A 72,089-nucleotide genomic window follows, 5' to 3' on the forward strand; every position below is an offset into this window, starting at 1 on the left:
TTAATCGTCCAAGCTGACAACATTTCAAGGGGATGGCGCAAGACATTAAGGATCACTACGCCGAGTGGAGAGAAGTTGGAAATAACCGATGGCGAGGGTCCTATGTTTGATGAGTTTGAATCGTCCGGGTCTGAGTCCGAGTCTGAGTCTAAGTCTGTAGATGAGTCCTTAGAGTCTGAGGCTGACCCTCTTTCTGCTATAGAGTTCAGCCCTGAGTCTCTTGTTGAGTCCTCTCTTCCTAGTCCTAATAATTCTGGTGAGGTTGCAGCCGACCTTGCCTCTCTTGATGTATTAGCCAATAAATTCAATGAAATGAATACCTTTGCTTACGACGCGTGCCATTCCCCTAGTCCTGATCAATATTGCTTTGCTAATGATAAAAATGACAAAGAAATAATAAAAGCAATGGAAGAACACGAAAATAAAACAACAGTTATAAAAGATACAGAAACAGTTAATATTTCCAATGATACGACTGTTAAAGAAGTAAAAATTGGATTAACATTAAGTCAAGATGAACGCAAAGAGCTAATTAACTTGCTTAGTGAATTTGTTGATGTATTTGCTTGGTCATATCAAGATATGCCAGGAATTGACAGGGATATAGCTCAACATACGATACCACTCATTCCAGGTATGAAGCCTGTCAAACAAAAGTTGCGCCGAATGAAACCAGATGTGGCTCTCAAAATCAAAGAAGAAATCAGGAAGCAATTGGCCGCAGGTTTCATCAGAGTATCCAAGTATCCGGAATGGATAGAAAATGTAGTTCCAGTTCCAAAGAAGGATGGAAGGGTCAGAATGTGTGTTGATTACAGGGATCTCAATAAATCAAGCCCAAAAGATGGGTTCCCTCTACCTTACATTGACATTCTGGTAGATAATACAGCAAACCATGCACTCCTGTCATTCATGGATGGTTATGCCGGATATAATCAGGTATTGATGGCCGAAGAAGACATGGAGAAAACCACATTCATCACACAGTGGGGTACATATTGTTATACGGTAATGCCATTCGGGTTGAAAAACGCGGGTGCCACCTACCAAAGAGCAGCTACAGCACTCTTACATGACATGATGCACAAAGAAGTGGAGGTCTATGTCGATGATATGATTGTCAAGTCTAAGGATCGCCCAGGCCATATCGTCGCACTTAGCAAGTTTTTTTAAAAGACTCCGTAAGTAAAACATGAGATTAAATCCAGCAAAATGTGCATTCGGAGTCACGTCAGGCAAATTACTTGGATATGTGATCAGTTCTCGAGGAATTGAAATAGATCCTTAAAAATTAAAAGCAATCATGGCCATGCCACCACCAAAAAACGATAAGGAGATTCGAGGCTTCATTGGAAGGTTGCAGTACATAAGCAGGTTCATATCAAAGCTCACAACGATATGTGAACCTATATTCAAGAAGCTCAAGAAGAATGTCCCAGTCACATGGGATGATGACTGCCAAAAGGCTTTCGACAAAATCAAAGAGTATTTGGCAAACCCACCCGTGCTAGCGCCAGCTATACCTGACTTTCCTCTTCGACTCTACCTTACGGTCACAAGAGAAACGATGGGGGCAATGCTAGCACAAGAGATCGAAAGCAAGGAGAATGCAATTTATTACCTGAGCAAGAAACTCCAAGGATATGGGACGCGATACACGCCTCTCGAGAAGTTGTGTCTCGCACTTGTATGGGCCGCACAGAAACTAAGACATTACATGCTCACTCATACGGTGCATGTCGTGTCTAAGATGGATCCTCTCAAATACCTGTTCGAGAAAGCAACACTCAACGGCAGATTATCAAGGTGGATAGTCAATCTGGCTCAATTTGACTTGAGATTTGTGCCACAAAAAGCTATCAAAGGTTCCGCAGTTTCTGACTTCTTAGCAGACTTCCCGTTAGAAGAAGCTGAAAAAGAAGAAGATGAGTACAATTTCCCTGACGAAGATTTACTCGTGACCAAAGACGATAGTTGGACGCTCTATTTCGATGGAGCTTCAAACCAAAAAGGATGTGGTGTAGGAGTCTTGCTCATATCGCCCAATGAAGAACACATCCCAATTTCCATGAAGCTCGACTTTGATGTCACCAACAATGCCGTAGAATATGAAGCATGCATTTTGGGATTAGAAACAGTTGTCGCCTTGGGAATCAAGAAACTCAGAATCTACGGTGACTCTTCACTAATCATTAACCAAATCTCAAAGAGATGGAAAGTGAGAAGTGAAAGTCTCGCTACGTATCAAGCTCATCTGGAAACTCTCACAGAGCAACTAGATGAAGTGGAATATATGTATTTGCCAAGAGAAGAAAACCAGTTCGCCGACGCACTAGCTAAGTTAGCATCAATGGTGTGAATTCTAGCTGACACGATCAGGATGCCACTGACCATAGAGAGGAGATATGAACCAGCTTATGTTCATGCACTCGATGATGAACAAAAATCACAGGAAGAAGATGAAGAACCATGGTATAAAGAATCCTTAATTATGTGACAAGAGCAGCATATCCTCCTAATACTGACAAAAGGGCACGCCGTGCTTTGAGGCTCCTGGCCTCACATTATGTGCTCATTAGGGGAGAACTCCACAAGAGAACCGCAACGGGAAGGAATCTCTTATGTATAGCCAAAAAATAAGCACATAAAACCATGGAAAACCTTCATGCTGGTGTATGTGGAACTCACATGAATGCAAAGATGTTAGTCAAAAGATTCAACGACAAGGTTACTGTTGGACTACTATGGAGCAAGATTGTCACGAGTACGTCAAGAAATGTATGAAGTGTCAAATCTACGCAAACTTACAACATGTTCCACCTTCTCTTCTCTACACATATACTTCTCCATGGCCTTTCTCCACTTGGGGCATTGACATCATTGGAAAAATCACACCACCAGGACAATGGGGGCATGAATTCATTCTCATAGCAATCGATTACTTCACCAAATGGGTCGAGGCAGCCTCATATGCCAAGCTGACGGCAAAACATGTAGCTCAATTCATTGAGAAAAATATTATATGCCGCTATGGGGTACCACATGAGATGATCAGTGACAATGGAACACATTTCCAAGCCGAATGCGCGGAATTGTTGCAGAAATATCATATCAAACATCATCGATCATCACCTTACAGACCACAAACGAACGGAGCAGTCGAATCGGCCAACAAAAATGTGAAGACCATCATCGAAAAGATGACGGAAAATTATAAGGATTGGCCAAGTAAGCTACATTTCGCCCTTTGGGGTTATCGAACCTCTGTTCGTACATCGACAGGGGCTACCCCTTTTTCTTTAGTCTATGGCGTCGAAGCTGTACAACCAATCGAGCTCGAGATACCTTCTCTCCGAATCGCATTGGAAAGCCAACTAGATGAAGTCGACTGGATTAGAGTAAGATATGACGAACTGGTCTTACTTGATGAAAAACGCTTGGCAGCTTTGCATCATGTCCAAACCTACCAACAGCGTATGGCACGACATTTTAATAAAAAAGTCAAGACCAGGAATATTAAAGAGGGTGACCTAGTGCTTAAGGCACTTCGTAAAAATGTGTTAGATCCAAGAGGAAAGTTCAGACCAAACTGGTCAGGCCCGTATATTGTTAAAGCCATCCTGTCTGGCGGAGCGGCACAATTAGTAGACATGGACGGTAACGGCTTCCATAATTTAACCAACTTGGATCAACTCAAGAAATTCTACGCCTAGTCGTATGGGTTCATGACCCAATTGAGCTACGTCTGGCCTCATTCCTTTTTTAGGATACGTAGGCAACCCCTCAAGGGGGCCCGACCACTTTAAAATAAAAAAAATTCTCCTCTATTGATCTAATATGCGCGTCGGTTCAGCATTGCGTCACGGAAAAATAATTTTAAAAAAAAAAAGTGTAAAAATGTGCCGCGGACACGGGAATTTCTTCCCGTCTGACGGGAGAAATTCCCGTGTCACGACAACCCCTGAACGGCAAAAAGGACAGGGTGACTTCCGTGACACGGGAATTTCTCCCGTCTGACGGAGAATTGTTCCATGCCACGTCACCCTTGTCTGTCAAAAAAAAAAAGTTTTGTCGTGACGCGGGAACTTTAACCGTGTCACGGGACCCTTTGACCGTGACACGGCAGATTTTCAGTTTCCCGTTTTATTTATTAGTGCATTCGTTGCGAATTTATTGTTCGAGTTTTTATTTTCGTTCTTCCATTGCGTCCGTACTCCTTGACTCGGATAATTAATAAAAGTCATTGTAATTTTTATTTTAAAGGCTGAAATAAATATGCTATTATTAAAATAAATGCGACTACAAATATTGGCATCAAATGCCTTATTTTAAATATAAAATTATAAATTATAAAATGCAAAGCACTATTTATCTAATCCCTCTTCTCTTTAGGAACATCCTTTCCTTACTCAATTAGGTCGGTCCTTCACCATTAGTGTGTCTTTTGTAGCCTGAACCGTCACACCCCTAGTCGAACACTCACCCCTTTCACCTTTCTTGAACTTTTTCGGTTGTTTCTCCCTATACACCATCTTTTCTTTACCCTTTCCTTTCACGTAGGTCTTTTTTCTTGGCATCTTAGGAGTCTTAAACTCAATTCCTTGTGTTCTTGGACCTAGACGATCTTTAAGAGGAGCTTTCTTATCTCCAAGACGACTCTTTCACATCAGACTTGCGTGATCCGAATCGTTCCCTCCTACTTCTAGGGTTAAACCATGCCTTGTATGCACTAGATAAGGGAGGAGGAGCTTGGTCACTTGCAGATACGGTCCAAAAAGGTCTTCCAATCCAATAAGCCTCGTACTTGTGAACGTTACTTCTCATGCAACGATACTTCACGAGGACTATCGTTATAGCGTGGAATTACTTGTTCAAGTCCATACTGCCGCATTAGTCGAGAAGGACAGTAAAAGGTCAATTTGGAAATACTAGGAACACGGACAATATGGAGTTTCATTCGTGCCAACCATCCTAGTAAGCCTCCACCAAGGCACCACCCAACGAATGGAAAATTCCCTCTTTGCAAAGAAATTTTTCCAATCTTCATACGACATATTCGCAGAGTAATTCTTCTTCCTACGGACTAAGTCGTTGGGGCCATATTTTTCAATATCGTCAGGGGCTTCAAATAATTCCAAACGCTCCATCAACCAAATCTGCCAAAAAAAAAAAAAAAATAAAAATTGCAGATTCCCGTGACACGGCAGTCTTAACCGTGTCAAGGCAGACCCCAACCGTGATGGCTTTACCGAGCGTATTTTTACCTGTAGTAGTACCAGAGAGCCCTTCCTGATGGCTTTCCGATCAACTTTTGCCTCGTCAAGACCACGAAATGTTTCTCCAAGGCACGTCGGCATAGGAGATCTTCCGGATTCTACATGCTCAAGTACAGACGCTAGACAAGCATGTCCTACCCTACCGTTTGCAAATAGTAGCTTGCTAAACATGCAAAAAATATATGCCCTTCTACGATACACATGATAAGACTCGGAGATAGGGCGATTAAAATATAAATTAGCAAGTTTTTCTAAGTCTACTTCATTACCACAAACAATTCTATTTAAATCTGGATCTGTTAGATTCAGATGGCGTTCAAAGTCTTGGTAATAATATTCACGTAAGGTAGGCATGGCAATAAGATTTCTAGCAGGAAATCCAAAGATTGCACCAAATTCCTCCGGCAGAGGACAGATTTCATCATAATCAAATTTGAAACAGTGTGTTTTTGGACTCCAATAATCTAATGCCGCTCTAAGAAAATCATGTTCAATAGCTACATGTCGCAGGGCTAGCAAACCCCTGACATGAAATAATTCTAACTCTCTTTTTTCAGCATTGGTCAAAGAATAAGACCAGTCGCGCAACGTATTATCAAAATTCTGAGACATGATTATTGAAATATGAAATTCTAAATTATTTTGTGTTTCGTAATTATGCATATCATGAATAATCTGGTCTTATTTTATAGCAAAAGCGCTCGAAACTGCCCAGAATTTATCTTTTCACACGCGTAAAACAAACCGCGGAATAATACGCGTCCCGTGACACGGGAAATTCCACCGTGTCACGGGAATCTTTGCGTGACATGGCAGGTTTTGCCGTGACACGGCACCTTGCACGTTATATTTTTTCATCTTTTCCGTATCTATCCGAATTTTTTGTATTTTCTTATCTTTAACGTTTATTTTTCAGTCTTTTCTGAGAGTTTTATTTCTAATAAAATTCTCACCTTTTTTTATTTTTATCTTTATTTTATTTTAAGATTTTATTTCTTTTGTTTTTTATTTTATTTTTCTTTTAGGGAAGATATTTTTTATATTTATTTATTCATCATTTTATTTTTATTTCTTTTCTTTTCTTTTCTTTTGGGGAAAGTAATTTTATTTTGAGTGTTTTTTATTTCTTTTCTTTTGGGGAAGGTCGGTACCCTCCATTACTCCACTTATGTTTTTTCGTCGTGTCATTAATAAGTACACAATCACACACAAAGAGTCTCAAACACACACAATAGTAGATATATAAACTGTAAATAATGTACAAAGAGTCGTAATACATAAATGTGTCAAGTGTCATCACAGTATGCACAAAAACCCTCGGTCAAAAATCTCTAGAATCAGAATCAGTCTCATCTTGACCCTGTGCATGTGGACCTCCCTGTGTGTATGGGAACGGCAAACCGAAGAGTCCCTCGACCATCCGAGTACGGGGAGTAGCGTCCCTACTAGTCCTCGTAGGCCCGGCAGTAGCTAAGCTCAAGGTAGGACCCGTCCAACAGGAAAATGGAGTAGACTGGCCCAAAGATACTGAAATCGTCGGCGAAGGCATCGTCCCATACATCGGAACCGAGAACAAGCCCGACAGCGGTGGAGGAATCCCGGATAATGGAGCCGAGAATGAACCAGGATCCAAAGGAGACCCAAACTCGGGAACTGGAGGCTGTGAAAATGACGGACACTGAGAAGACTGACCCTGCTGCCACTGAGCCTCCTGGAATGGCTGAGTAGTCTGAGGCTCTCGCTGAGATTGTCGGTGAACCTCAGGAGATCGTCTACCACGACCAAGCTCCTCCTCGTCCGAGCCTCTGGGCCTCGAGCGCGAGCGGGACCTCCGTCGCTACTGAAAAACACAAAATCAAAAGGTGTCAATGACGCAAAATAAAACAAATGGCAGAAATGAAGAAATAAGTGATACCTCAAGAACGTCGCTAGAGCTCCGACAACTCGCACCACGTCGAAGCTTGATGATGCAATACTTCAGCGCGTCCACCAGCTTCATAATTCCCATCACCTCCGGGCGGTTAGGCTGAGGATAAAACAAAGAAAAATCAGTAATAAGCAGCATTAAAAGAGTGGATAATGCGTCGAAGAAAACTCACCGGCTCAAAAACCTCGGGCACTGACTCCTGCGCCTGTCTATAACCCTCCGGCGCGTCAGCAATATGGTCCTCCGTGATACCGATCGGCCCAGGGTAGCGGACAGACTGAGGAATAATCTGAATCCTCCCCACAGGGTGGATGGTCGTCTAAAAATATGATCGAATAATCAAGTTATTCGACTATTTAAAACAGAGACTAGCAAAGAAGATTCTCGAAAGAAATCATACCTCGGGAAGACGGGGTGGAGGAGCCAGAGAGGGAAGCAAATCCCGCGCATAGTCGCTCTCCATGTGAACGAGCTCATGCCACGGAAGAGTGTAGCGCTCTCCCCTGTTGATCAACCCTCTGATCAAGCGGGAGTCCAGCATCGACTCTCGCGGGGATGAAGGCACCACGAAACGATCGTCGTTATGCTGACGGACGACTCGCTCCCCCAAATACAAGACGAAGCGCCCAGTACCAACCAAAATGGTACGGTACACTGAAAGACGTAGGGCCTCGGGTAGATCAGTCATCCCGGCCCAAGGACGATACTGGACATCGATGGGAACCTGGAAACCATAAAAAGTTAGGCATGAAACAACAGAAACAACATCAGAAGGAAAAAACGCAACAAAGCTAATCCTTACACCAACGGAAGAGGTGCCTCGGCGTAGTAGCCCACGAAGCGCTGGAACAGACTCCACCCGTGACTCTCCTCGGTCACGCCAGCTGGCTCCGACGGGGAAGTCATGGACCACTCCCCGACGCCGGCGAGGAGCCAAGCCTGGGAAGTACTCGTAGAACCATAACTGCAACAAAAATAACATTCAGCACACGAATCGAACAAGCCGAAATGAAACAAGAAGGGAAAAGATCATCACCTCTACGACTCTCCACAGGCCGTAAACGGTGATAGGGGACTCGTCATTCAGCTGACGGTAGCCATGACGTAGAGATAGAAGAAGATTCGCGTACCCAAGATTGGCCCAGCTGTAGGATCCTATCTCGGGAATCCTGGCCAAAGAGGGGAGGTAGCAGAGGAGCACGCATGAACTCCTGTCGGGAGAGAGGGTCATAGAGATCAGGATCAAGATGAAGATCCGCACCCGCTGCTCGGTCGTCGTATCCTCCATATCGAAGCCGCGAGCAAGAACTGAAGCCGACTCCGATCGTCCACTCCTAGGACCACCTCGAGACACCGGTCGGGTCCTGATGTGCTGAACGACCGGACCCAACAAATCAGCTACCTCAGCCAATGTCCAAGATAGATCAGACATCTAGCCTACTGCCCGGTCAGTAAAGCGCAGCTCGCTGATCATGCTGAAGTCCAGGGGGGTCACCGTCATCTCCCCCCAAGCAAAGTGAAACGTGTTGGTAGTATCCCATAAATACTCCAACAATGCGCGAACGACCGTCGCGCCGCAACCCCGGGGGCTGCGAAACCCTACAACCGCCGCGTAGAAATCGACCAAGCCAGACGACTCCCATAGGGTGCTCGTAGCAGGATCCCCCGTAATGACCTGGTAAAGTCGAGGGATCAAATCACCGGCCCCGGAACCATGCTGGCGAAGTGTGCCATCGACTATGCCGGAGAGTGCGCGGTGAGAGATGTGGTTTTCATGGCAGAAAACCAACTGGTCTGGGGTCCACGGAGGTGGAACCCACCTACCCCTACTCGTAGAAGTCCGAGGCTCGGACTCCAAGACGTCGTCGTCCACGCCCTCAGGGACAGTGGGAGTGTCCTCCCGAAAAGCCCGACGCCGGCCGCGGGTAGAAAGGTCGCAATCTCGTCGTCTAGGCATGCTATTATAAAAATCTAAATGTTTAGCATCATTTCCTAAACATTTTTTAAGGTGCATATTTATAATAAAAAAAATATCTAAATACTTAGCATCATTTCCTAAGCTATTTAGTTGTTTATTGAATTATATGCTAAATTTTATCTAAATGTTTAGCATCATTTCCTAAACATTTAATTCAAGTCGCATATTTACAATAACAATCTGAATACTTAGCATCATTTCCTAAGCTATTTAGTTGTTTATTGAATTATATGCTAAATTTTTACCTCAAGGCTAAAAATTGGCAAAATTATGGTATTTAGTTTCTCCATGACAAACTAATACTACAGTTCTCCTAGCCGCATGATACTATGTTCTCCATGACAATATAGTACATATGCAAAATATGAATCAACACATCATTTCACAAGATTCACCACCATTTTTTTCACCATTTCGAAACATGAACATTATTTCACAAAGTAACACCCAAAAATGGTGATTTGCTCAATTCTCCATGAAATCATGCAATTTTTGTCTCAAATTTCTCACAAACACACATGTACACATATACAAGTAAAACCATGGCAAGAATTTCAACATAAAGCTTCAAAATCAAAAAACCCCCAAATTGATTTTTTAGAGTTTGTCATGAAATTGTTAATGTGAAGTAAATTCAAAGCAAAAATCAAAGGGAGCTTACATGAATGTTTGTAAAGGGTCGAAAATGAGGAGAAGATCGAGAAATTACAACAAAATTGGTGAAATTCGAACTCCAAAACTCGAAAACGTGTTCCGGCCAACAGCGCAGCTGCCGCGACACGGGCAAGACTAACCGTGTCACGGCGACCTTCAAGCCTGACAGAGCTCCGACAAATCTGGGCGGAAACTCCGGGACAGAAACAGAAGCAGCAACGGAAACAGCAGCAGCGCAGTACAGTAGCCAAAAAACCGCAGCAAAATAAAAAAAAAAGGGAGAAAAAAAAATCAGACTAACCGTGTCACGGTCGCCGTTACCGTGTCACGGCGAGCTTCGACGGCCGGCGGTTAACCTCAGGCGTGGCACGGCAGTTTTTGGTAAGAAAGGAGCAAAAATGGTGAAGTGTGAAGGCAAGTGTGAAGAAGTGTAAAATGGTGAAATGGTGAAAACAAGCACGCAGATTTAAAGACAAAAAAGGAAAAAAAAGAGCAAAAGTGACCGTTGTTGACTGATTCAAACAGCGAAAAGAAAAAAAAAAGAAAAAGAAGAAAATAGGGGTCCCGTGACACGGGATACTTGTCCCGTCTGACGGGAATCCCTGACCGTGTCACGGGAACCTAATGACGTGACGCGGCAAAACTGAGCTTGGTCAGGGAATATTCTTAGCTTTTTGACTAGTTTGGCTGACTTTCCGAGCTTATTGGGCGATTATTTTTCGCTACAGTTACGCGGAAAATCCGAACTGATATTTAAGGGGGGCTAAAATTACCATTTTACCCCTGACAAGCGTCAAACCCTATTTTTCGGCATTTTAATCATTTAATATGGTCGGACAATCAGCTTAAGAATTGTGAATTATCTGCGGCCCACGTTCGGGGATAATCGAACCACTATACACTTATCAATTTTCAGCAATCGTCGGCTTTCCTCAGGCTTGGAAAGCGTTATCGGTGGATTTTTCTTCAAGTATAGAAAACCGCCAAGTCGACTTTCCTCAGGCTTGGAAAGCGTTATCGGTGGATTTTTCTTCAAGTATAGAAAACCGCCAAGTCGGCTTTCCTCAGGCTTGAAAGCGTTATCAGTGGATTTTTCTTCAAGTATAGAAAACCGCCAAGTCGGCTTTCCTCAGGCTTGGAAAGCGTTATCGGTGGATTTTTCTTCAAGTATAGAAAACCGCCAATTCGGCTTTCCTCAGGCATGGAAAGCATTATCAGTGGATTCTTCTTCAAGTATAGAAAACCACAAAATTCCTTTGTCGGCTTTCCTCAAGTATGGAAGGCATTAGCGGTGGATTTCTTCAAGCATAGAATGACACCAAATTCGTTCGTCGACTTTCCTCAGGCATGGAAAGTATTATCCGGTAGCTTTTTTCAGACTTAGAAAGGTACCAAACTCTTCAGTCGGCTTTCCTCAATCATGGGAAGCGTTTCAACCAATGTCACTCGGTAGATTCCTTCAAGCTTAGGAAGCTGCCAAACTCGTTTGTCACCGACACACTGGTGCCAGACACGTATTCTATCCCTTTACTCTTTTATCTGTGGAATTAACATTTTTCTGCAGGTCTCAGCGTATACAGAATGATTTAGGATCGCAGAACGTCTTTAATCATTCTCTGTCCCTATCGGCTACTTTGACTATCGTTTTTGAAACTAACGTTTCTACAAACTCAGTCAAAGTGGGGGCTTCTGTAGACACCTAAAAATGTCTCCCCAAAACCAATCCCGATGGTAAATAACCTTTCACCGCCACTGTTGGTCGGGTTTAGTATTTAATCCCGAGAGTGCTTAACAAATCGTATTTTATTAAATTCTTATTTTTGAAAGGTCCATGGATTAGTCTGGATGTTTGGTAAAAGCATAGTTTTAATTTTAGCCCAAGCTTATTAATTAATTTTAAGCCCAAACCTTTTTATTTTATTATTTATTTTTGGCCCAAACATTTTGTTTATTTTTATTTTCTTATTTTAGCCCGAATAATAAAAGTCAGAAAAAAAAAGCCCGAAATTATCAATCGGCACTTAAAAGCCGAAAGAAATTAGGGTTAAAAATGAATTTAGACGGAAAAATGGATTGGAACTGACCGTGTCACAGTACAGCCTGACCGTGTCACGGGAACCCTTCCCGTCTGACGGTGGGACTTCCCGTGACACGGGAGGTCTGCCGTGACACGGGAAGTTCCGTGTCCTTTCCGCGTAAACCCTTAACGCGTTTTCCGTTCCGTTTTCTGAAAATTTCCCGCGTCACTCCAAAGCTGACCGTGTCACGGGAATGTGTACCATCTGAAGGTACTGTCTAACCGTGTCATGGTACAGTCTAACCGTGTCACGAGATACTTTTTTAGGGTTTTTATCATTTTAGGGTTCCGTGTGCTCCCTCAGCACATTTCCCTATAAATACCCCCTCATTTCTGATGTACGGGGCAACCAGAATTTTATTATTCTTATTTTCTCTCTTCTATGCTATTAATCTAAACCCTAGCCTACCCTTTTCACTTCAAAATTCCTTCTTCAAGCACCCAAAGGAGTCCATATTTTACTCGAGATTCTGTCCTTAAGCCAAGGCGTGAAAGGTAGAATCGTTTGAGGGTTTGGCCCCAAAATCAACCTTATTTTATTTTATTTAATTTAGTTATTGTTTTATTATTTCCTTGAAGTTACTAACTCGTTTATTATTTTGTAGTTGCAAACAAACAGATTCAAAGTAAGGATCGTGCTCTTTTATTATTATTGTTATTTTTCTAACAATTTTACGTTTTTGGAATTGTGATTAATTGGTTTTAATATTAATGTTTATTCTATTATTTATTGATCACCATATTGCATGTTAAAGGGAATGTGTAATTGAAAATCACGACTAATAAGATAATTTGGACAACCGATTTAGGATCCTTTTAATCTTATTATTAATTGAAGTGATCACCAAATTTTAGAATTATGTGTGCATCAATTTTAAACCAATTTAGTTAAATAATAGTTTGGAGCGAATTGAATTATTGCTTGTATGCCTTTGAGATCACAAGAATGCTTTTCACTATAAGAATCGAGTAGAGGCCAATACGGGCGAATGTGACTCCATGACTCACTTCGTACCATCATCCCCGATCCTCCTTTCGTGGTTCCGAACCATATGGAGTTAGTAATCTCATGGATTATGAATGGGGTGTAATCTTCACGGGTCAATCGTTATTGCTTTCGTTGTCCCTTATTCGTGGTTGCCTTTTATGATCCGTGAACGGTTTACAAGTTCCTTAAAAACTTGTTGGCGGTTCCCTACTTTATTTGTCCCTAATCGTAATGTCAATTCCCACTTCCTATAAGTGCCAAACATATTCACCACATGCTTTTAACGTAGGCGCACTTCGAACGACGCCTACACATATATATAAACTTACATATTTTCATTAAAAAAAGCTGTAATATTACAATTTTGGTCCAAAAAAATAAAATACAATTTACACACAAAGGCTGAAATAAAATACAAGTTAAAATAATTTTTTTTTTTTTAAAAAAAGGCAGTTCTCATTCCTTATATAATGCTCTCCATTGTTGTCTGGTCTGAAACAGTACACACCACCACCTCATTATACTTGTCTCCAATCAACCGCTGCCTTGCTCGTAGCATTTCATAGGCTGCCCAAAATAAGATGGTAGCCAATGCCTTTCCAATCCACTCCCTACATCCGAGTGCATGCCTTGCACCTAAAAGCAGTACCATGTTAAAATAATTGAGAACTCGACAAGTTTCTGAGCAGCCAACTTAAAACAACTAACCTACTAATCTTAGCTGAACAAAGTACAACCTTAGAAGTTTGAATAAACACCTTAAGAAGTACTAAAGACAATCAGTAATACCTTAAAAAGTTTGAATATGCAAGAACTCAGGTTCACAAAAGCTCCAAGAAACATGATTTCTGTCAAGAATATTACAACAATAACAATGACAAAGGTTAGCAAACGAAAATATGGAAACAAGCTAAAAGATACAGCAGCATTGACACAATCTATGAAAATAATTCCCACCAAGTTAATATGATACTAGTACAAAAGAAGTGTATAGATCTGCCAGAAGCAGAAAGGAATACCGACATTTAGATAGCAGAAGCTGAGAACTGCACACCAAACTTCATGACAAACCACAATGAAGAATTGACAAGGATATCATGTCAAAAAATAGATAAAATAAAATTGAAAGGATTTATAAACAAACTCGCAATCCTCTCTTCAACACTAACATCTTAACTCCCAAGTCAAAGTTTTCCTAAAATATCAGCCTAGTTCCTTCCACAATACTTCACAAATCAAATCCCTCAACCTTACTGTGATACTGTCTGTCGAGTCACTACACTTTTTTTCTGACGTTTTTTTTTTGTTGTCTAGTCACTACACTTTAATTAGTACGAGTTTCATAAAAAAAAAAAAGGGCCTCTCCTCAAAGTGCTCCCTCTAAAGAGCTTCGTCTCCTGTAATGGATGATAATCAACAAACTGCTGTCCAACTAACATTGAAGAGTTAAAAACGATACTATAATATTTCAGCCTGATTTCAATTCATCACAACATCTTAATTAAACGACATAAATGTCAGCACAGTGTAAATCTTCCAAGACTCAATATTTACAAGGTATATGACAATGTTATAGACAAATCTATCTTACATTTTACAAATCCAAAGAAGCCGAGATATATATTCAGCTAGAAAGGTACTGCAGAGAGGATTAGTTATAGAAAACAAATTCTATAGTTGTCAGCCCAATATAATAATAAGAAAAAAAAGTAATCATCACTTTAATCTGAATTTAAATAATCCATTGAATCTTTAATCAATAATCACAAATCAAAATCACATTCCAGGAAAAACTAGCTACATTGGACAGCAACATAGTTCATTGGGTGTTCACTGGTCAGATAGCATACATTAAGGCAATGTTCTCCTCAATTTACTTAGACTTGCTTCAACCAAAATAAGTATCTTAACCTCAAATATAACAAATTCCATACGTTCAAAACATACCCTCACAAGTTCAAACAGAATAGGTTCCAAACTTCCAATGTCAAAAATAACTTGGAGGGAAGACAACCTAAAGTCTACAATCCCGCCAAACGTTCCGGCCAACGTTGTACTCAACCTCCAGCTGACTACAACACTTACCTTCATCATATAATTTATAATCAAATAAAATTCAACAATCTAAATCATGTTTAGCTCTATCAATTATCAATTAACACAAAAAAAAAAAAAAAAAAAAAAAAAAAAAAAAAACCCTTCAAGAAAATTGTACTGCAACCTTTTTCATGCATTTTTGCCTAATATATTTACAGCAAAAAGGGAAACCCATGAACTTACTCAATAAGACTCCCCCAATCTGACATTGCTCTCACTTTAGCATAAACAAACATCATCATAAAGGGAAACCCTTAACTAGTTAGCATTATCACCACCCTATTCCTTTTCTATTCTCTAACCAAAGACCATTTTTGATGGGAATGGTTTTAATTCAAAATCTTCCTTTAATTTTCTTTCCTTCCCTTTAACCAATTACCTTTCCACTTCTTAACAAAAATCTAAAGATTTTTAAAGTAAACGTGCTCTAATTGTTCCTAGAGCAGAGTCTAACTTTTTTCACTACTCAACAACCAATTAAACTCAACTAAAGCATATTAATCAGCAATCATAACATAATAGCAATCTCCGTATTCAATGACATAATATATCAATTGTACAAAATAATGAGCTACCACTTGAGTAGAATACAATCAATACTTTATTGTTGCAAATAGTCTGCTGGTACACATTTACGGCCAAACACTTACCATAACATCAGTCTAAGTCAACAGCCCAACAGAAAACAGATAAGTAAGTCCCAAAGAAACACTGACTACACAAAGTCCCTAAGTACAAATTGTTGGTTTACCATAACATCAATCTAAGTTAATCATGAAACAATCACAATTATAATAAAAAATAATAATCGAAATTTTTAGGTTTGACACCAAATTTCTCATAAAAACAACATGAAATTGCAAAAATGAAAGAAAAAACGATAGATTCGAAAGAGAAAGCAAGAAATACCAAAACTCCGAGCTCCCAAGAAGCATTTTTGACCATGAATACCACGAACAACCTGAACTTCGTCACATTGAGGACATTTCTGGCGAGAGGTTCTAGAAAGTGATGACAAATTCAACCGCAAAATTTACAGAAATTCAACAACAATACCCCAAAAAATCGACCAGCAAAACCCCAGAAATTTGACCCCAAAACCTCGAGAATTTCGACCCCAAAACCTACAAAGTCGACCACTAATCGAAAACCCTAGATAATCCGAGCCAAAACCCCCTAAATTCGAACAAATCCAAGCCACAACCCTCTGTTTTCGAGCAAAAAATCGACCCAAAACCCCCACAAAATTCGACCACTACTCGAAAATCCTAGAAATCCGAGCCAAAACCCCCTAAATTCGAACAAATCTGAGCCACAACCCTCTGTTTTCGAGCAAAAAAATTGACCCAAAACCCCCCACAAAATTGAACTACAAAAACCGCAGAAAATCGAGCAAAAATACCCTTAATTCAAGCAAATAACATTTGAAAATTCAAAAGATCTAAGCTAGGAGGCTGGATTTTCGTAAACATCGCCGCCGCGTATGGTGAAATGAAAGGGAGAAAAGGAGAGGAGAGAGGACAGAGGAGAAAGAGGAGAGAGAGAGAGCGATCAGAAAGAAAGGGAAAGAAAGAAGAGAGGAAAGAAGGAAAAATAAGAGGACCGTTTTTTTTAACAGTTTATTCCCACCGGTTTAAACCGGTGCCATTTCACTAATTTGGCACCGATTTAGTTTGAACCGGTGCCATTTCTATTATAAAAAATTCCGCCTAATTTTTTCCCTCCGATTTTTAAGAACCGGTGCCAATAACTCGGTGCGCATTTGAGTTTTTCTACTAGTGACTTATCGCATTTCTTCACCAACTCCTTGGCGTCTACCTCAAGAGTGGGCTAAAAATAATGTCGTCTGACTCTGATGGCTAGGGACTTGCCGCCTATGTGGGAGGCACAGAATCCCGTGTGCAAGTCTTCGAGAACTTCCTTCCCCTTTTCTAGGGTGACACACTTCAACAGAGGCTTCAGAAACCCCGCCTTGAAGAGTTCTTCGTTTCTCAACTCGAAGCTTGCAGCTCGCTTCTTCAGGACGGTTGCCTCCTATGGCGAATCAGAAAGTGTTCCTTCTGAAAGGTAGGCCCGGATGCCATCCATCCAGGTAGAGCTTCGGTCAAGAATTTCAATGGGGTCTTCATAGATGCTTCTTTTTCCAAGAACTTCCCAGAAGACTAACCGAGGCGTATCATGGCAGGCGAAAGATGCCAGCTTTGACAATGCATCCGCCTGGTTGTTGTCCGACCTGGGTACTTGATTCAAGTGAAACTCTTCAAGTGACCCAGCCTCCTCTTTAACCGCCTGAAGATACTTGATCATAGCCGGATGAGTTGCTTCAAATTTTCCCTCATACTGGCTAACGATCAACTGTGAATCAGAGTAGGCGTCAATTTTCATTGCCCACGTCGCCTTACACATACGGATACCGGCTAGCAGAGCTTCATATTCCGCCTCATTATTAGAGGCCTGAAACTTGAACCGTAGTGCAAACTCATATCTGTCCCCTTCAGGAGACTCGTAGATTACACCTGCACCACAGCCGTTCTTTGTAGAGCTCCCGTCTACATACACTTTTCAAACCTGGTTAAGATTATCCGGAGCCACCGGACGGGTCATTTCAACAATGAAGTCGGCAAACGCCTGACCTTTCACTGCCTTTCTTGGTTCGTAAGTGATTTCAAGACTTTGCATTTCAATAGCTCATTTCAACATTCTCTCGGATGACTCCAAGGTGGACATTGGCCGCTTGAGTGGCTGGTCGGTGTAAATCACCACCGGATGTGCCAGAAAGTAAGGCTTTAGCTTTTTGAATGTCATATACAAAGCAAGGCCAAATTTTTCAACCATGGGGTACCAGAGTTCAGCATGTTTGAGAACATGGCTAATGAAGTAAACCGGGAGCTGAACGCCGTCTCGCTCAGCAAGGAGAACGGCACTGAGAGCATGATCTGAGACAGCTAAATACATGTACAACGTCTCCCTAGGCAAAGGACAGACCGGCCTAGGTAGAGAATGCAAGTTTTCTTTTAACTTCTGGAATGTCGTCTCATCATCGTCTCCCCATTCAAACCTGGTATTCTTCCTGATTGCTTGGAAAAAGTAAAGGCATTTGTCGCCTGACCGGCTGAGAAACCTCCCCAAGGCGGCCAAGAAACTAGTGAGTCTCTGAACTTCCTTGACAGAACGGGGTGACTTCATGTCAACCACCGCCTGTATCTTTTCGGGGTTAGCCTCTATCCCCCTTTGATCAATCAGCAATCCGAGAAACTTCCTAGACTCAACACCAAAGACGCATTTCTTGAGGTTTAACATGACCTTATACCGCCTGAGGGTGTGATAAGTCTATTTTATATATATTTTATTCCCCTTCCCATGGTCATATTTGTGCTTATTTGAGCTCTTCGGAGCTATTTTTATTACTAATATACATTTTCTAGTGTTTTTGTAGAGTTGGTACTATTTTGTAGGAATTTGCAGATTTATGATAATTCATGAGCTTATTGAGCCACTACGAAGACATTAGAGTCGGATCGTATTTTATGACCGGATATTTAAAGCTCAAGATCGAGTTAAAGGAATTTAGTTCGTTGATTAAGGGTTCGGTTCGTAAGTACAATACTTTGTATTATTACGAGCCTAAGATATATGACGAAGAAGGAAATATCGGACCAAGTAACGAGGCCACGAACCACACTTAAATTATTGGCTGGGTGTGAAGGAAGCGGGCCCAATCGCGCCGCCCGATCGGGTGAGTATGCCGCAAGTTAGTTTAGGTCGGGTAGACAAACAATTAATTAAAGCTAAACGAAAAAGTAGAGAAACATCAAAACACAACGTACCAAAACCACTAGGTTCATTTTAAATAATAATATTCAGTACTATGTGATGCATGAACATTAACTATATGATTAAGCATAGGCTATTAAATAAAGTTGGCAGCCAAATTATATAAATGTTGGATGTTTGGTACCAAACAAATGAATTGATACTCCTTGTGCCGCACATTGATCATGATATTCTTATATTGTTATGCAATTATCATAAATTATGGAGATGATCACAAGCGTCATGCAAGTGGTGCTCAATTTTCCATAAATTAGTTTGATGAATTACTTAAGGCCGATTTATCAATTAATATTCAAGAGTTGTAGCTGGTGATTGTCACGGTAAAACTTGCATATGTCAATAATCTTTTTTTTGTTGTTGTTATTGAATACTAGATATAAGCCCGTGCGATGCACGATTCTAGTAAATATTTTTAATTAATTTAAGATTTTTTTATATGAAGATCATTCATCGGATATTTGAATAAAATTCCTAATATCATAAGATAATTTTTTTTTTTTAATTTTAACACTAAACTTATCTTTTGTAGGTTTATTTATTTTGCGTGGCACTTGAATTTAAAATCCCAAACCTTATTCTTCAATTTTGCTTAATAAAAAATAAATGACAATTAAAATAAGTTCTTTGCAAATGCGTTTTTTTATATACTCGTTCTGTTTCAAAATGATGGTGTCATCTAAAATCTTTTAACTATTAAAAAAATAAGGGGAAATCTTCTAAATTTCTATAATTTTTATAATATTTGCTAGGGAGAGATTAAAGATATTTATGATCAAAGATTTACATCCATATATGTAAAAAAAGATAATTATTAGTTTTTTAAAATAAATTAAATTTTAATTGTTCACAATTCGTTATTTTTATCTATGTGGCAAAATTCTTAAATCTTATTCGTCACTTTTTCTTAGGTGGCAAGTGAATTTTTTAATTCTAAAATAAATTATTAATCTAAAATTTCATTGGTCAAAATAATATCTTTTCTTATGTGGCGCGTCGAATGCTCTCGAAAAATGCCTACCTTATTTATATATATTAGATTTAGGGTCTGTTCATATTTACTGAACTGAGCTGAACTGAACTGAACGAACTGATTGGAGCTGAACTGAACAGAACTGAACTGATTGGAGCTGAACTGAACAGAACAGAACTGAACTGAAGAGCTGAATTGAACTGAACTGAACTGAAAATAAGTAAATATGAACAGGCCCTTACCATGTTATAAAAATATGACTATTTCGTTCTTTCTCTTGTATGTGTTTGAAATTCGGGCCTGTTCATATTTATTGAACTGAGCTGAACTGAACTGAACTGATTGGAGCTGAACTGAACTGAACTGAACTGATTGGAGCTGAGTTGAACTGAACTGAACTGAACTGAAAAATTAAAATGCATAAAACTGAACTGATTGGAGCTGAACTAAACTGAAAATAAGTAAATATGAACAGGCCCTTCATTGTCCACGTCTTCACTCTCTCTCTCTCTCTCTCTCTCTCTCTCTCTCTCTCTCTCTCTCTCTCTTTGACGAGAAGAAAAAGGATTTCATTAATGAAAAATAGTCAAACGGTACTTACAAACAATTACTAGGAAATATAAATTCCAACACAAGTACAAATCACCATAGAACTACTTACATCGTAGATTCGATCAACGATCGCCTTACTAAAAAAACTTTATCCGAAGCAATACAATATGTGAGTTAGCACTAATTTGATTTGAGATCCACGGATGAGTAGTTGTTTGGGTGAAAAAACTCATATGACATTCTAGATACTTTCGGAGACGATGAAACCCTAAATCTTCAAACTTTAGTACACGAACAAACAAAGAAAAAAAAAAACCCTAAGTGAATAAACACCATCATAAATATGAGATCCATTTATTGAAAGCAATTAAAAAGTTTTTTGGGGCTTACCATCAGTAAAAACACCGGTGGAAGCCCTACAAAAAATTTACAATTGAAATCAGTAGAAAATAGATGAAAGAGAAAGAGAGAAAAGAAAAAGAGTGAAGGAAAACCTTCAAAAAAGCAGAAAAAAAAAATCTAGCAATGGAGACTAGAAAAACCCTTCCAAAGGGAAACCCTAGGGGGAACCAAAAAACCCTCCTAAGGTAAAAACCAGAAAAATTATGTTATTCGATAGTGTACAACACAATATACGAAATATTCTGTAAGGTCAGTGCTCCATTTTTTTTTATTTTAAAATTATCCACAATAAACCTAATTAACTAATGCACACAATGATCAACCAAACATCATGTTTAATGAAGTGGATGAAATAACAGTTATTCGATACAATGACTATGAAGCCTAAATATAATCGATCTTTTTTCTTGATTATTCATTTGGATTATTATATTGAAGCAATTAATTTATAAGTGAAACTTTCAATAAGATAATTAATTTTAGTAAAAAGAGTAAAAATTCATAATTAAAATCATGGTAAAACTTTCATAGGCAATAGAATTATTAAGTCACTTTCCCAAATCATTCTCCACTGTTTGAAAGTTTCTATCTTTCACCCCCCTCTATAAGTAATGTTTAATAGTAGCTTTAAAGTGGTTCCTAGTTAAACTAATTCAATGTTTTTTTGGTGCATACTACTAATGCAAGGATAAAACTTTTAAAAGTGGAGCAAATACATAGACTTTTCATCGATACAATGTCTTGTTTATATCATATCCTCATCGACAGTTGAATCCTATTCGATAATGTATCTTTAGTTTGTAATTTGTACATTCGATCAAACAATTATTAATTCAATTCTAATACAAAGTAGAAAATAGTAACGAGTTTTAGAAGTCACGCTATTACTTACATATGTCAATAATTTTTAAAAGTTTACTTTTCCGTTATTTCACCATGTTTAGAAGTTACCGTCCCACGTCCCCACTCTCCTTTCCTCTATCTTCTTTCCACTTCCATTATTAAAAAAAACCCAAAACCTCCCAATTTCTTCCACTGTTCACGTCTCCGCTCTCTCTATTTTTTCTATTTCCACTATAAAAAAATCTATTCGGTAGTTTATAACTAAATATACGAAGCATTTTGTAAGGTTAGTGCTCCATATTTATGATTAAAAAATTAGCCACATAAAACTAATTAACTAATGCACGCAATGATCAACCAAACATCATGATTAATGAAGTGGATGAAATGACAGTGATTCGATACAATGACTTTTTTTATAGCACATCATCATTGATTATGAAGCCTTAATATAATCAGTCTTTTTCTCGATTATTCATTTGGTTGGATTATTATATTAAAGCAATTAATTTATAATTGAAACTTTCAATCAGATGATTAATTTTAGTAAAAAGAGTAAAATTGCGAAATTCAAGTCACGGTAAAACTTTCATATGTCAATAAAATTATTTACTTTCCCAAGTCATCTCTACTATTTGAAAGTTTTTATCTTTCATCCCCCTCTATAAATAATGTTTTATATAACTTTAAAGTGGTTCCTTGTTAAACTAATTCAATGATTTTTGGTGCACACTACTAATGCAAGGATAAAACTTTGAAAGTGGAGCAAATACATAGACTTTATATCGATACAATGACTCGTTTATATCATATCCTAATCGACAATTGTATCCTATTCGATAATGTATCTTTAGTTTGTAATTTGTACATTCGATCAAAAAATTACCGATTCAATTCTAATAGAAAATAGTAACGAGTTTTAAAAGTCACGCTATTACTTACATATGTTAATAAAATTTTAAAAAGTTTTAAAAAGTGTACTTGTTCATTCTTTCACCGTGTTTAGAAGTTACCGTCCCACGTCCTCACTCTCAATCAACACTGAAGAAGTGAAAATTGAAGAACCCTAACAATTCGATAAGTTCTGGATTCTTCATGGCCATTGTTCAATCGATTAAGATCCGAGAGGTATGGTCTGATAATCTTGAATCTGAGTTTTTGTTGATTCGATCTTTGATCGACGATTACTCCTTCGTTGCCATGGATACGGAGTTTCCCGGCGTACTTTTCCGGCAATTCGGAAGCGAATCGCGGCCGAAGTACACTTCTCCGGGGAAACACTACTCACTGTTGAAGCAGAACGTCGATGCTTTGAAGATCATTCAATTAGGGTTAACTTTGGTGGATTCCAAAGGAAATCTGCCCAATCTCGGAAACCCTAAGATCGGCTACATCTGGCAGTTCAATTTTAAGGATTTCGATGTAACGACGGATAATCAGTCGCCGGATTCCGTCGAGTTGTTGAGAAATCACGGCATCGATTTCGCTCTGAATTTGAAATCTGGAGTTGATTCAGTGAAATTCGCTGAGTTGATGATGTCGTCTGGTTTGGTGTGCAACGATAATTCAATCACTTGGCTGACATTTCACTGTGCTTACGATTTCGGTTATCTGGTTAAAGTGTTGACTCAGTCGCAATTGCCGAGTGAGCTCAGTGTGTTTGTTAAGCTGGTGCGGATTTTCTTTGGGGGGAGAGTGTTTTGATGTCAAGTACATGATCAGGTTCTGTGATGGGTTGTATGGTGGATTGGATCGTGTTGCGAAGGCATTGGAGGTGAAGCGAATGGTCGGGCAGTCGCATCAAGCCGGTTCCGATAGCTTGCTCACATGGGTTGTGTTCGAGAGGATTCGAGAAATTTTCTTCAAGAAGCCTGGCAGCATTGACAATTATGCTGGAATGTTGTATGGGTTAGAGACTTCTTAGTAAATTCTCTTCTTTGATCATGCTCTAATGTAAATTAATGCCTTTGGATATGTCGTCATTGATGATAGTTTCAAGAATATAGTATAGTCCAGTTTTAATTTAATCTGGCTTCATTTCTTCTTTGATTTTCGTTTTTTAAAAATTCTTTAGTTTATTTTTTCTTGCTTATGCTTTTATATTCTCTTTACCTTATTTATATTGCTCCTACGATTCCTGAGAGAAATATTGAGACTAGAGCTGAATGTGATATTTGTGGTTTTCGCAGACGGTGAGGAAGTCGAAACTGCTTTATGAACTTCTAATGGAAATTGGGGATTTTGGAGGTACAAAAACTGAGTGCTTTTAGATGCAGTATTAGTGATATTCAAGTTTTGGGACTGTATTTGTTTAGTAATTCAGCTTGTTAGGGAGCTTGGGTGTTTTATTGATTGAATAGGATTGGAAGTGTACAAATTTGTGTATTGAAAAAAGAAAATTGGGTAAATTATGGATATATAAATAGGTCTATCTTGGTTTCTGTTTCAAAGGCTATGGAATAATGGTGGAAATTTGGAACAAGGAGTTATCTTAGCTACTTATCTCTTGTCTGTTTTAACAGTCGAACATTGGAAAATTGTGTATATCACTTTACAATAATTTTCAGCTTTTTAGAGATTTAGACAACCAAACTAGTGAAGGTATTTTTGAAATTTGATGTTATTATTGTTACTTGTCTAGAGTTTTCCATCCAGTTATTCATGTCGAGAAAGAGGAAAGGGAGCTGGTGTATTTGTTTTTGTTTAATCTCTTATTTATGATTAGTTAATTTGGAGCAATGGTATTTGGTGTTCCAGATTGTTACCCCTTCCCTTGAGTTATATCTATATCTATGATAGGGTGAGATTTTGAAGAGTTGGATATAGCTGGAAGCCTGGAAGTTTGAGCTTAGCTTTAAGAAGTCTCCGCTGGGGTTGAGAGAAGTTTATCGAGAATGTCTCCAATGGGTATAGTTTGACATGTTAGCTGAAGGGACTTTTGTCTTTATCAACTTGCATATCTTTGCTTTGGAGTTTGGACTGTCTAATTCTTTAAGATTGTGGGATGCTTGAGATAGTATAGGTCTTGGAGCCTATGCATAGGGCAGGAGGTGGAGGTGAAGGTGAAGGTGAGTAGTTGTATCATTGGTACATTTCCTTGAGTAAATCATTTCTGTCTTATAATATAGAATGTTCTGATTAGAATTACATTTAGGCTCTATTCTCTTCACCTTTTGCTGAATTGAAATTAATTTTATCGAAACTTATTTTATCAAACTAAACTTATTTTTACTGAACTAAAATTATTAAAACTTATTGTTACTGAACTAAAATGATTAAAACTTATTGTTACTGATTATCTATTATATTTGTTCTTTAATGTTACTGATTATAAATTATTTTTAGTGAACTAAACTTAACTTATTTTTACTAAATTGAAATTATTTTGACGGAATATTATTATTTAAGATGAAGAGAAAAGAACATTAGTAGGATAAGCTATAAAAATTTGTTTGTTGACTTCACAGAGCCAAGATCCACAACAATGAAAAAGAGAACCTTGTTCAGATTTCTTTTTTGCCGTTTATGACCTAGTCAACTTCACCCTAGAGTTGGATGATTATGAATTATGGTTTTATATTTTTTAATTTGAACAGTTGCCATAAGTTTTGCCTATTGTGTATGAAGAACATTAAGGTGTTCCTTGGTGAGGCATATTTTCTGGGAAGGTTTATACAGATATGTTCTGAGTTCATAGGTACATATTCAGTATTGGTAACATTGTAATGCCTATGAAAAATCCAATCTTGGATGAATAAGCTCTATAAAACAATAAATGACCTTGAAAAATCCATGGGTCCACGTTGCCATGGATAAAACCATTGTTAGAGGTAAAAGATGATAAATATGTATAAATATGTGTTAATAATGAAATAAGAGATAATTAAGGCAAAATCATGAATCTGTAATTGACATAATTATGAAATTACAGATAATTAAATCATAATTTTCAACCTGCATTTGAGATAACTATCAAGTTATTATTAATGGAGAAATTGATAATGTTGATTAAGGCATTAATATGTGTGTTTTATTTTAATGATGATTATTCAATGGTTGAACATATACTACCTCCGGTTCAATTTACTCGTAACAAAGGGGTATTATTTGTGAGACATCAAATATTCCTTTGTTGCGAGTAAATTGAACCAGAGGTAGTAGAACGAATGACTTATCAATAAAAAAACTTGATGACTTAAGAAGGCGCAAGTCACTTCTTTCTTCTTTGTAAGGCCTATATTAGTAAATAAATATTTAAATAACAAAATTTAATTAGAAAATATTAGGTTTAATGCTCCATAGTCTATTACAATTGATTCTATTTAATTTTATTCCATAAATAAATATGATACGCATTATTTTATCATTATTACTCTAACTTTTGTTTGATTATTTTCCGTAAATAAATACTCCCTCCATTTTTTATTTTTTTAAATGGTTATTTAATGTAGCTATGCTATTTAATTCGTAAAAAAAAACTACGCTATCTGTCAGTGAGAATAAGATAAATTAAGAATTAATGTAAAAACCAACAAGAGTTGGCTCAGGTGGTAAACAACTTGATGTCGTTTAAGGGGGTTCTCGAGTTCGAACCTCACCGTATGTCGAATGTCTTGTCGGAAGACTCACCCAGTCACCCACCATCGCCAGGTGTGTGATTTGGGTCGGATCTGGATGTAGTTATTGATGGGAAACACTTGTTGGGAGACTCACCCACCATAAACTAGGTGGGCATCCTAAAAAAAAAAAAAGAAACAATGTAAAAAGGTGAATGTGTAAGAAAAAGGTAAATAAAGTAACACATAGTGTGGAGAAGTGTAGTTTTGTGGGGTAAACTGATAAACGGGGTAGGCCTATAAAAAGTAATGCATAGTCAGCAGAACAAAAAAGAACAAGTTTAAGTTTACTGTGTAGAACAAAGAAAATGGAGGAGTATTATTTTAGGGCTTTAGGCTATTATTAGCTTCTTTTTTTAATTTTTTTTATAGCTTTTATTTGTATTTTTTGTCATTAGGACATGTTGAAATATTAAATTAAAGTGGTCAATGTTTGTTAACTAAATAGGGTTAAAAAAGAATCCTTTTTATGTGGATTCCACTCCCTCCGATTCCAACCTTACCTAGACTGCAGTGCAACACTTGTTGGCTGAACTCTGTCCGGGATTAAAGTTGGTATGAAAAAACTTTGATTTTTAAAGATAGACATCTTACTGCCCCACCCAATCTGAGTCACTGTCCAAATATGTGCTACTTGTTGTCATCAATATTTAAGTTTTGCACTTGTCATTGACTCATATTAATGTTTTGCACTTCCTTCTCTCTACAAGAGTTCAAACTCTTCATATTGCATAGAATTTTACGTGATAAGCTGTGGTTGAGTCACTGACTATATTCTTAATAGAAAAGTAGATGTAGGCCATGTTAGCTGTGATGGGAGGTATTGGGATAATTGTGATCATTGTAGTGATTAGGTGCGAGAAGGAGATAATGGGCCCAAGAGAAAGGTAATAAATAATCAATAATTGGTAAAACCTTATTAAAAAAAAGAAAGTGTTCAACTATGTTGGGTTGGATGAAAATTGAAATTTTAAATTTCAAGGGAGTTTGTTTTTAATCAGGGAGGAAGAATTTCTCATGTATGCAACATTAATCTCCTACTAAATCTCCATCTGTCAATTCTTACCAAATGTCAAATAGGGATATGAAGAGTGTGATTTGTGGCTTTGTGCTTTAAAATGAGAGACTGAGAGTTCATTTAAGTGTCCTCTTATTGGATTTTGGGATATCATTTGTGACAGATGAATCCATCATTTTATCATCATCATCATCATGAATCCATACTGACCTAGGCTACTTGTTGGAGCTATTGTGTCTTGGATAAAAGTTGATGTGATCATATTGTTATGTGCTTGACCCATGTTTTATAGTGTTTCTTATGAAGTTGAATGGATAGAGAAAGGAAGTTGCCTCGTCATCAGAGCCTTAACCAAGTTTAAAATCTGCTCAGACGTGTATTTACTCATCACAACACTAGGCTTCCACTTGTCAGCAATATATGCCTTTTTTTTTCTTGCACACAAAATTATACTCTTGTAAATAGAGTCTAATCTTCATCTTTGAAAATGGTATTTACTTCTAATCTTCATCTTTGTAAATGGTATATACTTCACTCTGGAATCTGGATACTTTCCTAGAATATCATCTTTCTCTTTCCTTGCAAGATTTTACTTTGTTCTCAGAATTGGCTTGTTAGAAAATTATTAGATGGAAAAAGAATTAAGTCACTTGAATTCTATTTCTCCATGAAGAAGAGAATTAACGATGATGGAGTTGAAATTTTACTTCGTGCTTATTAACATGCTTAAAGACTGCCCTTTTGGGTAAGTGCTGATAAATGATGGTAATGGTAATGAATTTGTATATAAATTTGTAAGAGAAATCAATTTTTGTTCCGTGGTAATGATAGCTCACCCCATACTATCTATTTTTCTTCACAAATTTCCATTACCATCTATTACCATTTCGGGGGTGGTGTTGGTTGGTAATGGGCATTTATGAAGAAAATCACTGATTTAGGGATGAGATTGCATTGTTATGGACATTATGATATTGATTGACTTGCCAAATTACACTTAAATCCATTCCCATTGCCAGGAAGTATTCTCATTTCATCGTGACTCTGAGCTATTTCTGAATTTCTTTGCCTGAGTCCTGCCTTGGTTTGACTTGTACGATCAAGATAACTGATTGAGTCAGCAGTTAAAGTACAATTTTTGTGAAATTTGGATTATGCTAGCCCGAAAATGTTTGAAATTTGTTGTGTTGGATGCTGGGTCACTACACTAAGCAAGTAAGCAGCAATATCATTCAGATCAAATTATTATTCTTAATGTCATTGTGACTGCTTGTCTTTGTGTTGATGACACCGACCTCTAACTTCATAGATTATGCTTTGAAGTAGTTTTGATATTGCTTGTTTTCTTAAGAGACTTAATTTCCCTTTTGATGTTCTTTCTAACTTTAGATTCATATGAAGGTTTCGTGCTTTTATTAGTTTCAATGATGCCATGCACTCAATCTAAATTTCCTAAAAGTATGATAGCAATGTATTTTTGGCTTTATTTCTTCCAAATTTCTTGGCCTGAAATACATGAGATTTTGAGCTGCTTATGATAAGTGCAAACAGAGGAGTGTCAAAAGCATATCAAAGTAGCAGATATATTCCAGATTTTCAGGTGAGTGTTCTTTATCCTTCATCGTAGCATCAGCTTGCTTATCAACGTGGTTGTAATATTTGTTTCTTGGATTGGCATTTGTTTGCCTGTATGAGCAGTAGGTTTCTAGTGTTGAAGTAGTGACTCCGTTTGTTTGTTACTTTTTTTCCTTGCACTTTCTTATTTTCTTTTTGGCTTTGTTAACATGGCAATTGGGCGTACAGCAAATGTAGTATTCCCTCAATTTGTTATTTTGACCTGGTAGAGGTTATGCTGCCACAAAATATATGTAAGCAGTGTAATAGTTGCAGCTTGCAGGAATTGTAAATTTGACATTCAACCTTAACTAGATTTACTTTCATTTTTCCTGCATAATTAAAAGACCATCTGTTTGGTCTGATTCTGGTGACTAGCTGGATATGCTTAACTGTTTTCCTTTTTCATTATAAATTACTCCGAGATAGATCATCGTAGTCTTTTATGTAACATAAATCCTTATATCTGAGCTCCATCTGAATCTGTGTGTGAGTAAAGCCTGATTCCTCTAAAGAGACTTGATATGGTGATGTAAAAAGGAAAGACACTTTAGTTATATGATTGCTGTGAATATGGCAAACAGAAGTTTGTACTTTTGAGGCTAATAATGGGAGGTGGCGGTAATTATATTCTTTAAAATGCAGAAGGCCTCTAGGGGGGGGGGGGGATATTGGTTTTGTTAGCTTCAGTCACTCCTTCGTAGTTTCAGTTGCGCTGTGATGTATACCTCTATAATTTATTAAATGCTATTAGTTTCAATTACGTTGTGTACCTTGTAACTATCATTGTGAAATGTAATGCTTATGTAATTATCAGAATCTCTGGTTTCTACATCTTTTTTGCAGTTGTCTGAATATAACAAATTTCTTGTAGTCTGCATATGACTTTGAAATTTCTAATTTTATAGGGTAATAGTCAAAATGTTAATCTCATGTAGACATGTAGTCATGCGTTTATCATGCCATTGTTTGATCTTCTTTTGGTAGCTGATAGGAGTATTATGAGCTCGTATGCAGGTTCTCTGTTTAATTGAACTGGTCACTGCTTAATGCTGTACTGCTAATAGTTCTTAAACTTTTGCTGCTGTGAGATGATAAATACTTAAAGTTTTACATAAAAAGATATTTCATCTAGTATGCATAAATATGTTATTCATTATCGTTTCTCGTATGGAATACTACTGTTCATAGGAATTTTGTGCATTTAGGTAATAATGATGATCTGCCTTATGCGAGGAACTCAACATTTTAACTTACTATACTCACAATCTAATCTAGTAGTTTTTGTGTCAGAAGGTCCGATTAAATGCTTTTGTTCAGACAACTTAATTTTTGATTTTTTTTTTCCTTTTAGTTTTGTGTATTTTCATGAATCATGACTATTTAACCATTATTAATTAATTTCATGTTCGTCATAGTGTAAGTTCTACCTTTTTTTTTGGTCAACTGTATTGGTTTTACTATGGTCAAGTCAGACCATCTTTCCTAATTTTTTTTTTAAAATATAATATTTTAAGTAGAAATGTATGTTGAGGAGAATTATTAATGCATCTTCTTTTAGGGTCTTTTTAATGGTTGATGTACACACCTGTCAATATTAAGAATGTTTCTTTAATTACAGATTAGTTTTTAATGGCTTCGGTTTTGTTTGTTGGCTACCTGCAGTTAAAGTCTTTTGCTTGTTGAAGTGTTGTTTGCTCTGGGTAGGGTAAAATTTATATGCCTGTGAATAGTCTTACAGTGCTATCATGTTTGTTCATCTAGAAAAACTTTCCTTGTTAGTTTTCCTTACCATTTGTCATCTTGTTTATCTCTCAGTATCTGTTAGCCACAATTAAATGCTTGTTTTGGTAAACAACTCTGTGTAAGGTTATTTTTCCCTCTTGATTATGGTCAATGTGGATCTATTACTTCTATATATGTCTGGTAATTTATGATGTTTTGGTTGCTTCCCTAGGTTGCTATTTGAGCCAGAGGTGAAGAGCTGTAATTGCAGTTTTTGGTTTCCTGTTGATTACGTTTCCCTGCTTATCATCTTTTGATGGTTTCATTGATTGTTGATAAGCTGTAAAATTTGGTTTATATCCAGTGTGTACACTGTAATTTTTTGTTCAGAATTCTGGTGCCTGCTGTGCCTGTTAGTTGTCACTTTTGTTTTTTTGATTAGATTTGGCGGACTTGAATTAAAGTTTTGGTCCTTGTTTGATCTTGCTTTTGTGAGCTTTATGTGCCCAGGAGCTCTTGTGCTTCTGATCTCCATATCAGCATATTGTGTAAGTGAAGTTGTCTCTCATCCGTGATCAAGGTTAAGGCACTTTTTTTAAATAACTATTATTATATTATGTTATTTATTTTTACTGTAAATATCATCTTAATGGCCTTTTGGAGTTTTGAACTTGCAAATTATAATATCTTTCTTAATCATTGTAGGTCCTGGCACATGCTTGATGCTTACTGTAGCATATCTTTTGTTTTCATCTAATAATGCTGCAGGCCACCATAGCCTTCCGGCTCTCATGACCAGTCCCAAGCTGGAGTTCTAGTGGTCATGTGACTCAAAACTTGTAGGGTATGCCAAGAGAACCTGTTTGTCAACATCAAGGTTAGCCTGTTGGGCAGTTTTTGTTTCCCTTTAATTGGTGCCCACACGGCCACACCTAGGTTTTCTGTCACTGACAAAGAATCTTCTCTATATAATTGTAGGATACCACAAAAGCTGGATGTGTCTGGGCTCCACAAGTGCATCAATCTGCTTATATGAAGGTGATATTGTGACCAGATGTCAATCTTAACTCACTGATCCATGTCATGTGAGTTTCATTTCCATGGGTACACTAGTATTTGCTGATTGGTTTTTTTTTTTTTTTTTTTTATTATTTTTTTTTTTCCCTTTTTTTTAGTAAAATTGAACAATGATAACAGTAATTCAGAATGGTGAATAAGATTTGTAAAGGAATTAACATATTACATTTTGGCCGAGTCATATGGGATATGTCAACTAGGAAATAGAATTGTCAAGCTTTTAAGAGTCTTTGTAGTGGTACTGTGTACTGTCTATTAGTGGTATCTCTGCTAGCCCTTCCATTCTGTTTGCAAAAAAGACCCAAGATCATTACCGAAAAATCCCAACATTGCTATGACACTCGAAATAGCTCTCTTCTTTCGCTTTTTTTTTTTTTTTTTTTTTTTTTTTTTAAAACCAGTTCTGATCTAGGGGATGGGGGTTTGTCACATCTCTCTCTCTCCTTTTTATTTGACACATCACCCTTATGGATGATTTTTTTTTTTTTTTTTTTTTTGTGGCGGGGTGGGGGGGGGGGGGGGGGTGGGGTGGGGTTTGGGGGTGGGAGGGGGAGGACGGAGTGTTCTTTTGGAAACCCTTTGGAGATACCTTTAAAACTCGTGTCATTGGTTAAGAGCTTATTCTCTGTCCATTGGAGAATCCTTCCAAACTTTTTTTTTTTAAAAACAATATCAGATCTCATGACTTCCTTGGCCTCTTATATTCCCCTCGACTCTTAGGCTGTACAGGACTACAAGTAAAAATCTATTGAGGTGTTCCTTTGGAGCTAATTCAGTTAGTGCAGTGCAATGTATTGTGTATTGTGGACGATCTAGGACTAGTTTGACTGGGCTTTTAAGGTTGGCCCCCTAAATGCGTTGTTTATCTTCACTGTAACCCCCAATCAAGCTGGAAAAGAATTTTCACTGTTTGTTTTGAATTCATTTTAGTTTTTACGAAATTTGTCCTTAGCTTCATAAAAGGTCCCTCAGTGTGTTATTTCGGGGCAGGATATGGTCTAGTGGTCAACCACCATGAATGTTTGGACATGAGAGGCTTTTTGGCTAAATGCATCAGCTAATCAGCTGTGGAAGTACTACTGCATGTGGAAGGGGCCAAAATGTGGATTTTAAATGGAAATCATTGCCAAAAGTGAAGTATCGCCTGTGCGTTGATTGAAGCCGTGCAATCAGTTAAGACTTGCATCAAGAATTTATTCCTGAAATTGCCTACACTTTTTTTTAGCACACATGACCAATTATTTCGTATATACATTTAATTTTCTGTTTCTTATCAAAATTTGTTAATATGCTTTGCGAATGTGAAAAGAGTGCCATTACACCTCATATTTTCTAGGGGATAAGTGTACAAGGTTTTGGTGTACGTGCGAAATTACTAGACCATAACAGAAAAGCATTAATAGATGCAGCTTAGGAGGGGTCACCATCATTTGGGAGAAAAGAACAGGTGAGGAAATGAGAGCAACTCATAGAATGTTGAGCTGTGCTGAGGCGGTCATTCGATGTCCCTATTATAGGAAGGAATTTAAGAACTGTTGTCTAATCTCGGGCTGCATCAATGCATGTCAATATCGGATTATTAATGGAAATGCTCACTTTGCTCTAAATTGGGTGTTATTGTATGACAATGAAAGTGTAAGGTGGCCAAATTGAACCTGAAATTTCATGCACCTAAGCTTAGTAATGAATTGGAGTCTCCCTTAGTCGAAGGCAGGACAAAATGGAGTAGTAGTTATGTTGTTGCATCAGGGTTCCACCTCTTTTATTTGTGGTTGGAGGCGTAAATGTGCTAGATTTTCTTCTATAATTTTGTTTATAAGTTACCAATAATTATCACTACTTGTTAAAATGGTGATGGAATGCGTGCCCAACAACGATGTGATATGTTCCCAAATTGTATATATAGTGTTTTGGCAGTAAATTAACAATCTATCACATATGCTATCTTTACTTCACAGTTGGATTTTATTTATTTTTTAACGGACTTAAATTATTTTTATCGATTTGCTCTTAGTGTTTTTTTATTGATAAGAATGAACTTACTTCAAAATAATTTGTTTATAATAAATATTATTGTTTTCAAGGTGAAGGGAACCGAGCCAAAGCGTTTAGGGAATTCTCGAATTATTTAATTTTTCTGTTTTGAGATAAGGTGATAAGTGAACAAGTGATCCCAATCCTCAACCAATGGAGAATATCATTTGTGGCCAAAGTGGGGGTGCTGACTATGGAGATTTTATTGAACAAATGTGGGCTTGTTAGTTGTGACGTATCAGTGATAATGTAGCTATTTTTGGTAAGTCCTGATATATACGGAGTATAAGATTCTTGATATGGCAATTTTAATATTTATGCTTGCTTGATGTTTAGGTTTAGTTTAGTTTGGAATTTGTTTATGTGTGCTCAATGTCAGTGTTTTATCATCCTAATGGTTGATGCACTTTTACTCCCAAGTTTTATGTCATAATCAATTATAGTCAAAATAAAAACATTATTTACATATGAATTTTAAACCTCTATATATATACATCTATTGTTCAATGTCAATAATAATCGTGCTCAAATTAATGTTTTTTCTTTAACCCCTAGACATTAAGAAACAAAGTATATAGGTACGTATATTATGCATACTAAGTATGTTCTTTCAAGTTCGTATGCATTAGGGTTATGTATGTGTCGAATCCATCTGGTCGTAGAATAAAATTTCAAAGATGGAAAACAACTTACGCATCAGTGCAAGCCGAAAAAGATGGAGGAATGAGTTCACAGGAGATTGTGGGAAAAGTTTGTGATTTCAGATTTCAGTTGTCCATTTTGCATTCCAGTGCCAGGTCGTTGGGTCAGCCAATTCGCCGTCACAATGCTATTTTTCATCCATAGTTTAGGAAGAAAGGTTCTTCAGTGGATTGCCCTAAATCAGTTGCTGGTTGCCAGATGGTTCGTGTAGGTGTAAAGCGTGATCGCGGGCCTAGTGTGGACTTTAAGTACTCCAACTTGACTCGAATAAAGTTTGCTCGCAAGGGTCTCTTTGTTGCTTTTGTGTAGTGTAGTTGGTTATTTTCGTTTTTGTTTGTATTTCTTTAATAGTACTCTTTGTCAAAAAAAAAAAAAAGAGTATCGTATTTGGGGTCAAAGTATTTATTAAAACATAATCGTAAGTAGTGTTATGGTATAGATGTCGTACAAGGTTGGGTATATGGGTTTTGGAGTAGGAGAGATTTTTGAAAAAAAAGGGACCACCCAAGAAAAGAGTATGGACCATGGTCTCAAGTATCTGAATATGATGTGAAACAAAGGATGTGGATATGATTTGGACTATAGTATCCCAAACCAAACTTAATCCAGATATTCGTGTCCACAGTCTCACATGGGCTCATCTACTTTCTTTTTGTTTCATCATGCAAGCTTTATTTGGGGTGTACATTCCTCAATTATCTCAATACCTTGAATAAGAAATTTTGGTCAATGAAGAGGTCTTCATTTTTCACACCATAAATGTATCTTTGACCTATAGTTAGTTGCATTTTCTTTTGAAAAATACACACACACATATATATATATATATATATATATATATATATATATATATATATATATATATATATATATATATATATATATATAAATTTGACCTATGGTTAGTTGCATTTTACATAAGGTTGTTGTCGTCAGTTTTGTTTTACTCTACTCTACTTAGTATAAATAAGTTGCTTTGCTCTGCTAACACCTGCTTTACTTTGCTTAGAAGCTCAAAAGAACAATCTCTAGCTAGAAAATCACTTTGCCTCTAAGTATATAAAAAATTATCTTTTAGAAAATGAAGTGATTAACGATTTCTATCTAAGTATTGGTCATGTATTGAAGTCATCAAGTGTGAAAATCGCATAGTTATTAAGTATTGATCAAAATCGCATAGTTATTAAGTATTGATCAAAATTGCTATTAAAGGAAATTTGAGGTTCTTTTACTTTGAGGTTTGAGAAATTGAAAGATTCGATGATTTCTAATACCCAAGTATAATAAAATGACGATTTTGAAAATGTAGCTTTGTAATATATTTCTATAAGGGAATGAAAACCTCTAAGGCGGTGTTGGTATGAATATTCAAAATAAAGTGGAAAGAAAACAAATATGAGGGAGGAAAGGAATCATTAAACTCTACATTTTCATTTGTTTGATTTAATCATAGAAATGAATTACTTAAACCTAACTTCTTTTATTTTGGTTGTGGAGGGAAAGAGTAACTGTTACGTAAGGTTTAAGTAACATATAGGTGAAAACCATTACCCTTAAGTAATGATAATTGTTATCCGATCCAAACCTTCTGACCAAACACTTGATAACGATAACGATTTAATTCAACATGTTTCCAATCGAAAGACACTCTTACCAAACATGCTCTAATATCTAAATGACTTCTTCAACAATGTGTATGCATGAGTGTATGCATGGATTAATAGAGTTGTGTTTCTATATACTCACAAACGCCTCCACGATATCTTTTATCGAGAAGCTAATAAGGCTGCTTAAATGTCTTCCAACTTAAGTTAAATACCATTATAAAATTTGTCACCATCTTCTTAATATGTAATGATTTTGTCACTTAATTTGTCTTATTTATCTAATTTCGGTATATAGTTGGTTGAACTATATTACGTCACTTTGTGTGCTAAGACGTCTTGGCTTTAAACTAGATGTGTCACGATGTGTCCAAATTCTTCATTGCAATTGTTAATTAATTACTAGTTAATGTGGTGATTGTTGGATGCTAATGCATTTTGGTTATCAATAGAGGGGGACTTTCCACCGGGGTCATTCGGGATGGCCAATTGACCAGATTGGTAAATAAAAAAGACCTCTAGCGACAATTTGGTAAAAAAACTTACTCCGGCGACAGTTTGGTAAAAAAAGCTAACAATATGCGACAATTTGGTAAAAATAATAAACTCTGGCGACATTTAGACCAAAAAATCTATTTTTTTCAGACAAACTCTTTAAAAATCCTATTTTATTTTGTTTTTGTGTTCTTAAATTTATTTTTTCCATTTAAAATTTTGAATTTACATGTCATTCCTTTTTATTTCCAACCCCTTTTTAAAAAAATTTCGTTAATAAGGGGTATGAAACTTGAGTGAAAATTGATACTTAACGTTTTTTTTTCTTCAAATTGTTATTTCCGTAAAAAAGGGTTGGTAAAATAACAAGAAAAACGAACTATATTAAGCATTCGCGAGTAATTTATCGGAATTTTTTTGTATTTTTTGGGTTAATTGTCGCCTGAGATTATTTTATTTACCAAATTGTCGCTTAAGGTTAGTTTTTTTACCAAATTGTCGCCGGAGTAAGTTTTTTTACCAAATTGTCGCTAAGGGTCTTTTTTATTTACCAATCTGGTCAATTGTCTGCCCCCATAAATTATTGAAATTAATTTGTTGATAAACTAAAATAACCTATATTTACTTAGAAAATATTGGGATGTAGTGATTAATATTAAGAAGAGATTTTAAATTTTGACCCCTCTAATAATGTTTTTGGCCAAGATCCGCCAAAAGTTATTGACGAGATGATGTTTGGTGTGATGCTAAGTATTGTCTTTGTTGAGGGACATACATCTATAAGATACTAATTTAATTAGGTTAGGTTGCATTTATGCACGAAGTTTGCTATTTTTGAAAACTAGATATTTGTAAATATTTACTCCAATAATTTTCTTTCAAATATGATACTCTGTACTGAATCATACTGTAAAAATTATAGGTTTGATCAAATTATATCAGAGCAATAAGATCAGATAATTGTATCCTTGTACATTATACAAAGCCTAGTTAATTTACAAGTAATTTTACCCTAGGGAATGTCCGTGTAGTTTTTATTTTAAAGAAAAGGATTTATACAAAACTAAGGAGTAAGGATTACATAGAACATGTTAAGTAGAAATATTAGGCTTTACTCAAGAATTTAAAAACCCACTTATAATTTATATTTAATGCCATTTATGACCAAAGGTGTATAGATATCATAATCATTATCTAAAAGGTGACTTCTTACAGCAATAGGTTAATGTGAGACAAAAATGTCCAAAACTTATTTTTTGAAAGTTGATGTCCACTAATTTTATTTAGTCTTTGTTTCCATAAGTTGTGCCCATTTTTTTTTTTTTTTAAATTGATGAGGAAGGGAGATCAATCATTCATTAAGATTTAAACTCTTGTTTAATCTTTGAGACATTGGGAGTTAAGATTATTTCCTTAAATTAAAGGTGTTTTACAACCCACACTTTCAATCCATCATAACTGGAGCTGAATGTCAACAATTTATGGTTGACTATGCTCCTTATTGCTTAACATAAATTTTAGTTTAGATAAGCTAATATAAATATTAGGGTTTTTATTCAAAAAAAAAAGTTAAGGTTTTTTTTTTTTCCCCTTTCTTTTTGGATTTAAAATAAGTTGAGTAAATACTAAGGGTACTTTAATGTAAAGATAGATAACATCCAATAAATTACTACTCCATGGTAAATTTTAGCATTTAATATGACATTTTATTGGTAGAGTGTTCAAAGGAAATATTTAAATCTTTTTGCATTGTTCCTTTTATATATCTTTGTAGAGCAAATGAGAGTAGTTATGTACCATATCACTTTATGTAAACTTTCTTCGTTTATGAAAGATCAACTCACTAATCATTTAACCACATAGTTCCCATTCTATTAATCTCAATTCAATTTATTATTTCACCTCAAATTAATCTAAAATAAGAAGAGAGTCGAACTTTCAGAAACAAAGGAGTATTTAAAAAATTGGCTAGAGAACGGGCGGGTTGAGCCGTTGGAGTGAGCAAGTAAACAAAACCATAAATGACACACACTTGCTTTGCTTAGCAAAAAGTACAACAGAAATTGAATGTAGGCAACTGTCTCCAACATTAAAATTGCTATATTTTTACATTCAATTACCACACCTAAATCCCACATCTATCTATATTTTACATTCACTCTCTTTTCCCCCCTTTATTTTCTCTCTCTTCCTCCCTTCAAATATTTCTCTCACCATTATTAAATGAAACCCAAGCAATCTTACCACACTTCCATACCAAAATTCAATCTAACTCATTAATATTATTTCCTTTCCTTCACCATCCACTCCAACTGTTCGACGAAATTCCTCAAAGAAAAATAAATCTTCCATTAATAATGGGCAAGAAGAAAATGAAGCTTCCATTTCTCTTTCAATCTAAAAGCTTAGACCCAAAAACATTTTCTTCTTCACTTTCAAATTCATCATCTTCCCAACCTTGGCCTTTTCCTTCTTGTGGAAACATAAAGACTCTTTCTTTTCGAGCCAAAGATAATGATGATGATGCTTTTAGAACCTTCAACTCTGCTTTTCTTGAATCTGAAATGACCCCTCCTGAATCTTGTTTCACCATTTCTTCCTCTTCTAGAAGCTTCTCGACTATGTCGGAAGATTCCGGAGACCCCCTTGAGTCCGTCATTCGTGGGTTGAGGTCCGATAGGCTCTTCTTCGAGCCTGAGCGGAGTAGCTCATTGCTACTCCACTTACAAGACGAACGAAGTCAAGAACTTGAACCACAACAACTAGACCAACAACCCATTATAAATCCGGTCTCATCGGAAGATTCGGAATTAGTAGTAGATTACAAAGAGAGTGAGGTATTATCAATGGACTCAAATAGTCCATATGAAGATTTTAGAAGGTCAATGGAAGAAATGGTGGAAGCTCATGGTGTTAAAGATTGGCAAGGGTTAGAACAACTTTTGGGGTGTTACTTAAAGATTAATGGCAAAAATAATCATGGGTATATTGTTGGTGCTTTTATTGATTTATTGGTTAATCTTTCTTTTGCTTCTTTTGAATCATCTTCAACTTCAACACCAACAACAAGATCAACAACAACAACAACAACTACAACAACAACAACATCATCCTCTTATTCTAACTACTCTTCTCCTTCTTCACCTCTATCTTTGCCTTCTTCCTCGCTCACCACCCCTTGTCTTTCTTCAATACTCGATCATGGCGACGTTGATGAGCAAGATGAGGATGATGATCATGTATGATTGATGAGTAAATCTACATATTAGTTTAGTGAATTTTGAGGGTGGGTTAGTTAGTATTAATTGATCTTAATAGATCTTCCTTATGGTTTATTATTAATTAAGTAGTATTAATATTAGTATTAGTAATATTTTTAGGGTCAATGCTAACTTGATTATTATGCACATTGAAAAAGATTGAAGTTAAAAAATTTTCAATCTATTATTGAATGTTATTATTGTATGTACAATCTATCTATATATCTCGAGTTTGGTTAGACTAGGTTTATATTTTCCTCTGAAATTGGCCTCATGAAAGTCTGTGATGAGTACTTGTAAAGGAAACTGCACATGTCATATCACATGAATTGGAGAAATCAGAAAAATGAGGGGTTCAAATTAAAAATTTTGGTTAATACTTGTATAATGTTAGATTTGTTATTTGTTTTTTGTTAAGTTAGATTGTTCTGTTTTTTTGCTAATTTAGGAATTGCCCTTTGTCTTGGGTAATGGCCATTCAATTATACGTAGTATATAAAATTTACAAGTGCTATTTATTACCATTGTCATGAATTAGGTGATCTTAAATATTTTGTTTCATAAAAGAACATCTGAACTAGAAAATTTTGGCACTATATGTATAAACTAGTATGAAACCATGAAAGCGTAGCAATCTAAGAGGTTTCATGGAATCATGGAGGTTGTGTTATGTCATGATGTGGTCTAGTCAATTCATCTCATAAACAATGTCGTCCAATCAAATTAAATAGCAAAATATAAATATATTTGTATATATAATAAGATTTTATTGAGAATGATCATCAACCTATATTGTTGACCATCCTCGTGAAAGAAAGATGTGTGAGGGTTTTCTCTATATCTCTTTCATTATGGTTGTTAACCTGGCCCGTGGGTTAACCAACGTCTTCAACAATATTTCACAAAAAATGCGTACTTATTATCTGAATAATTGTCACGGTCTTATTGATTAAATTGATCTGTACAAGTGTACATGAAATGTTAAAATGTCATAACCGTATGAGTAAATGTTAACGATTTTTTGTTATCTTAGTTTAATTAAATCTGGAACTTTTTCGTGTTGTTTTCAGCATGAAAACCGATTAGAACATACGAAATTGGAGATACAATTTTTTTAGATTTATTTTCAATCTTGTTGGTGTTAAATAACTTGAAGTTTTGCTAACCTTGTTAAAATAGCAATTTGTAGGAACATTTTAAGGATTTGAGGGTTTGAGATTAGGAAAGGTAGCATGCTTGGTGAAATTTTTTCTGTGGAGGCGGATGCACCATGCTTGGTGCATCCAGTGTTCTTTAAAAAAAGGCGGAAAGAACATTTAGCTATTCAGTAAAGAACATATAGTTGTTTTGTAAAGAATATATAACTATTTTATAAAGAACATCCAGTTTTATATGTTTTTTTGTAAATCTAAAGAACATTTGTAATATTAGTAAAGAACATGATAAAATTAAAGAACATTATTCATATAGTAAATGTACATTTCGTATAAATGATCATGTATGTATATGAAAATGTACATTTTATAGTATTATAATGTACATTGTATTATATTCTAATGAACATATATGTTATAATGTTGGTTACATGTTTTATGTACATTGTATTATTTGCATCATATAAGTATATGAAAAAAGAACATTTTACTGTATTTTAATGTACATTATATTATTTGGATCTACAAATTTTTCTAAATTTGTCTATTTGCTTGCTTTCTTCTTCCAAAATATATTAATCGGTTGATCTTTTTCAAGAATTTCATTTTATTTCTCATTGCAACAACAAAATTATATCAATTAATTTTCAATAAAATCAAATATCACAATTTTCAATCAAATTTATAAAAAACAAACACTCAAACTCAAAATAAACAAGTATGAATGTCAAATAAACAAGTATAAATGTCGAATTTGGTCTTACCTTTCGTTTTTATTTGTCATCTTGAACAATTTTGGGCTCAAAATTTCGAATTTCTTGAAATTTTGTTTGAGGTTTGAGGAATTTAAATGGGTTTGAAGTTTTCTTTGGAGAGAGAAAGTGAACTTTTGGTAAAAAAAAATTGAAATGATTTGTAATTAATGTATGGTAAAAAAAATTATTTATAGTACTATTTATCTATTTCATTATACAAAATTTCTTTTAAAAAAATATATATACAAAATTGTTGCATAAAAAACTGATGTACATTACAAATAAACACTATGTTCTTTTATGTATATGTCCATGTACATTATAAATGACTACTATGTTCTTTTATATGACCATGTTCATTAATATATATCTGAATGTTCATTCCGCCTTTTTGTATTTTGGAGCGGATGCACCATGTGGATCGTGCATGCGCATCCACGAACCAACTATTACTTGCTTGGAGCCTCACGTATCAAACCCCGAAATATAAAAGGCACACACTTTCACTATAAAAATGCCTAGGAGTTTGCCGTTGACATAATCCGCAAACTAGGCGGAACGTAGCTTTATAGCAAAGTTGCCACTTTTTAGTTCAAAGAAAGTAAACGATGTATCACGTAAATTAAACACTCGATAATGTAAACTATAACATCATTCGCTTATCAAATGCGCAATAATATAAATGGAATTTGAATCTATCTCAATAAGAGTACGACATATAATTTAATCAACTTAGTTAGTTGACATACAGACGTTAAATATTATATTTAATGATTACCATTTCCAAGAAATTATAACGCAACTTTTACGTAAAACTAAACAACCACTAAGATTTGTCATTTGTTTAAACAACTTTTAGAAGATCTGACATAGACTTAATTAATTCTAAGAAATTGATGTGTATTTGTCACTAATAAAGACAACCCATATACCCATTAAATGACAAACATCTACAAATCACAAATGCACTAACTACACTTAAAAATAACACACACTTCTATAATAATGGATAATTAGATAATGTATATACTCAAATTATTTATACTTTGAGATAAAAATAAGCAAATATTTGATGAACATTAAATTAATAATTAGAGGTTTCTTCAACGGCATTCTGCCATATATTAATGAGCATATTTAATTCCAAGTTCCAAACTGTGAAGGGTTTTTCACATTATTGTTGCGCCCACATGATGGGTTTCATGCACCCTCAATCACAACCGTCAATTTCTACTTATTAGATATGATGGTGATATTTATAATTGATCTTGACCGTCTAGTTTAAATTTGGATGGTCATTGTCTAGTGATAGCTACTATTCTTCATTTATTTTTCAGAGATTTGGCTTGCCCTTTGCACTTATATCCTTGCACCTGCAAAATAAAATTAATAAAAATACAAATAAGGATGAGTTAAAATTATGAAGCGACGACGGATCTACTTAAAAAGTTGTATGAGACAATGATTTGAGAATATGCCGAATTGTTATATGTATGTATTTGGATTCTTAGCCCTTCTCCAATTAATTCTTGTTTGATTTTGTTAAATTCGTTTTCATTATCGTTCATTATCAATTGTAGATGTTGTATGGCTTATATTAATGAAATTTAGTGTCCTTTAGGATTTCTTTCAAATAAAAAAAAAAATAAAATTATTCCGGTATATATATCATTATTTGAGTTAACAAGTTTTTGAAGTTGGATAGTATATTATAGAAGTTACTTTGAGGGCCTGTTTTCATTGACTGAACTCAACTGAACTGAACTGAACTGAATTGAGCTGAACTGAACTGAATTAAGCTGAACTAAACTGAAATGAATATTTTATAAGAGAAGGAAATTAGGAGCTGAACTGAACTGAGCTGAGCTGAACTGAGCTGAATTGAACTGAATTTCAACATAAGAGAACAGGCCCTGACTTTCCTCAGGATAATGATACACTTAGAAAAATAAAAGAGTTTGTTCTTGTTTGATTTGTCCCAATGAATATATTTACTAAATATAAAATTTTTTGTACGTCGTATATTATTTTGGTAAGGATATATTTCTTATAATTAAAGGAATTAACGTTTAAAATTATGTGGCATACATCAACAATCGTGCCTAAAAAAATATGTTTACTAAAAGAAATGGAGAAAGTATTCAAATAATAATGCATGAAATTCAGGATATATATCTAATATCTGTGTGTATATGAAGTTGGTATAAATGTAGTGTTACATAGTATAAAATGTTTCACTGATTTTTGACATTAATTTTTATGGGATGATATAATGAGAATATTTGGACGTCAATATCTTAGTATGAGACAAAAGATGTAACACCTGGATTTCTGAAATTTTAATGGTTGAAAAACCTTCATTTAAAATTAAAAAATAAAATTCGTAAATAATTTTAGAAGAAAACAAAAAATGTATATACATAAATGATTCATTCATAAGTGGGCACACCCAAGTTATCATGTTTGGGTAAATATGAATAATATTAATTTTAATTTTAAGGAGTAAAATGTTAAAGAATAAAACAAAATTGAAAGACATACATACATTTTCTTGCTCCTTAGTGAATGGGTTGTGAGGATATGGTTGCCTTTACAGAGAACAATTGTCTCTGATGAACATTTTGCCTGGCAATTCTGAAATTATTAGAGATTTTACAAAGTTTTACAAAGTTTGCCTGGCCCTCAAGATTCCACCAATCGCGCTCAATTAATTGATATTATAGTGACGAGTCATTTGATGTGGTTAGGGTCGATGTGAAATGGATAATATACTGGTTTTTATAGAGGTTAATTCTCTATGCAATCAATTTTGTTATAATCAAATAACAAAGTGAAAGCCACAAACTTGCATCATATTATGGGAATATTAAAGATGTTTAATAATGATGGATTGATGTTTTAAAAAGAGCTCTCAAGAGTCAAGATGTCTTAGGCTTTTTCCTCTCATAATTCGATAATTGAACCCAGGCCATTTTTGGCAATAGAATTTGCATAGGTAGACCTACACAAACAATTTTCTCCATTTTGAGAGAAGAACTATCTATATATGATGATTTTGTTAACCAAATCACCACACATATTATTCCACACATTTAGTAACTTTTAATCACTTTATTTTCATATACAAGTATATTTTACATTAGGAAAGCAATTAACAAGTAGATCTCACAATGAAAGTCAAAGACTTGTCATAACAGGAGAGGAAAAGCAAAAACTGTAGAAAATAGCTTAGGGACCTACTTTAATTAAATTGTAATTGAAACTCATGTGAATGTCAATATGAATTACAGTACATTCCAAGCATATTATGATGGTACGATGCAAGTTATTTTTTTTTTCCACCCGCTTTACCCTTTGTGCTAATCCGGATTCGGGGATCAATTCTGAGTGGTGGTTAAGTTACATTCTCCTTCCAATTGTTATTGTGGGGGATCGAACATGAGTCCTCCCTACTTATTATGAGTATCTAATAAGCATGACGTGAGTATATACCTATAGTCCTATACTAAAGGCCTGTTCAAATTTACTTAATTTCAGTTCAATTCAGCTCCAAATCAGTTCAATTCATATCCAATCAGTTCAGTTCAGTTCAGCTCCTAATTTTCTTCTCTCATAAAATATTCATTTCAGCTCAGTTCAGTTCAGCTCCAATCAGTTCAATTCAGCTCAGTTCAGTAAATGTGAACAGGCCCTAAGGGCATGTTCTCATAAGCTGAACTCAGCTCAACTGAACTAAAATGAGCTGAACTGAAATGAATATTTTATAAGAGAAGGAAATTATGAGCTGAACTGAATTGAACTGAGCTGAACGGAACTGAACTGAACTGAATTGAATTGAACTAAAAATAAACGTATGAGAACAGGCCCTAAACCAGAGTTTTTTTTAGGGAGTTTTTCCTTTTAAACTCTACATTTTCTTTTAGATATTTACAATTATACATTGTTTCCGAACTTAATTATTTTGAACCTAATTACACTAGATAAAGTCATATCTAGTGAGGTATATTTTTATAGTGTAATTTTTAAATAAAATAATATAAGTGTAATTACCATTTATCTATATCTATCTATACTTATATATTAAAAAGCGTTCCTAAGAATGTCAATGTGCCACGTGTATTTCATTCCTGCACCAGCATAATGCCACGTCATCATTCAATATGCCACGTGTGAAGGGTTTTAGGTACTCTAAGCGGAATTTCATGAATCACATTCATACGCACCTAAACATGATCTCATGCATATACAAATAAAGATCACATAATAGTTTAGAACTAACCTTTGAAGCGTGAATCCTCTTAGCAATCTTCTTCTCTACCGGAGATAAAGAGCCTCAATTGCAACTCCTCTATTTGGTCCACCGGATTGAATCAACACTCCACCAATGCTAGTTGGACGGGAAAATCTTTTCACCTTTCTTGGAGTTGAGAACCAATTTTAGAGAGAAAATATTGAGAGAAAACTTACGTTGTTTTTCATAAAACTGAATACTGTATGTTTTTTAATTATCCCTAACTAATTAATATATAATCATATTATTATTAATTAGGTTAGGGTTTTCTCTCCCCTTTCCCTTTTTGGTTGGTCACCCTAAGCCCTCTTTGGGCTTCGGGTTTCTTTATTGATCCAATCCTAATGTGTGACCTTGTAGGATCCGTTTAGGCGGGCTTCGGGTTTGTTATTTACTAACCCAAAGTTGTATAGCATTCTCTAGCAAGACGTATAGACGACCTAAATAAACGAATTACTATCTCCATAATACGATCCATAATTATATTAAGTAATTGCACTGAAGTCGAGGACACATTTCCTTCAATCTCCCACTTGTCCGAGACAAGTATGCAATATTCAAATTCCTTAAGTCTCTTAGTGTCTAATTTGATAGTATGATCACATCTCTATGCTATCCATACTAGCGTTCAAATTATTTCTTGAAATCCGAGTTTGAATTGCTAAACAAATGATCATCTTATGATCCATTTGAGCACGGCCATGCATTTTCAATTCTTACTCTTCAAGAGGCCAAGACACCCATCCTATCTAACATAGGAGGACCTATTCAATCTTGTGGCAACCAAAACTCCCACTCAACTTTTAGCACAACCCGAGTGTTGCCTTTATAGTCCCCTTTTACGGCATGACGTTTGACAACATCAAGGTTACACTAATAATTGAATTGAGTAGTGTTCCACTCATGTCTAAGGAATCCGCTAATATAATTTGCGAAGTTTTAAAACTTCTAAGTAGGTCTGTTCGATCATGTATCGACTATACATATCCATATGATTGACTAAACATCTCCATGTTTCCATTGCGCATGAAACAACACCATAAATCAATCTTATATGCTAATCCTTTTATTGAGTCATTTATGTCCAAATTAACAACTCAGATTAGGAACTTAAATATTTTATGAATTCAGTTCACTTATGGGGTTTCATTCATCAAATCACGTATTTGACAAGCCCATTAAATTCAATAAATATGTTGGACTTTATATTTAATACTAAACCAAAATTAAATAAGATGAAAAATTTCATACTATATAAACATAAAACATGAAAATCATGTCTTTAAATTGTAACAAGTTTCTCTAAACAAAAACAATTTAAAGCCATTCTAACATTTGCTTCAACCCTACAGCCCTAGGGTGACGTTCATGCTTGGGTTGAGGGAGAGGTTTAGTGAGTGGATCAGCAACATTCTCATCCGTGTGAACTTTGTAGATCTTGACATCATTCCTGTCTACAATCTCGCGAGTGAGGTAATACTTCCTCATTACATGCTTGGATTTGTCGTTTGATCTTGGTTCTTTTGCTTGTGCAATAGCTCCATTATTATCACAAAACAACTCAATTCCTTCCAGAACACTAAGTACTATGCCTAGCTCTGTTAGGAACTTCTTTATCCAAACAGCTTCCTTAGCTGCTTCTACCGCCGCTAAATACTCTGATTCTGTCGTAGAGTCTGCTACAGTGCCTTGCTTTGAACTCTTCCAGCTCATTGCTGCTCCATTCAGATAAAAGATGTACCCTGATTGCGAGCGGTAATCATCTCTGTCGGTCTGGAAACTTGCATCAATATAACCTTTAACAACCAACTCATCTACTTCTCCATAGACCAAAAACATTCCTTTAGTCCTTCTCAAGTACTTTAGGATGTTCTTAGCCGCAGTCCAGTGTGCTTCACCTGGATTTTCTTGGAATCTGCTACATAAGCTCAGAGCAAATTCAACGTCCGATCGAGTGCATATCATGGCATACATGATAGAACCTATATCCGAGGCGTAAGGTATGCTACTCATTCGCTTGAACTCATCAGGTTCCGATGGGCACTAACTCTTGCTAAGCGAAATGCCATGTGACATGGGAATGAATCCTCTCTTAGAGTTTTCCATATTGAACCTTGCAATAACCTTATCAATATAAGTCTCTTGGCTCAGTCCAAGCATCCTTCGAGACCTATCTCTATGGATTTTGATTCCCAAAATGTACTCAGCTTCTCCAAGGTCTTTCATGGAAAAACAACTTCTCAACCATTCCTTGATTGACTCGAGCATTGGTATGTCATTTCCTATGAGTAGTATGTCATCTACATACAAAACCAAGAAGACTAAGCTACTCCCACTAAATTTCTTGTAAACACAAGATTCTTCTTCACTCTTGAGAAAACCAAACTGTTTGATTGCCTCATCAAATCGAAGATTCCAGCTCCGAGACGCTTGCTTCAATCCATAAATGGATCTCTGAAGCTTGCAAACTCTTTTGGGATTTTCTGGATCCTCAAAACCCTCAGGTTGTGTCATGTACACATCCTCCATCAAGAACCCATTCAAGAAGGCGGTTTTGACATCCATCTGCCAAATTTCATAATTGTAATGTGCAGCAATCGCCAAAAGTATCCGAATTGACTTAATCTTTGCCACTAGAGAAAAGGTTTCATCATAGTCTATACCATGTATTTTTTTGAATCCTTTTTCAACTAGTCTTGCTTTATAGATATAGACATTTCCATTCTTGTCTGTTTTTAATTTGAACACCCACTTGCACCCAATAGGTTTAACCCCATCAGGCAAGTCGACTAGGGTCCAAACTTTGTTCTCAGACATGGAGTCCATTTCAAATTTCATGGCCTCAAGCCATTTCTCAAAGTCTGGGCTCGTCAAAGCTTGTTTGTAGGTAGTAGGCTCAGAATTTTCCAAAATCAATATTTCAGAAGTCTTCTGTTAATAGGAAATCAACCAACTGCTTGTTTGGGATCCTTGTTCTACTCGACCTACGTGGGGCTTGAGCATCAATAGAAATATTCTCTTCAACATCTTGAAGATTTTCGCATGAATTAGATTCAAGTGGGACGACAGGAGTTTCGCTTAATGAATTAGCTTGCTCCGACACTTGACCTGTCATAGCAGTCATGCGCCCTCGCCTCTGACGTGGTTTGATCCACATCCATTTGTTGCTCATCTCGAATTTCTTCGAGAACTATTTTACTCCCACTTGTCTTTCTGGAAATAAACTCCTTTTCAAGAAAGACACCATCACGAGCAACAAACACTTTGTTCTGTTGACGGTTATAGAAGTAGTAACCCCTTGTCTCCTTTGGGTATCCCAGAAAGAGACATTTATCTGATTTGGGTGCAAGTTTGTCTGACAGTAAACGTTTTACATAGACCTCATAACCCCAGATTTTAAGAAAAGATAAGTTAGGAACTTTTCCATTCCACATCTCATATGGAGTCTTTTCTACAGCCTTTGACGGGCTTCTATTTAGTGTGTGTGCAGCTGTTTCTAGAGCATATCCCCAAAAAGAAATTGGAAGATCAGCAAGACTCATCATTGATCGAACCATATCCAGTAAAGTTCGATTTCTCCTTTCAGACACACCGTTTAACTGTGGCGTCCCTGGTGGAGTCAACTGTGAAATTATTCCACAATCCTTTAGATGATCATCGAATACTTGGGTCAAATATTCGCCACCACGATCGAATCGTAATGCTTTTATTGTTTTTCCAAGTTGATTCTGTACTTCATTTTGGAATTCTTTGAACTTTTTAAAGGATTCCGACTTATGCTTCATTAAGTAGATATACCCATATCGACTTAAATCATCAGTAAAAGTGATGAAGTAACTAAACCCACCTCTTGCCTTTGAACTCATAGGCCCACAAACACCTGTATGTATAAGTGCCAAGAGATCATTGGCTCTTTCACCCTTTCCAGTAAAAGGTGACTTTGTCATTTTCCCCAACAAGCATGATTCACATACATCAAATGATTCATAATCGAATGATGTAAGGATTCCATCCTTTTGCAACTTTTGGATGCGCTTTTGGTTTATATGACCCATCCAGCAATGCCATAGATATGTTGGGTTTAAATCATTAGACTTTTGTTTCTTGCTATTTATGTTATAGACTTGTACTGTCCTATCAAGAACATATAAGCCATTAATCAATTTTGCACTAGCATATAACATGTTATTTTAAGAAATGGAACAACATTTGTTCTTAATCTCAAAACAAAAACCTTCATTATCCAAAACAGAAACAGAAATAATGTTCTTAGTAATTGACGGAACGAAATAACAATTATTAAGTTCTAAAATTTATTCAGACGGTAGATGTAGACTATAACTTTCGACGGCAAGTGCAGCAACTCTTGATCCATTTCCGACGCGAAGCTCCACCTCGCCTTTTGCTAGTTTTCTACTTCTTTTTAGTCCCTGCACATCATTAACTATGTGAGAACCACAGCCGGTATCAAATACCCATAAAGAAGTAGAAGTCAAATTAACTTCTATAACATGAATACCTGGTAACTCCTTACCGCTCTCTATGTTAGCCATAATATCTTTCTTGATATAATCTCCATTCTGTTCAGCTTGTTCAAGTAACTCAAACAGCTTACTCAAGGAATCATCACTGTCCAGCACAAGTCTGTCCTTATCGAAACCATCGTGGAGAGAGTGTAACATGACATCATGGGAGATAGCCTCACCAAGTGGTGCTCCCAACAAGTCCAAGCGTACAAATAATCGCATCATTTTTCGCAAATGGGCTTTCAGTGATCCACTTGGGGCGAGTTTGGCATTAAGTAGCTGAGTTCGAGTATTATAAGAATCACTTCTGAAGCCTATTCTCCATGGTTTGTTGATCCTCGCAATCGAATTAACGATATCAACAACATTTTCATCTTAGATACCATTCTTATAAGTTCGAACCTTTCCTCTACAAATGTCACAAAGGTGCTTAAGCAACATGTAGGGTTCATAACTTACAAATCTTGCACTCCAACTACTTGGAATCGAGTTTAGCATGAGCTTAAGAACAATCTTAGCGTGCGAAACATATTTCGAAACTAGCTCAGAATTCATGTCTTTGTCATGTTCACTAGGGTAAGGACTATCCAAAGGATATTCCATATTGCGATACCTTAGAACAGTTCTTAGATTCCTTTCCCAATCAAGAAAATTTCCCAAATTCAATTTTATGTCCAACTTGCATTGCTTGGAATAGAGGAGTTGTTGTTGTTGTTAGACATGATATCTACAGACAGAAAAAGGCAAAGTTCAATTTTATGTTTATAAAAGCACCTAAAACATGCAATAGTTTCTAGGTTACTTAGCACTCTATTCAATTTTAATGTCCCTATTTGAATAAGTGATTCCAAGATCCTATCAACATGCAACGTTAAGCAGACGGAGGCCTTTTCTTAAAATTACATTTTCAAGGTAAGTAAACTCTTTACTAATTACAACATTTGTAATTCTTGGTTAGACAGAAAAACATCTCATGCTTAACTGTCCCTTTGCTTCAAAATCCAAAACGCTTTTGATGATTTTGTTGAGGTTAACCAAATTAAGTGTGAAAAATTCGCAATTTCACCTCACCTCCCAAAATTAATAACAATACCCTGCGGAGGCATGACCTATTACTATTAATTAAGGGTTAATAAGTACTTTATATTTGGAAAAGATAACCTCAATATTTGCGGGACCTAAGTTTATTATGTCGTTATTAATTAGTGAACTCTAACGCATTGATAACATACATACAATAAACTTATAAGCATTTTAAGAATAATAATAAAATGCAAAATTAAATATGAGCTAGTATGGACCCTAATCCTAAGAACTAAGCCTGAATGGGCACCTCCTTGGACTCTTCATGGATCTCCATCCACCTTCATCATGGGCCTTCTCATATGGGCTCTTCTTTGGATTAATTAGGAATTTAAATAATTAAACTAATTCCTAATTAAATAAAATTACAAAAATACTTAACGATACGCAGATCATATTTAAATTACAAAAATACATAACGATACGCAGATCGTATTTATAATTTAAATCTAGGGTCATACTAGTCATTTATAATTTAACGATACGCAGATCATATTTAAATTACAAAAATACATAACGATACGCATATCGTATTTATAATTTAAATCTAGGGTCATACTAGTCATTTATAGCAATAATATATCATATATATAAAAAAACCACATAATAATATCACATATTATACTTGCCAATAATTAAAATATCAGATATTCTTAATTATGTCAAGTGGATAAATCAATTAATTATGAAATCCTAGAATATAAATCATATTTGATAAACTGAAATCCTAACCACCTAAAAGATTTTATCCTAAAATTAAGCTAACCAACTAATTTTAATTAGATTAAAAAATCAAATTATGTAATTATCTTATAATCAATTCAAAACAACCTTAATTGGAATTGCTCAATATCCCCTTAAAATCAGTTTTTCAATATTATCAAAAATAAATAAATCGGAATTTTTTTTATCAAATTTTATTTATTTTTTTTTTAAAATGAAAAACAGGGCTGCTGCCCAGCCACGTCACAATCACTGCAGCAGCCAGGCCGGAGCCCAGCCACCGCAGCAGCTGGCTGCTGCAACCAGTCAACCGCCCAGCCACAGCGGCGCACCAGGCTGCTGCCCAGCACGCCTATCAGCTCGAGCAGAGCTGAAACCGTGCAACAATTACAGTTTCAGCTCTGCTCCTGCCCTCACCGACCACCTGCCGCTGCCCCTCCGCCCTTTCCGACCACCGGAGCAGCCACCGTGGCTGTTCTGCCACCCAGCCGTGGCTGCTCTCTTCAAGCTTTAATTTAATTTATTTATTTATTTATTTTTATTTTTTTTGTTGTTTGAGTTAAATTAATTTCACAACTTTTGCAAAATTAATTTTGGTGATCTAATTATAATTAAACACAAACTCCTTTATGCATAATTTCAGAAAAAATTAATCAAAATCTCCATTTTAATTAATTTAGGGCTTTTCATAAAATAATTCCCAATTCATATAAAACCAATTTTACATGAATTAATTAATCATATCTAAACAATTTTAAATATGAAAAATAGATTATATTATATGAATTTAACAATTAAAATCGAAAATTAGGGTTCATAACCATCAAATTCGAAATTTTGGGGCTTTAGGGTTCTTTAAAAAAAATATGGTTAGAGGCTATTGAGCAATTAAATTCACAATTTAATCAATTCCAATCAATTAAAATCATTTTCTAATAAGGTTATTTTAATCCATAATTCAATTCCTCCCCTTAATCAAATTAAAAGTAGTCTAATTCACACATCAAAATAATGGCTAACTGATACCACTAAAGGGTTTTAGGTACTCTAAGCGGAATTTCATGAATCACATTCATACGCACCTAAACAGGATCTCATGCATATACAAATAAAGATCACATAATAGTTTAGAACTAACCTTTGAAGCGTGAATCCTCTTAGCAATCTTCTTCTCTACCGGAGATAAAGAGCCTCAATTGCAACTCCTCTATTTGGTCCACCGGATTGAATCAACACTCCACCAATGCTAGTTGGACGGGAAAAACTTTTCACCTTTCTTGGAGTTGAGAACCAATTTTAGAGAGAAAATATTGAGAGAAAACTTACGTTGTTTTTCATAAAACTGAATACTGTATGTTTTTTAATTATCCCTAACTAATTAATATATAATCATATTATTATTAATTAGGTTAGGGTTTTCTCTCCCCTTTTCCCTTTTTGGTTGGTCACCCTAAGCCCTCTTTGGGCTTCGGGTTTCTTTATTGATCCAATCCTAATGTGTGACCTTGTAGGATCCGTTTAGGCGGGCTTCGGGATTGTTATTTACTAACCCAAAGTTCTATAGCATTCTCTAGCAAGACTTATAGACGACCCAAATAAACGAATTACTATCTCCATAATACGATCCATAATTATATTAAGTAATTGCACTGAAGTCGAGGACACATTTCCTTCAACGTGTACTTCTAGCACATTTTTATTTCATGTCATAGTAACCAAAAATGCATCCAATAAGGTTTGAACACAAGACTTCATTGAATAAAGACCAACTTATTACCATCCAAGCTATAAGTTAAAGTCGTTCAATCTATGCACATAAATATATAAATACATATTAGAAATAAAAGCAAAATTATTCAATACTACTTCCTCCGTTCCTAAATTACATTCCTCTTTCTAGCATTTATTCCTCACATAATAGAGAGAAAGAGGAATGTAATTTAGGGACGGAGGGAATATTAATTATTGTTATTGTAATATTATAATTTTCGACAATAAAAAAATTGTTTCAAGCTCTTTAATAATAATAATGATAAAAATACTCAAAGTAATACCTGGAGCAACGCCCGGGCCAAACACTAGTTTAATGTTTAAAATATGCCTCACTAATTACCATTAATTTAAATTTTAAAATATAGCATTATCTAGTGAGGTATAATTTTGAACCTAAACCTCACACTTATGTTTGGCAAAATTAAAAGCTGTGTAATGTCAATAAATGTTACTATTAATTAACTTAGGGTCTGTTCACATTTACTTAATTTAAGTTCAACTCTAATCAGTTCAATTTAGTTCAGCTCCAATCAGTTCAGTTCAGCTCCTAATTTTCCTCTCTCATAAAATATTCACTTCAGCTCAGTTCAGTTCAACTTCAATCAGTTTAGCTCAGTTCAGTAAATGTGAATATGCCTTATGTATTGAATGTTTTCCTTTTCAATATTCGGCCACTCCTAGACTAAATAATACAGTACTTCGTAATAAAACTGAAGGGGCCTGAATGCCTGATTGGTTTGTACAAATATAATTATGTGTACATCATTTTAGTACATGCAACTGTATTAAAAAGATGACAAATGAAAATAAAATTTACCAATTTTAGATTTTTAGTACATACATCGATGTATAGTACCAAAATTTTACCTGAAAAAAATAAATAAATAAATAAATAAAATAGTATAGTGCCAGTTGTCTACTTGCCAAGAGAATTTATACGGAGTAGTACATTGTACATAACTTCAATTTCTACTAATTAATCTTCAATCTGTTCCAAACTTATATAAGACTTTATTTCTTCAACTCTATAAATGAATAAACAACAACCAAGTCACCATTGGAATCTAACATCATTGGTTTGTACGTGCACAAATTAGTTATCGAATCTCAAATAAATGTAGATCAGATTCTTGACATATAAGCTCAAAAATTATTAGCATCAAGGTCACATGAAAGTCTTTTGTAAAGATCGAATTTTATGTAATTAATCTTCTATAAAGATCTATATAAAATACTCCGTACTTCATCTGTCTCATAATATAATATTTATTTTTAGACGGTCAATTTTTAAGTTTGTTGTCAACTTTCAAAACCCTTGACCCTGAATTGTCATTAATAGTCTTGACACAAAATCCTTGACCTGAATTGTCATTAATAGTCAACTTTCAAAACCCTAGACACAAAATTATTGTCTTGTGAGACTTTTATTTACACCAGCTGAAATGTATGATACAAATATAAGTTATTGTTATACTCCGTATTAGTTTTAATGTGTAGTTTCATCATTAACTTTTTTTATAAATATTTAATTAAAGATATTAATGTTTATTAAATGTATTTCTTAAACATTGTATAATACTGTATGAAATACACTATATTAAATGTACCTCTTTTCATGTTTTAAATATTTCTTATGTACTTAGAGCCGGAAATACAGTAGTCTTGTAGTCCACCTTGTAGGAAGATGGGATACTCGTAATTGTTTGGAGCTTATTTGTATTGACTCTATTCCGCAAGGTACTCTAAGGCTTGTTCACATTTACTGAGCTGAATTGAACTGATTGGAGCTGAACTGAACGAACTGAATTAAACTGATTAGAGCTGAACTGAACTGAATTTAATAGAGCTGAAATGAATATTTTATGAAAGAAGAAAATTAGGTACTGAAATGATTGGAACTGAATAGAACTGAACTGAAATTAAGCTGAAGTGAACAGGCCTTTAGCCTAGGCGGAGCTTCATTTGGAATAAAATTCCTGCTACAGTTTATAAAAATAAATTAACTATTACAGTAAGTGATAGAGAGATTGAAAAAAGAATTAAATTTTCTAATATAGGCTAATCAATCATACAAAATCAGCTCCATAATCGAGACATAATTGTTGATCAAAATCGGCTGAATCGGCTCCACTTTCAAAATCCGAACTAAAAGATTCTCATCTGAACGGCGAAGCTTCTAAACCATGTGCAATTTAATTTTTTAGTTAATGCATTTCCTAATTTAATTAATTTATCAATGTGCTAATGTTGCTATAATAGTCAACAAGTTGAGTTAGGCTACATATAATCCTCTAATGTAATTTGTGTACATGTTCTTATTTTCATCTGTTTGTATCTAACTATCTTTATTAAAATGTTTAATCATTAGCAATTAAACATTATATTAAGATGAGAGTGAAGGATAGCTCAAGTGGTTAGAGCTCCCTTCCCGATTCCAGGAGATCATGGGATCGATTCTTACCCCTGCCCTTGAGGCTCTCTAAACACCAAAAAAACATTATATTAAGATACATTTGGGTATGAATTAGTAATGTAATTAGTATTGTTTTAGTTGCGCAAATTACGAAGTTGGTGTCAATATAATTGACCATTACGCATTGTGCCATCAATAATTTCATGTCATTGTATAAGTAGTACAAAGTGTTATGTGAGTTAGGAACTTAGGATTATAATCATTACATACACAAGGTAATTACTATGCATTAGAAAGAGGGAGATAAGAGTAGTCCGATCCCCCAAAACCCTAAGCTATAATTATTGTACTAGGTATGATATTTTGATTGTTTAGCGTTTCTACAAACATTACTCCGTATTCACCATGTTGCGATATCATATGAATTTAAATCTATCAATGCATGCATATAAATTTTTTAAGGTTAGGAAAAAAGACCTTGCTACATAGACACATCTATATATGTCTCTCATGGGATAATTTACAATTTTTTTTTTAAAAAAAAAAAAACAAAAAAGTAAAAGTTGAGTTTTTCTACACGAATCAGCCATAACAGGCTGAGTAAAATCTTCATTCCCTTCATTAGCTATGGCTCCTTTGAGTGAATTTTGGCTAAAGGATTAACCGTTTTGAATTCACCCAATATAATGTTGATCAATGACCACACTAAAATATTGATAGAGTATAAAACATATTCCTGATCAGCTATCAGTATAAAACTCTATCAGATATGTGAATGTGTAGGTCAAATAAATTTGATGATATGGTAAGTTTGACAATACGATACATACATACGGAGTACTTATTACTTACTCCGGTAATTGATATATATGTATATATATAATTTGACGTAATTAGTTTAACTCATATTTACATCAATTATGCACTACAACTCTATACAAGCCTCACTCGCATATCACACATGAAAGTTATTGCAACATTTTTTTTCCTCTATAGCTAGCTAGTAGCTAGGTATGGGAAAAGGTGTTTTCCAACCAGAAAAACTAAATGCAGATTAATTAAAACGGCCCAAAATTTCTTGTCATATTAATTTGTTCTAGCTGTTTCATTTATATGTGTACATTACATATTTACATTAAAGTGTGAATATTATTCAAACTCTCATTTAATAAAACTCAGAAATATTGTAACATCACAAGGACTCACCAAAAGATTTGTCGACTTTTAAAGGAAATTAAAAGATAGAAACATATAGTCCACTTCAAGTGAAGGCTAATAGCAATTACTTATTTTCCAAAATTAAATTTACTCACATTTATGATCGCTCTACCATGCTTGCTTCAATTTCCTCCATGTGATAATTGAGAGTGACAACACTACTATTACTACGAGTACATTTTATGAGTGTGCAATAATCTATACATGCGTTCTGCCTAAATTATTTCATTAATTTTAGTTTGCACGTACCCTTTCATTGATTTTATGTATGGAGTGTCGATCGAAGTAGTATTTTAATTACGAGTAGCTTAATTAGTTAAGGAATTTAAGAGTTGAAATCGAGTCCTTTTCATAATCTTAGGTAGTAATGGAACATTAAGGTGCATGGGATGTCGGATATATGATACCCAATATGTTTAATATATACAACGTATATATATTATGTACGCCGTATTCTTTCTCTATATTAGTTAACTAAACAATTTCATCAATTTTCTATAAGTAGTAAGTTCTCGAGAAAGTTCAACTTCCAAAGATGCCCATAAATATAGAATTTCAAGAAAAAATGTTGTATCAATATTATAGTGTGACAAGTGATGTTGTATTGTGCAAAAGCCCATAAGCTCATATTATGGTAAAATTAAAATTTACTCCGTAGTAAGAATCATGGCTTAGGGCTTGTTTCCTTCATATTATTTTCAGTTTAGTTTAGTTCTAATAAGTTCAATTCAGTTCAGTTATTAATTTTCTTTTCTCATAAAATATTCAATTCAGTTCAGTTCAGTTAAATTTAGTTCAGTTCAATTAAGCTCTAATAAATTCAGTTCAGTTCAGTACAACTTAGTTCAGTCAATCAAAACAGACCCTTAATTTCATGAATGTATGATCATGGAAATGGTTTTTGATCATCTCCGATCCCTTCTAGTTAGAGAAGCTAGGTAATGGAAACATCCATTGTGATGCAAATTAATCAGTACAATATGTAGTACAATATTAATATAATCTTATTTAATTAATATTTGTATTTATTTATGTATTCTTGCTTAAACGACACTCATATCATGAACTATTAATAAATAAAAAAAAAAAAACTTCGTGGACATTATTTACACTTCTTATACATAGCCCATATATAGCATTTTCCTTATTATTATTGTGATTATTAAACAAACTTGCATTGCAATGGTGACAGTTATACACTATTATTACAACGATTGATATGTGATTTTATTTGTGTTATGTATACGTAATTTATTAGAGTACCATAAAATTGTACAGAAGAATAACAACATATCAAAATTTGAAATTGTAGATGATTCATCGTACTCTTAAAAAAAACCCGAAAAATGTTGAATAGGGATTGTACTCATACTATATATTCAGACAAACAAACTGCAGGCTTGTATATGTCAAAATGCCTCTGGAAAACAAATCATGTTTTTTGTTTGGCTGGCCAAATTGCGTCCAATAGCTTGGTAATTAGAGATATATTAGAAAAGCTCATAAATCAAAGTATTTACGAAATATTAAAGTAATTAATAATCTCAGTTACCCAATAGTTTAACACAACAAATTAAGGAAATTATATTGAGTGAGAACTTCTTTTCCAAGAAAAAAATAGAAGTAATCACAGCATTAATTACTCTCCGTGAAGCAAGGTCCAAGAAGTGCCCTCGTCATCGATTTCAAGGCCATGTTTTTGTCACTTCAAGCATGGGGCATGCCTATGTTTTCAAATTCCAATCTCTCTATTTCGTTGGGCTAAAACCCTAAAGAGTGACGGAGTGTAAATGAAGTAGACGGGATTAAGTGATCTCAAATCTTAGATGTCACCGTAAAATTTTATCCAAATAAATTAGCTGACATATGCAAATCACATCATCCAGTACTAACATTACACTAGAGTAATAGAGATTAAAAGTTTGGAAATTTTTCTTAAATAATATGTACTCCGAATTTATTCAAAAAAAAAAAAAAAAAAAACCAAAGGTGATTTATTTTAGGTGAAAGTATATTTATTCCCTTTGTCACTTTTTATTATCTATACTTCGAATTTCATGGTCTCCGTATTTAATCATGTATATATTATTGTATATGCTATGAGTAAAAGTTATGAAATTCTTCGTATGATATCTTGAAAATACATTTCATGTTGTATCTAACAAAATCACACGTGATATGTTTTTAATATCTAGAATACAGAGTAGTAGTATTTTTTTTTATTTTTTTTTTTGACAAGAGTGTAATAGTAAATTTTGAAAGCTAAAGTTTCAAAAAATTGACTATAAAAGTTTAAGGGTAAAAATTTAAAGTGACCAAGGGAATATCATTTTTGAGTTATTGACAGAGAAAAAAAAATACAAGTACCATGAGTCCATGATTCTCCATGGATCCATGATACTACGTATGATTTTTAAGCGAGAATTGGATCGCGTAACTTGGGCCAGCCTGTCAACAAATCTTAAAGACCCATTCTAAGTTATTCCATTGTTCCCAATTACTGACTAAATTTTCTTCACTTTTTTTTTTTTTCCTTTGGTTTTTTCTAAGTTATGCCTCTAAACTTCTTCGGTTTTAAAGTTGTGCCTATGCTTTTTCAAACGTCTAAGTTGTGCCCTCAAACTAACTAATTTTTATTTACAATAACCTTTGACGTTAACAATAGCTTTTTTAATTTTATTTTATTTTTCTGATTTTTGAAATTTTTTTAAAGTGTTAAACCAATTAGAACGGGACACGTGTCAAATTAATAACGTCACGACACTATTGTTGATAAAATAAATTAACTTTTGTTAACAGATATAACTGTCAAAGGGTATTGTTGATAAAATATCGTAAGGTGGAGGGCACAACTTATAACTTTGAAAAAGTATGGGTATAGCTTAGAAACCGAAGAACTTGGGGGGCATAGCGTCATAGCTTAGAAAAATCAATGCATGGTTCGTGCAGGCGGATGCACGATCCACATGGTGCATCTCTTCCAAAAAAAAGCGGAAAGAACATTGCATAGAAATATAAAGAACATTTAGTTTAAGTGAAAATAACATATTATAGAATTGTAAAGAACATATTATAGAATTGTAAAGAACATTGTATAGAAATGTAAAGAACATTCCGTTAAAGTGCAAAGAACATGTTATAAAGTTGTAAAGAACATAACGTGCAATTAAATAATGCTCTTTATCTTCATGTTCTTTGATTGTCAGAATAATGTACTTTTATTTGTGACATATGTTAATTGTTTAATTTGAAATGTTCTTTGAATTTTGTCTTTAGATTATGGTGGTTGAATAAAAATAATGTTCATTACATTATATTATCATTAAAGGTGATAAAAATTCGGGTCGGGCTGGGCTATAACATAATATCTCGTGTCCAAAAAACCCGAAAAATGTAGTGGGTTTTTCGGCTTTTTTCGCCGAGTTTGGATTTTTTAACTAAAAATGCATTTTTAGGCTTGTCTAAACCCGTCCTATTTTTGGGTTGGATCGGGTCGGGTCGGGTTTGGTCGGGCCGAAGTTGATCACCTCTAATTATCATGTTTTCAATTAATATTACGGATGTTCTTTAGATATTTATATAAAGAACGTGAAGTTGGATGTTTTTTTTACAAAATAGGTATAGGTTCTTTATAAAACAACTATATGTTCTTTACATACAACTCTAATTTGGATTTTCGGCTTTTTTTCGGTCCGAGTTTGGATTTTTTAACTTGGAGTATTTCATTCTTTGACAAGAAAATTACTCCGTAAGACCGTAACTATGTATGCAATCAGAGCGTTTTGTGTACGACTCACCATGCTATGTGACTGCTTGTAAATGAACAAAATAACTCCTATTACTTTGACTCATGAGTAACCCCTATAACACCAATGAGGTAATCGAGTAACCCCTACAACATTAACGAAATCTATAATATAATTTAAGAGTAAGTTAATGAGGTTTCTCCAAAAACCCAATGCTTAATTCTCATGCATTCCCCTTTTTCTCTCTCTCTCTCTCTCTTTTTTTTTTTTTTTTTGGAATATTCTCCAAATAACTTCCATGTTTTTTTTTTAAAAAAACTAAAATAATCCTCCAAATATCTTCCACTTCTTTCCTAAAAAAACCCTTCCCTTCCTACTATTTTTAGTATTTTTCCTTTTTTTTGAATTATTATTTTTCCTAATAACACATATACTATCCATTTTAATTAATATTACAAAAAAAAAAAAAAAAAAAAAACCCACACACACAAAAAAGGGGAGTGCTAAACGCAACCTGACTTTACTTAGCGCAACCTCTATTCCACTCATTTATTAGATGTAGGGAGAAAATAACCATTTTATATTTTTTTTCCTCTCAAGTAATCTCTAATAACAAGAGTGCATTAATTTAATTTAAAATACATTGAATTTGCAATGGGTAATGATTTTTACATTAGCCTCTTCGAATTTGATAAGAATCATACGAATCTATTATGTGTAGAATCAATAAAACCACTTTTCATCCTTAAAAAAATAAATAAAATAAAACCACTTTTTAATATTTCGTTTAAATTGTATGAAATGATTGAGCCTATTTTGTGTGTCACCCAACTTCATCCGATTCGTGTTCATATTCATTAGATCTCGGAATATTGTTCGCTAATTGATTATGTGAGTAATTCAAATAAACAAAGGTATAAATTTCTGGAAATTAGGTATGGAAGAAGGTGGAAAGGAAAGCAGGCAGAAATGTCGTGAAGATGATTTTAGCTTAGAAGGGTATTTATGGTATTTAGGAGGGGTGTATAGTAGTAACTAGAGGTTGCGTTTAGCAATCATGCACAAAAATTTACCAATTTAATAATCTAATAAGTATCAAAACAAAAATAGCGCACTTTCTACGCATGGCCAATTGGAACACAAAAAAAACTAACCCGGTAATTTCTGGCCGAACTGAGTAACCCTTACTCGACCAAGTATCTCCTGACTGAGTAACCCTTGATTGACCGAGTAACACCTAATAGATGGAGTAACCCCAAAACCGAGTAACCTTTGACATATCGTGTAACCCCAGACTGACTGAGTTACCCCTAAATAAATAACCCCACACGATGTGGCTAGCCACATATGAAAATTTGTGAAACATTAAATGTATACATCATGTTTTCTATGCAACTAGCCACAACATATGACCACTTGCAAAAGAACAAAGTAACCTTTGTAACATTGACTAATATTTCAAATAATCGTTTAGTAACTACCTTATTATTGATTCAATAATCATCAACACACACACACAAAAAAAAAAAAAAGCAAACAAACATTTTTCCTGTGACAAAACACCAGCGTAGCTGCTTGCAAAAGAACAAAGTCACTCCTATAACACTGACGGGGGTAACCCTTATAACACTAACGGGGTTACCTCTATAACACTGAATGGATAATCCCTATAAAACTAATAAAGTAACTCCCATAAGAGCACCAGTATTATAACAGTTAGTTACCTTGAAAAACAATTTTTGTTATTAGATTTATTTTTAATATCATTGTGTAAAATATATATCCCGTGCACGGATACATTTTAGTTATTTGCAACTTTAGAATTTTTTATATCTCACAAATAATATGAAACGGAGGTGATAATTATTACGGAGTAGTATTTTTTTTACGAGATGTGGTAATTATTTTCAACTGTGCTTGAATAGATTCAATAGCTGGTTCCTACAGGCGCCTGTACGGTACAACGTACAGTCGTTTTGTAGGAAAGAACATGATATATAAAAGTAATGAACATATAACTATAATGAAAAGAACATACTATTAAAATGTAAAGAACATGTATCTAGAGTGAAAATAACATACTATCAAAATGTAATGAACATATACCTAGAGTGAAAAGAACATATTTGCACCAAAAAAAAAATGAAAAATAATATGTTTATGTTCGTTCTTTGATTGTCAGTGTAACATACTTTTATTTACGACATAATGTTTATTGCTTAATGTGAAATGTTTATTGAATTTTGTCTTCAAATTATGTGGTTATATATAGATAATGTTTATCACATAATATTATCATGTTCATTGTTAACATTACAGATGTTCTTTAGATATGAAAAAATATATATATAATTGGATGTTCATTACAAAACAAGTATACATTCACAAAATAGTTACTTGTTCTTTTTGCGTTTTTTGGCTGTACCAAGCAAGGTACAACCGCCTGCACCTTAAATTTTTCAGAATAGATTAGATGGGCTACTAAGAAGTCTAATTTATATCAATAGTAAGAAACATCAGAAACCCAAATGTTTAAGGCCCATACATATGAGTTACTCGTAACCTCTATAATGGCTAACCGCACGCATGGTATGTCTAACCACATATGAGAATATATGTTCTACAAATAACAAATGTACCTTGATTGTAGTGAAAATTGCATCAAAAAATTATTTTAAGTGATTAAAATCAAGGTTTCCCTACAAAAATTCTTAGATGCAATTTTCACTTATATTAGATTTAAGAAAATCAAATAACATTTTTTTTTTAGAAGTTCATATAAATAAGGGCTACAATTAACTTCAGAGTTGGTTTTTTTTTATTTTTTTTTATTTTTTTTTTATTTTTAGTATGAGAGTATATTGTCGATGGTAGAGAAACATGTGTGTATGCTGTATGTAAGAATCATGTATGTGTATAAGCGAATTCAATACTATATGAAAACAATCAATGCAAACTCTATTTGAGAACGATCTATGCAAACAAGTATCCCGATTATTAAGGGTTTGGATTTACACCTACATTAATATTGATGAATTGAAATAGAATTGAATTATTGTTGTAACGTACAAGTAAATATTATGCAAGACCTTTCTTGTCAAATTTTATGGCTTTTAGCCGAAAGCACTGCCCCTTCTTCAATGCAAGCTAAGTGTAAGTGTGTAACACAATTGAAGCAACTTATTGAGCATTTACTACTAAACCCATAATAGCCTAAGAGTCTGTTATCTTACGTTGAAATTCAGTTCAGTTCAGCTCAGCTCCTAATTTCCTTCTCTTATAAAATATTCATTTCAGTTCAGTTCAGTTCAGTTCAGTTCAGCTTAGTTCAGTTCAGTTCAGCTGAGTTCAGTCAATGAGAACATGCCCTAAGTCCTTTCATTAAATTCAAGTATTTAACATGATCATCTTTACATGCATATATTCTGAGCCTCAAGTATTCCCGAGTCTAATAAACATGTTGGTATTAAATTGTATGTAATTAATTCCGAGTAAATAAAATTGAGATCTATTAGTACGAGTATTAAATAAGGCCTAATAATAATTTTAATTGTACTAAAACAATTAAAGTTAACCGTATATTTAAACACAATTTAGTACAAGCAAATTAATTAAAGGTTTTATTCTGTATTATAAGACGCGTTACTTGAGATTGACTAAGAACTTCTCACAATGTTCATGCAATGAATTCAAAGAAATTTGTCAACATTTCTATGAACAAGACAAAGTTAACATGAATATGAAACAAAATATTGAGCATGATTTACTGTATATATCTGTATTTCTATCATATCTCATCTTCATTAAATTGATTTACATGATTGATAAACGTACCATATATATGTTATGTTTGACATAGCTAGCAATTGAAGTACGAACAATGGAAATGCATTTTGGCAGCGAATAATTAGTGCCAACAATTGAATGTTGTTGCAGCAAGTTCAGGATTCTGAGTGTATCAATTTTAGCCTATTTGACGGGGTAGCTTCAATGTCTGCAAATTGATTATTATTATTCATTATTAATTTACTGGCTACCTCAACTATAATTTTCATTTAAAAAAAAAAAAAAAAAAAAAAAAAAAAAAAAAAAACTTAAATTTATTTCTGATTGATAAATATGAAGTATATCCATTCAAAACTCCAAAGGCCTCTAAATAATTTAGGTTGCGTCAAGTCGGGTTATTGGATCAAACTTGATTAAGACAAGTAAAACCGGATGTATAAAGTTTGAGTTTGTGTTGGGTCGATGTTGTCAAGTTTTGTACACAGATTTCAATGCAAATACTTGTTCTCCTAAAAAATAAAATTACCTTTTCATAATATTTTTTAAAATAAATTATTTCCTAGCATACATTCGATTATGCAGGTACAAAACATCATCTAGAAAAAAAAACAACAATCATCAAAAAAAAAAAAAAAAACATCATCTAGAAAATCTAGCTAATATTTTTCTCTATCTGATCTTTGCAAGATGAATGGTGATAAAATTCCCGATATTTTGAAATTAGACCTAGTTATTGGATAAGGTAATCCAATGATAATAGGGTCATGGCTGAGCTTAAAAGACTCATAATGAACATGGTTTTTAATGGACAAAATCAATATAAGGTCAAAATGTTTTAACAATTTAATTAATAAAGAAATAGGTAATGTAAAAAAAAGAAAAAATTACATAAATATTTTTGTACATACAATTTGTTGGTCTGCCCATTATTATCAACATATTATTAACCTGCAATCTCCAGTGGCCCTATAAAATGTGACGATCTTTGAACCAACCTGACCAGCATCGACCACTCCAACTCGCCCAGTAACCAGGTCTATTTGAAATTATAGAGAGTTTAATTGACACCACAAACACTAATTTAAAACACTAATGTGATTCCGTCCTTGCTTCCACAAAAGAGTATTATACTCCGTATTGGATTTTCACAAATGACAAACTAACCAAAGTGACAAACTAAAATGGTTTCAATGTTTAGTCTGAAACGAACTGTATCATTTATTTAGTTGCTAAAATTTAAGATATATATTGAATTGGTTCATTAATGTCTCTCAGATATATATGGCTCTATTACATGATAACCTACTCCAAAACCCCCAATCCTTTCATATTAATGATGTGAACTCAATTAATAGGAGGTAGCTAACATTACTCAGGTTCCCCTCGATCTCTATATATAGACTGCATGCAATGATAGTATATACAAAGTACATATTTTTGATAGGCGAAATTGGTTTCAACAACACGAACTTTTAACAAGATGCATGTAGCAGCAACATGAACTTTGACTAGTAGCTATAACAACACAAATTTCTTTACTAGGTGTACAAAATATCATAAATGAAGCTCGACCAAAAATTTTGCCGAATTAGACATGGTATCTTGCTAATATTTTATTATCATAAAAAATCGTCTGGTATTGCGTGCCTCGATTTGTACACGGGAAAAAAAAAATCAAACTGGATTTTGGAGGTCAATTTAGTCAATATTGTGGTCAAATTTAACAAAAAAAAACTATAAAAAACATCGATTTGCATGCTATAAAAATGTCTCGGATAAGGTCTTGGGTCAATTTGGACCTTAAGGACTAAATATGATATCAAAATTTGCAAAAAAGTTAATAAAATATTAAAAATTCCACATATTCGATAAATTTCCAATCCTAGGTTTCATTTATGATATTATGTGCACCCGATGAAAAAGTTGGTGTTGTTTTGGCTACTAGTCAAAGTTCATGATGTTATATGCACCTTGTTAAAATTTCGTGTTGTTGAGACCAATTTTGTCTTTTTTAATATTACGATTTGAGTAAATGTATTAAACTTTAGATCAAATAAATGAAGGATTTATTTATTAAGTTGTGCTGAATTTAATTAAAGTGTTTCCCAATTATTAATGAGATACATATGCTATGCAAAGTCACAACAAAATTCTTGTAACACTTTAATTTAAATCTTTTGAAAAAAATAACTAAATATTGGCGCAATTAATATATGGTTATAAGCTATACTCTAGATACTTGAATCCCTCACCCGTGAATGTAGGTCTATTTTGACCGAACCACGTAAATCCTTGTTTATCTTCTTTATTGCTTTTCTAATTCTTATTTTTCATTGATTTGTTCCGGATTAAACAAACACAATTAAACCCTTATTTCCTAAATAGACCTACATTCACGGGTGAGGGATTCAAGTAGAGCTTCTTCATTACGTGGTTCGGCCAAAATACACCTACATTCACGGGTGAGGGATTCAAGTAGAGCTTCTTCATTATAATGGAGAAAGAACGAGAGAATAATACAAGGAGTTCTAAATCTAAAGGCTCAAAAGGTTTGATCTACTAGCTACGTATTTGATCAACAAAAAAGTCCTTTTATAACACAAGGAAACCCTAAAATTATTCCCCAAGTATAATTAAATAGCCGTCATAAAAAAGATATAGTTTTAGGAAATATTCCATAAATTATCCTAGAAGAATCGAACTACCGAGATATAGTTCGGAACCTAGCTCAAGCCTTCCGCAAGTCCTCATAGGATCGAGCTATAGCTCATTTCCAGCTTCGTCAGGTTTTCTTAAAATGGCCATAACTTTCTCGTTTCTTATCAGAATTGGTCATATTACCGTTGGAAATCTCTTGAACCAAGTTATCACCTCCAACTTGAACACTTCAAAATCACTTGTTGTTTGAGAGATATCTGCATTCAAAATCAGCCCTACTAGATTTCGAGTCACAATTTAACATCGTGTATGTTGAAATGTTTGAAAGGCTGCCATACACGATCAAAGGCCACATATCACTTTGCATAAACCAAATAAGAGTTCAACATTATCTTGCTTTGTCATGTTAGGCCATCTCATCGCTACGAGAAAAAATAAAATTGGCACCGGTTCAAAACCCGGCCTAAGGCACCGGTTTGAACCAGTGCCAATATGGGAGGTGCCAATTACCCCCTTTTTGGCACCGGTTCAAAACCGGTGCCATAAACAGGTTTTGGCACCGGTTAACCAGTGCCAAAAATACATAAAAAAAAATTATCCTCCTTTTGGCACCGGTTAACCGGTGCCAAAAATGTCCAAAAAATATTTTTTTTTTTGGTTTTTTTCACTTACCAATTAAATCAATCAACTGAAAAAATAACAATCACAACAAAAATCGAATTGGTTTCAATATATATAATCCAAAATTTACAATACATAATCAAATCCAAAATTACAATATAGATCAATTACAACTAACATATAAATAAATAAAAAAAAAAATTACATTATAAATCATAAAAAAAAATTATAATATACTAGTAAATCAAAAAGAAAATTTAATATGAACATATCAATATTCTTGCATAATCTGTACCTGCACTAATTAAAATAGAAAAAAAAAATCAATTGGTAAAAATAAGCTTAAGAATAAATAAAAAAAACCCAGAAATTCAAGTCGAAATAATAATCGAAATTATCAAAATCGAAAAAAAAACCAATTAAAAATCAAAATCAATATCGGAAAAAAATCAAAATCGAAATTATCAAAAACGAAAAAAAAACCAAAATTGAAATCGAAAAAAAATAAACCAAAAATTCGAAAAAAAACAAAATCAAAATCGGAAAAAAAAACAATTAAAATTGAATCCCAAAAAACCAAAATCAAAAACAAAATCCCAGAAATCGAAAACAAAAACCAAAATCAAAAATCAAAATCAATATTGAAAACCAAAAAACCAAAATCAAAAACAAAATCCCAGAAATCGGAAAAAACAAAAAAAAAAACCAAAATCAAAATTGAAACCCAGGAAACCAAAATCGAAATAAAAATCCCACAAATCGAAAAAAAAACAAAATCGAAAAAAAGGCAAAATCGAAAAAAAAAACCAAATACGAAAAACAAAACCAAAATTGGTGAATCGAAAACAAAAACAATTAAAATCGAAAAAATAAAGCCATAACTTGAACTTTGAGAGATTTTGTGGTGGTGGCGGCGGTTGTAGTTGTTGGTGCTCGAACTTTGTGGTGGTGGCGGCGGTTGTTGTTGCTCTATTTCAAGCTTTGGTTGCCTCAGATCGAAGGGAGAATATGAGGGAGAGGAGATCGATGGAGATGAAAGAATAAAAAAGAACGAAGAGAGAGAGAGAAGAACGAACAGAGAGAGAGAGAGGAGATTGAAAGAAGAAAGAAGAACGAACAGAGAGAGAGAGGAGATTGAAAGAAGAACGAACAGAGAGAGAGAGGAGAGATCGATATATGGAGATTGAAAGAAGAATGAACAGAAAGAGAGGAGAGAGAAGGAGAGGAGAGGAAATTGGGGAATGGAGGCGGATTAAACTTATTAGGGTTTTATGGTTTAATGCTCCGTTTTTTTTAAAGGATGGACCGATTCAGTGGCACCGGTTCAAACCGGTGCCTTTTATATTTTTGGCACCGGTTCAATCTGAACCGGTGCCATTACTCTTGGTCTAAAATCCCGCCCATTTTTAGGGCGATTTTTGGCACCGGTTAGGTTTGAACCGGTGCCATTTGGGGGTTGCCTTTTTATATTTTTCTACTAGTGCATGTTGTGCTTTTTCATGTTGGGTCGTGTCATGTCATGTCATTACTTGACCCTCCCAACGCCGTTTTTTACACAACCCTCCCCAACGCCAAAGTAGACTCAAACTTCTTGTTCCCTTTTAGAGTTGCCATAACTTTTTCTATTCCATTGTTAGTCAAACACATATTTTGCCCAGCCAAATGCTACCCTTGTGCCTTGTCTCACAAAAATTGGTTCCTGAACAATTATTTGTTCAAGTTTTTAATATGTACATTTGAATATTAATATCATTATTCATTAATACTAGGCATATATTATAAATCAATGATAATTGATATTAGTAAGGTTAGGCATCTTATTATTGACAAGTTTTAATTTGCAATAAAGATATTCATACATCATGATATAATTAGGGGTGTCAATTCGGTTAAACAGTTCGGGTTTGGGTTGGGTTTATCAGTTTCGGATTATAACGGGTCAGTTTATAACGGGTTGAAATAATAAGCGGGTCGGTTTCGGTCGGTTTTGAAAATTATCGGGTCAGTTCGGTTTGGTTTTTTTAATTGCAGTTTCCATTCGGATCGGGTCCTTATCGGGTCGGGTTCTAGTCGGTTCGGGTCATAATCAATTTGGGTTGAACCGGATCGGTTTGAAAACGGGTTTAGCCAGTTTAATGTGGGTTTCGGTTAAAAACAGTTTGAGTCTTAATCAGGACGAGTCGTAATTGGTTCGGGTCATAATCAGTTTGGGTTTAACTGGGTCGGTTCGAAAATGGGTTTCGGTTCAAAACAGATTGGGTGAAATCGAGTCCAATCATTATCGTTTCAGGTTATAATCGGTTTAGATTGAACTTGGTTGGTTTGAAAACGAGTTTACCCAATTTGAAGCGAGTTTCTAATCAAATCACATCGTGTTAAAATTGAGTCGGATGATTATCGAGTCGAATTAGTCAAATAACGGGTAGGAACGAGTCATGTTATAATCAAGTCAAGTTATAAATAAGTTGGGTTTATCGAGTAGTGGGTTGAAACAGATTAGATCATAAACATATTGGGTAACAGGTTGTAAATGACTCAGGCATAACGGGTTACAGGTTTTAAACGGATTGGTCACAACGGGTTACGGGTCGTAAACGGTTCGGTCACAACGGGTTACGGATTATAACCGGTTTGGTCACAACGGGTTACGGGTTGGAACGATTTAGGTTTATCGGATTTTTATCGGGTTTTAACGGTTTTCGGTTTAAAACGGGTCGGGTTACTATCGGGTTTAAACGTAATCGGTTTGGGTTACTTTCAGTTTCGGGTTGTAACGGTTTGGCTTGATAACGGGTTGGGTTAGTAACGGTTTGCACAAATTCAGTTCAGTTCAGTTTCGGGTTGGAAAAAATTGGGTCGGGTCAGTTTTGGGTTTCCAAAAAACGAGTTTCAAACAGTTCAGTTTTATTTCGGATCGGTTCGAAACAGTTAGGTTTAACGATTCGGGTCAGAAACTGACAGCTCTAGATATAATAGCTTAGCCTAGATGTTCTCTTCAAAAGAACAACCAATGATATTATCTTTCCACTATTCAACTCCAACAATCCAGCTGGCCTGGCTAGCTCCTATCTAATCCACCATCATAGTGGAGTTCATCAGGCAGCAAAACATTATTATTCCACAACTTAAAAAGAGTCCTGCCTTCACATAATACTTTTAAGCAATGTAACCCCATACATTGATCTTTCATGGCCCAAATTGTCAGATTGGTTTATCAAAAGATTGTATGCTGGAATGGTGTAAAAATTTGTCTCTATTGACATTTTGTTATTGAGTAATGTACACATTACATAACTCCCGTTTTAAAATAATTGCACCATTTTGACTTTTGATAATATATATATGTTCTAAATAAATCATCTTTTTCTACCGACATATATAAATATATGTATAGAAACAAATACTCCATGTCATTATATAAATGGCCTAAATGTTATTGGTTTGTCTCAATAATGTATATCTTCAAAGCATCAAATTCTTATACTGTAACTTTTATGAATTTATCTTATTTCTTAATACAAGTGATTAATTATAGACATTAATAGTTAAAGTTCTATATTGACAAACAGAAAAGTCAAAATGGTGCAATTATTTTGAAT

At 34.6% G+C, this 72,089-nt stretch overlaps 1 protein-coding gene, 2 long non-coding RNA genes and 1 pseudogene across 4 annotated transcripts; 3 read left to right on the forward strand and 1 right to left on the reverse strand.

The window, feature by feature from the left end:
• Positions 1-13,270: 13,270 nt before the first annotated feature.
• On the reverse strand, positions 13,271-16,589 carry LOC110731014. Its single transcript, XR_002513221.1, has 3 exons — positions 15,907-16,589; positions 13,690-13,748; positions 13,271-13,536 (listed from the first exon to the last, which is right to left on the reverse strand). It is a non-coding gene; the product is annotated as an uncharacterized LOC110731014 (long non-coding RNA).
• A 5,987-nt stretch (positions 16,590-22,576) lies between these two features.
• Positions 22,577-23,642, forward strand: LOC110731015 (annotated as a pseudogene).
• A 2,370-nt stretch (positions 23,643-26,012) lies between these two features.
• Positions 26,013-34,231, forward strand: LOC110731016. Of its 2 annotated transcripts, XR_002513223.1 has the most exons (4): positions 26,013-31,448; positions 31,550-31,656; positions 32,639-32,820; positions 33,733-34,231. It is a non-coding gene; the product is annotated as an uncharacterized LOC110731016 (long non-coding RNA). The 2 variants fall into 2 exon arrangements; XR_002513222.1 differs by lacking the exon at positions 33,733-34,231 and having other exon boundaries at positions 32,639-33,532.
• A 4,251-nt stretch (positions 34,232-38,482) lies between these two features.
• Positions 38,483-40,331, forward strand: LOC110731017 (transcription repressor OFP13-like). The gene has a single exon (XM_021910871.1). It carries the CDS (start codon positions 38,841-38,843, stop codon positions 39,726-39,728), a length of 888 nt encoding a protein of 295 aa, XP_021766563.1. The 5' UTR covers positions 38,483-38,840; the 3' UTR covers positions 39,729-40,331.
• Positions 40,332-72,089: the final 31,758 nt, after the last annotated feature.

Source organism: Chenopodium quinoa, unplaced genomic scaffold (genome assembly GCF_001683475.1).
Source record: "Chenopodium quinoa cultivar QQ74 unplaced genomic scaffold, ASM168347v1, whole genome shotgun sequence".
Lineage (NCBI taxonomy): Eukaryota > Viridiplantae > Streptophyta > Magnoliopsida > Caryophyllales > Amaranthaceae > Chenopodium > Chenopodium quinoa.

What these genes read in the sequence shown, in the direction of transcription:
- LOC110731017 (XM_021910871.1), top strand. Translation starts at nt 38,841, where the DNA reads ATGGGCAAGAAGAAAATGAAGCTTCCATTTCTCTTTCAATCTAAAAGC.